This window comes from Coregonus clupeaformis, chromosome 4, assembly GCF_020615455.1.
Source record: "Coregonus clupeaformis isolate EN_2021a chromosome 4, ASM2061545v1, whole genome shotgun sequence".
Classification (NCBI taxonomy): Eukaryota; Metazoa; Chordata; class Actinopteri; order Salmoniformes; family Salmonidae; genus Coregonus; species Coregonus clupeaformis.
In genome coordinates this window covers 4,654,391-4,718,970 of record NC_059195.1, presented here as the reverse complement: position 1 = coordinate 4,718,970, position 64,580 = coordinate 4,654,391, and the positions used below count along the sequence as shown (strand labels likewise).

At 44.3% G+C, this 64,580-nt stretch overlaps 2 long non-coding RNA genes across 3 annotated transcripts in view; both read right to left on the bottom strand.

The window, feature by feature from the left end:
- Positions 1-9,311: 9,311 nt before the first annotated feature.
- LOC121555670 lies at positions 9,312-50,852 on the bottom strand. Of its 2 annotated transcripts, XR_005997977.2 has the most exons (5): positions 50,055-50,852; positions 47,487-47,568; positions 47,091-47,271; positions 46,292-46,431; positions 9,312-9,449 (listed from the first exon to the last, which is right to left on the bottom strand). It is a non-coding gene; the product is annotated as an uncharacterized LOC121555670 (long non-coding RNA). The 2 variants fall into 2 exon arrangements; XR_005997976.2 differs by lacking the exon at positions 50,055-50,852 and having other exon boundaries at positions 47,487-48,106.
- A 13,102-nt stretch (positions 50,853-63,954) lies between these two features.
- Positions 63,955-64,580, bottom strand: part of LOC121555677 — a 1,797-nt gene continuing 1,171 nt past the window's right edge. Inside the window, exons 2-3 of the long non-coding RNA XR_005997980.1 lie at positions 64,451-64,580; positions 63,955-64,267 (exon numbers count right to left, since the gene is read on the bottom strand). The exon at positions 64,451-64,580 is cut by the window's right edge and continues 222 nt beyond it. This is a non-coding gene — a long non-coding RNA (uncharacterized LOC121555677). The remainder of the gene's footprint in view (positions 64,268-64,450) is intronic.

Genomic DNA, 64,580 nt, shown 5'->3' with positions numbered 1-64,580 from the left:
TTTTTTTTGGGGGATTCTCATGTAGTCTTTGTAGTCTTATACATTTCCGATTCTTAAACGACCAGCTAGATTTGTTTTGTGATTATTTATTTATTCACTCAGAATTTCTCATCTACAGTTACTTACGAAAGTATTCATCCCCCTTGGCATTTTTTCTATTTTGTTGCCTTATAACCTCGAATTAAAATTGATTTTTGGGGAGTTTGTATCATTTGATTCACACAACATGCCTACCACTTTGAAGATGCAAAATATATTTTACTGTGAAACAAACAAGAAATGAGACAAAAAAAAAAAAAACTTGAACGTGCAAAACTATTCACCTGGTAGCCATGATTAGCTGTTCAGGAGTCTTAAGGCTTGGGGGTAGAAGCTGTTGAGAAGCCTTTTGGACCTAGACTTGGCGCTCCGGTACCGCTTGCCGTGCGGTAGCAGAGAGAACAGTCTATGACTAGGGTGGCTGGAGTCTTTGACAATTTTGAGAGCCTTCCTCTGACACTACCTGGTATAGAGGTCCTGGATGGCAGGAAGCTTCGCCACCAGTGATGTACTGGCCCGTACGCAGTACCCTCTGTAGTGCCTTGCGGTCGGAGGCCGAGCAGTTGCCATACCAGGCGGTGATGCAACCAGTCAGGATGCTCTCGATGGTGCAGCTGTAGAACTTTTTGAGGATCTGAGGACCCATGTCAAATATTTTCAATCTCCTGAGGGGGAATAGTCGTGCCCTCTTCACGACTGTCTTGGTGTGTTTGGACCATGATAGTTTGTTGGTGATGTGGACACCAAGGAACTTGAAGCTCTCAACCTGTTCCACTACAGCCCCGTCAATGAGAATGGGGGCGTGCTCAATCCTCTTTTTTTCCTGTAGTCCACAATCATCTCCTTTGTTTTGGTCACGTTGAGGGAGAGGTTGTTATCCTGGCACCACACGGCCAGGTCTCTGACCTCCTCCCTATAGGCTGTCTCATCGTTGTCGGTGATCAGGCCTACCACTGTTGTGTCGTCGGCAAACTTAATGATGGTGTTGGAGTCGTGCCTGGCCATGCAGTCATGGGTGAACAGGGAGTACAGGAGGGGACTGAGCACGCACCCCTGAGGGGCCCCCGTGTTGAGGATCAGCGTGGCAGATGTGTTGTTACCTACCCTTACTACCTGGTGGCGGCCCGTCAGGAAGTCCAGGATCCAGTTTCAGAGGGAGGTGTTTAGTCCCAGGATCCTTAGCTTAGTGCTGAGCTTTGAGGGCACTATGGTGTTGAACGCTTAGCTGTAGTCAATGAATAGCATTTTCACGTTGGTGTTCCTTTTGTCCAGGTGGGAAAGGGCAGTGTGGCATGCAATAGAGATTGCATCATCTGTGGATTTGTTGGGGCGGTATGCAAATTGGAGTGGGTCTAGGGTTTCTGGGATAATGGTGTTGATGTGAGCCATGACCAGCCTTTCAAAGCACTTCATGGCTACAGACGTCAGTGCTACGGGTCGGTAGTCATTTAAGCAGGTTATCTTAGTGTCCTTGGGCACGGGGACTATGGTGATCTGCTTGAAACATGTTGGTATTACAGACTCAGTCAGGTACATCTTGAAAATGTCAGTGAAGATACTTGCCAGTTGGTCAGCACATGCTCAGAGTACACGTCCTGGTAATCCGTCTGGCCCTGCGGCCTTGTGAATGTTGACCTGCTTAAAAGTCTTACTCTCATCGGCTACGGAGAGCGTGATCACATAGTCATCCGGAACAGCTGGTGCTCTCATGCATGCTTCAGTGTTGCTTTCTCTCGAAGCGAGCACATAAGTGGTTTAGCTTGTCTGGTAGGCTTGTGTCACTGGGCAGCTCGCGGCTGTGCTTCCCTTTGTAGTCTGTAATAGTTTTCAAGCTCTGCCACATCCGACAAGCGTCAAACCCGGTGTAGTACGATTCAATCTTAGTCCGGTATTGACTCTTTGCCTGTTTGATGGTTCGTCGGAGGGCATAGCAGGATTTCTTATAAGCATCGGGGTTAGAGTTGAAAGCGGCAGCTCTACCCTTTAGCTCAGTGTGGATGTTGCCTGTAATCCATGGCTTCTGGACGGGGTAAGTACGTACGGTCACTGTGGGGACGACGTCATCGATGCACTTATTGAGGAAGCCAGTGACTGATGTGGTGTACTCCTCAATGATATCTGAAGAATGATGTCATGGCTTTAAAAGCTTCTGATAGGCTAATTGACATTATTTGAGTCAATTGGAGGTGTACCTGTGGATGTATTTCAAGGCCTACCTTCAAACTCAGTACCTCTTTGCTTGACATCATGGGAAAATCAAAAGAAATCAGCCAAGACCTCAGAAAAAAAATTGTAGACATCCACAAGTTGGTTCATCCACTGGTTCATCCTTGGGAGCAATTTCCAAACGCCTGAAGGTAGCACGTTCATCTGTACAAACAATAGTACGCAAGTATAAACACCATGGGACCACGCAGCCGTCATACCGCTCAGGAAGGTGACGTACTTTGGTGCGAAAAGTGCAAATCAATCCCAGAACAACAGCAAAGGACCTTTTGAAGATGCTGGAGGAAACAGGTAAAAAGTATCTATATCCACAGTAAAACGAGTCCTATATCGACATAACCTGAAAGGCCGCTCAGCAAGGAAGAAGCCACTGCTCCAAAACAACCATAAAAAAGCCAGACTACGGTTTGCAACTGCACATGGGGACAAAGATCGTACTTTTTGGATAAATGTCCTCTGGTCTGATGAAACAAAAATAGAACTGTTTGGCCATAATGACCATCGTTATGTTTGGAGGAAAAGGGGGGGGCCTTGCAAGCCGAAGAACACCATCCCAACCGTGAAGCACAGGGGTGGCAGCATCATGCTGTGGGGGTGCTTTGCTACAGGAGGGACTGGTGCACTTCACAAAATAGATGGCATCATGAGGAAGGAAAATTATGTGGATATATTGAAGCAACATCTCAAGACATCAGTCAGGAAGTTAAAGCTTGGTCGCAAATGGGTCTTCCAAATGGACAATGACCACAAGTATGCTTCCAAAGTTGTATCAAAATGGCTTAAGGACAACAATGTCAAGGTATTGGAGTGGCCTTCACAAAGCCCTGATCTCAATCCTATAGAAAATGTGTGGGGAGAACTGAAAAAGCGAGTGCGAGCAAGGAGGCCTACAAACCTGACTCAGTTACACCAGCTCTGTCAGGAGGAATGGGCCAAAATTCACCCAACTTATTGTGGGAATCTTGTGGAAGGCTCCCCGAAACGTTTGACCCAAGTTAAACTATTTAAAGGCAATGCTATCAAATACTAATTGAGTGTATGTAAACTTCTGACCCACTGGGAATGTGATGAAAGAAGTAAAAGCTGAAATAAATAATGATCTCTACTATTGTTCTCACATTTCACATTCTTAAAATAAAGTGTTGATCCTAACTGACCTAAGACAGGGACTTTTTACTAGCATTAAATGTCAGGAATTGTGAAAACTGAGTTTAAATGTATTTGGTGTATGTAAACTTCCGACTTCAACTGTAGATAACTAAGTGTGTCATTGTAGCAAAGTATTTATGAACAAAAAATCAGATCTCTTAAACATTTTGTTAATTTTCGCTCCATTATCTATACAATAGGCAATAATTGATTTTGGCCCAATAGGCCTGGCATATTCCCACGTTCAAGGAGATTTCCGTTTTTTGATATGGTTATTTTGCCTAACAATCTTAAGGCCTACCTATAGAAAAATAAAAAAAGAACTCTACATCTCTGCCCAGCCTGGCAAGAGTGGCCAAAAGGGTGTTTAGCATCCACGGTGGCTATGCAAGTGTAGAGAGGATATTTTCCGCTGCTGGCCTGCTTTCCAAGGACCATCACATGAGCCTGAAGCCATAGACTGGCCTAACTCGTGTTAATAAAAAAGAATAAAAAAAATGAATTCAAAGGCACTAATAAGTCATTTTTCGTTTAATATGTGAATAATTCTAAGTAAGTCACAGCCTATATGCAAAATGTATAGACTATAATGATTTAATACAACTAAATGTTGTTTAAATGCTGCGCGCTCGCAAATGCTTCACAAAATAATATAGCCTAAATCAGGGGTGTCAAACTCATTTTAGCTCAGGGGCCACATGGAGGAAAATCTATTCCCAAGTGGGCCGGACCGGAAAAATCATGGTATAAATAACTTAAAAACAACAACTTCAGATTGTTTTCTTTGTTTTAATACGATCAACATACAACATAAAGCTGGGGCCTGAGGACAGTGTGTCCAAAATAGTACAAGCACAACATCACTATTAATCATAAAACACGTCAAGTTTATTTGAAAATTCTAAAGAAAAAGAACACACAAACACACAATGCCTCAGGTCCTTCTAGACCTGTCTGCTGCCTTTGATACTGTGAACCATCAGATCCTCCTCTCCACCCTCTCCGAGCTGGGCATCTCCGGCGCGGCTCACTCCTGGATTGCGTCCTACCTGACCGGTCGCTCCTACCAAGTGGCGTGGCGAGAAGCTGTCTCCGCACCACGTGCTCTCACCACTGGTGTTCCCCAGGGCTCAGTTCTAGGCCCTCTCCTTTTCTCCCTATACACCAAGTCACTTGGCTCTGTCATATCCTCACATGGCCTCTCCTATCACTGCTACGCTGACGATACACAACTAATCTTCTCCTTTCCCCCTTCTGATAACCAGGTGGCGAATCGCATCTCTGCATGTCTGGCAGACATATCAGTATGGATGACGGATCACCACCTCAAGCTGAACCCTGGCAAGACGGAGCTGCTCTTCCTCCCGGGGAAGGACTGCCCGTTCCATGATCTCGCCATCACGGTTGACAACTCCGTTGTGTCCTCCTCCCAGAGTGCGAAGAGCCTTGGCGTGACCCTGGACAACACCCTGTCGTTCTCCGCTAACATCAAGGCGGTGACCCGATCCTGCAGGTTCATGCTCTACAACATTCGGAGAGTACGACCCTGCCTTACACAGGAAGCGGCACAGGTCCTAATCCAGGCACTTGTCATCTCCCGTCTGGATTACTGCAACTCGCTGTTGGCTGGGCTCCCTGCCTGTGCCATTAAACCCCTACAACTCATCCAGAATGCCGCAGCCCGTCTGGTGTTCAACCTTCCCAAGTTCTCTCACGTCACCCCCCTCCTCCGCACACTCCACTGGCTTCCAGTTGAAGCTCGCATCCGTTACAAGACCATGGTGCTTGCCTATGGAGCAGTGAGGGGAACGGCACCTCCATACCTTCAGGCTCTGATCAGTCCCTACACCCAAACGAGGGCATTGCGTTCATCCACCTCTGGCCTGCTGGCTCCCTTCCTCTGCGGAAGCATAGTTCCCGCTCAGCCCAGTCAAAACTGTTCGCTGCTCTGGCACCCCAATGGTGGAACAAGCTCCCTCACGACGCCAGGACAGCGGAGTCACTCACCACCTTCCGGAGACATTTGAAACCCCACCTCTTTAAGGAATACCTGGGATAGGATAAAGTAATCCTTCTACCCCCCCCCCCCAAAAAAAAAAATATATATATATATATAAAAAATATTTTAAAAAAAATTGTAAAGTGGTTATCCCACTAGCTATAGGGTGAATGCACCAATTTGTAAGTCGCTCTGGATAAGAGCGTCTGCTAAATGACGTAAATGTAAATGTAATTAACAGAACTGTTTCACAGATCACAGAACTATATCAGGGTGTCATTTCTCAGGCAGAAATGTAGATAAAAATAATGAAATCCTGTTCCCCAAACAAGTGCAAGAACCACAGAGTCAAGAATAGGTTAAATATACAAATAAAATAAAATCAATTAAAAACAATAGCACATCAACATAAAAACATATAAACATAAAGCTGGAGCCTGAGGACAGTGTCCAAAAGCACAATATCACTATTAATCATAAAACACCTCAAGTTATTTGAAAGTTCTGAGGACAAAGAACACACAAACACACAATGCCTCAGTGATTCACAGAAGTATATCACAGATCACAGAACTATATCAGGGTGTCATTTTTCAGGCAGAAATGTAGATAAAAATAATGAAATCCTGTTCCCCAAACAAGTGCAAGAACCACAGAGTCAAGAATAGGTTAAATATACAAATAAAATAAAATCAATTAAAAACAATAGCACATCAACATAAAAACATATAAACATAAATCTGAAAGCGTTGCTCAAACTCCCGTAACAGTCCCGTTATTTTATCTTTGAACCGCTTCATGTCTGCCACATGTTGGGTCGCGCACACATTTTTCAGACAGGGGAAGTGCGCTGCATCACCACCGGCAAGTTGCGTCTCCCACAATGACAGCTTCAACTTGAAAGAACGTATGCTGTCATAATACTGTGTGACAACTTTGTTGCGCCCTTGCAGCTGTTTGTTCAAGTTATTCAGGTGCTCAGTGGACGCAATTGGAACAGCAGTTTATTTTATTGAAAAATTGCAGCGCATTTTTATACTTTACAAAATAAAATAATAAAATAAAAAAATACAAATATTTTATTTTTATTTTTATTTTTAATCATCTCGCGGGCCGGATTAAACCCGTTTGCGGGCCTGATCCGGCCCGCGGGCCTGATCCGGCCCGCGGTCCGGACGTTTGACACCCCTGGCCTAAATCATTATTTTTCGTACCTTCTTAAGGTCCCCGTCTGGCTCCGGACCTATTTAGAGTGCTTCTATGCTGTTTAATATGACATGTAGCCTATTTGAAATGATGTTCGCTTCTTACATTCACCTTTTCATGTTTATTCAAATACTTTTCATTCAAATCCATAATGGTTTGGTTTCAATACTTAAAAACCAATTGGCAGGTCCAGGTAGTCACAAAAATAGATGAGTGTTGGTTAAATTGTGATTTTAAGCAGGATTATTATTATTTTTGTGAGCATGGAGCAGTTTTTAGCAGAGTGATAGGAAAGGACTTCACTCACATACTCTGGTTAGTTAGCTACTTGAGGTAAGAAAACGTGTAATGTAACATCTAATAAGGGTCACTTGGAAACACTGACCAAAACTGGTTCCTACACTGTCAATAATTTCTCCCTGGCTTATTCATTCCTTGTCATATCAAACAAAAATGTATTCAAGGTGCTTCCCACTATATTCCAACTATTGAATTAGAATAATAATTATATTTCCATGATTCCAACAGTTCACCAATTAACTTGGCCTAGATTTTCTGCCCGTATGATGCAGCCCTGCGTGGTACAGTGTGGAAATGATAACAAAAATGCAGGAAATGCAGAAACAATGAAAATGCTGAATTGTTGGGGGGGGGGTTGAAGTTGGATTTAACTTATAATATATGTGTTGCCACCCTAGGGTAATAAACTACTCATAAAGCATATTTAGAACTTGTATTATTCAAAAACATAAAATACAGTCAAAAATGTGAAAAGTATTGTGATACAGTATGGCCATATCACCCAGCATTATACTCCACTGCTTCAGACAGCAGAGGTAACTGTAGCACATATACCTGTGGATGAATGAGTGACTTGAATTTATCATGGTGGTCAGAGTACTCCAACAAAATGAACCAGCATATCGTATCGCTACAATATCAATATTGTCACAATATCAGCATATCGTCTTATAGCATTATGACAGTTTTCCAAACATGAGAAGGCATATTGTAGGCCTAAATGTGTGTGTACATTTATTTGTACTGTACGGTACTGTATGTACATGTACTGTACAGGGCTTGTTGAGGTTATTGGGTGATGTTGTTCCCTACACTTCTCTGTATTCCAGACATGACTACAGAACATGAACTTGGTTCTAGCACTTAACGCTTAACGGTAGATAACTCCGTTCCATACATATGTGGGCAACCGCGGCATTCAAATGAGGCTGCAATGAAAACTAATGGGACTGTAGCGACAGTGTTGGCATCAAAATCCGGGGTATGAACTAAGTTTCGATTCAGCGTTGATTGACATGGTAATGGGCAATAGTATTGGAGAAAAGTTGAAAAAACGGACCCCACTGACACTGTACGTTAAAGTGTGACATGTCACGACGTAATGTACGGCACGCATTATTCAACTCATTCTGTGCCGTACAGCCTCTTTGCACCAGGTGTAGCGCTTCTCTCGCAGATTAAAAACAAGAAATGATCAATGGTGACTGTAATGGTGAGTGTAAAGTTAATTACTCGTGAGTTCATCAATAGTTAATTCAATCAATTGTTAATTTATCACGTAATCACTGCGAGCCATCATAACTCTGTGACACCCACAGTTTAATTGTTAAGATAAATTTAGCGTCGCCCTGAAACCCTATTCAAATTCGACACAAACCTTCAAATAGGTATGTAATGAGACATTCTATAAAGTCTTTATAGTGTTTTATTTACATTTTAGAGGTGATAAGTTGGACAAATCGGGTGAAAAAAGCTGGCTCCCCACACGACATATCTCCCCCTTTCACTATGACGCTGTAGCTTTCGCTTCCCCACCCGCCATTTTAAAAAAGACCCGGCGGAGCTCCATTGCTTTCTTCAATCATGCAGAGACGGGCAGCATGAAGGTCTCGTCATTCATTTTGCTGGAAAGGGGAGAAATTGTGCTTTACAATGGTATTCATATTACAGTTGACCTGGAAGTATTACGTTTTTGGGGCGCTAAAATAAGGTCAAATGTACGGAACAGCGCGATGTACAAAAGTGCGTTAGCTACCGTTACTGTCTAATATGCGTTAGCTACCGTTACTGTCTAATATTGTGATAGAATGCAGTTAGAAGGTTCACTCTTTAAGTGAAGGTTCGTGCTTCTACACCTGCATTACTAGCTGTTTGGGGTTTTAGGCTGGGTTTCTGTACAGCACTTCGAGATATTAGCTGATGTAAGAAGGGCTATATAAAATAAAATTGATTGAAAATTGATTGATTTAAACTTTATGGGCCAGTTTCCCGACAAAGATTATGTCTACCCCTGCACTAAATAACTATGTTCAATCAAGGAACCACCTCTAAGAGTAACACTTTGCTCTTTTTAAGAGGAATGCCTGCAACAAATCAATCCCACAATAGCCACTAAAACCATTTTTCCGATCATTACCACTTCCTATAGATCCATCAGTGTTACTGCACCACTAACACCATTAACAACCACTACTACAAAACATAGCAATAGTGATGATAACATATATGCTATAGTAGTAGTATACTACTGTTACAATCATATTTTTTAGGTTGAGCCTTGCAGTCTCCACCTGGAATGAACCAGTCATTCCTCAACGGAAACCTGTTTTCTTCCTGTATTTTTCCAGTATTTAGCTGGAATTCTCTACTGGCACCATAGCATTACCTCAGCCACCTCCAGCTGTTGGAACTGACAGACGTGCCCAGTGTCCAGGACTAAGTGACAGAGCAGGCGATGAGCTGTGACCCTCAGATGAAGAGCCTCTGTTCTGGTCAGTTCTGTCTCAGTTCCAGCTTTCCACTACACTAACTGTAGAGAAATAGAAGTAGAGAAGCACAAAGGGGCAGATCAGATTATTAATAATATAATAATATTTATGCTGGGAATGGAAGATAACGGAATGGAAGATAACGGAATGGAAGATAACGCTCCGCAACGGAGTGAAACAGGCAGGTACTCTGTGCTTTTCCAATAAGAAACAAATGTTTTCTGTTGCAAAACATTTTGCTAGGGTGTGCCCTAAATGAACACATCCCTGGAGTTATACTGGAGCAGGATCATTTGAGAAACAGGCAACACTTCTATGTTGATTTACTTTTCCTTTTTTCCACTATTTGGCGAGGTGAGTCAGGGAGCGATCACTTTTTCCTCCACAGAAACTTCCAGAAGAACCCAGGTCTTGCTAAAGCAATGAACTGGGCTCTTGCTCTGGCCAAACGAGATGCAGGCCGGCAATGTTTCCACTGTATCCATGGTAACCTTGTATAGTATGAGTAGGCAAGTTAGTATATTATGTGAGTGGGAGGATGGGTTTCAGGGCCATTGACGATAATATGTCATGCATTTGCTTGATTGATTACTTTTTTTGTTTGTTGTCCACTCCACTCGACATCTTACAGGATGTGGTTTAGTAGGATAACATTAGATTATATGGCACCAGATTCTATGCCATTTCTCTTTTTGTAATTTCAAGGAACAACTTAAATCACTGTGCCATTGTTGGGTAATTTCTCGGACTCTAAATTGTTTAAAACTTTTTTGGTTACTACATGATTCCATATGTGTTATTTCATAGTTTTGATGTCTTCACTATTATTCTACAATGTAGTAAACTTCCAGAAGTGAATGATGGTAGAGGACACACCCCCTCTAATATGCATACTGCAAACAGACCCAACTCATTTTGAAACCTCTTATCTTCAGTTGAGCAAAAAAACAAACATGGCGGAGCATACAAACTACCCATCGTAGGATTACTTTAGATTTTTAGAAGGTGTTTTACTCAATTATTTCGATCACTGGTGAGATCACCCGTGATGTGTTGAATTGTAAACAACAATCGCTAATATTAGATAATTCATATTATTGTTTCTGTCAGCCGAGAGTTATCTAAATATGACCGCTTGTGTTAGGTCACTCTTTCCTCAGTTAGCGCTACGACTAATGTAGCATACATTTTCCGGTTTGGATGAGAATTGTGTTATGCTGTCACTACTTCTGTGAATGTCTTGAACCAAACAACTTTTCACTGTAGCCTACACTTGGCCGCCTGAGCCATTGAGCAAATTAAAATAGGGTGTGCAAACTTTTGTTTTTCACCTCCACATTTTTAATAGCAAATTATCATAATCCATTGGATAATTAGTCAAAATTCATGATATTGCTTATTCCAGTTACTAATGAGGATGCACCCTTTAAGAAAATGATTGTAAAAACTGTTAATTCCCCGTGGATTGATGTGGAATTGAAAAATTATGTTGATGAGAGGGATGGGGGAAAATAAATGACAAATAAGTCTGGCTGCACAACCGATTGGCAAACGTATTGCAAATTGAGAAATCATATGACTAAACTAAATTAAAAGAAGAAGAAACTACACTATGAAATAAAGATAAATGACATAAATAATGGTAATTAAAAGCTTTGAGAACCGTAAATGACATTTTTGTGAAAAAGGCAAACTCAGCTCCATCATTCATTGAATCAGATGGCTCATTCATCACCAAACCAACTGATATTGCCAACTACTTTAACGATTTTTTCAATGGCAAGATTAGCAAACTTAGGCATGACATGCCAGCAACAATTGCTGAAACTACACATCCAAGTATATCTGACCAAATTGTGAAAGACAAGCATTGTAATTTTGAATTCCGTAAAGTGAGTGTGGAAGAGGTGAAAAAAGTATTGTTGTCTATCAACAATGACAAGCCACCGGGGTCTGACAACTTGGATGGAAAATTACTGAGGATAATAGCGGACGATATTACCACTCCTATTTGCCATATTTTCAATTTAAGCCTACTAGAATGTGTGTGACCCCAGGCTTGGAGGGAAGCAAAAGTCATTCCACTACCTAAGAATAGTAAAGCCCCCTTTACTGGCTCAAATAGCTGACCCATTAGCCTGTTAACAACCCTTAGTAAACTAATGGAAAAAATGGTGTTTGACCAGATACAATGCTATTTTACAGTAAACAAATGGACAACAAACTTTCAGCATGCTTATAGAGAAGGACATTCAACAAGCACATCACTAACACAAATGACTGATGATTGGCTGAGATAAATTGATGTTAGCAGCAGCTAATGGGGATCCATAATAAATACAAATACAAATATTATATGATATCTGAGTGAGAATGACTGTCAAAATCAATTGGGACCCCCTTCAGGTCAGGGCCCCTGCGTGCCCTGTCGGTATTTGGGTGATTACTACCAGTTTAGATAGCTGACTAGACTAACTACCAATCAAACAATTGACATGGCTAATTGTCAGCTAATTGAGTGAATGACATAACAATAGAAAAACTGCTGTTGCACAAACACATTTAGAAATTGCACCTGGTTTATTTTGCTATTCTTACTCTCAATAAGAAGTTGAGACCCCGATGGAGCTCCTAAAAAAAAAAAGATTTTTGCTTATGCCTGGAGCTGGCCCTCCAAATTATCCCACAACACTTTACAGCAAATCGAAAATATTTAAATACTGCTTGTTTTTAGTGTTGGGCTGTGTATGTGTGTGTTGGGGTGTCAGTGTAATTACTGTATGTGTGAGTGTGTGGGTAGAATCCAGTGTTTTTGCATAGAGTCAGTGCAAGAGAGTTAGTGCAAAAAAGGGTCAATGCAGGTAGTCCGAGTAGCCATTTGATTAGCTATTTAGCAGTTTTGTTTAGCAGTCTTATGGCTTGGGGGTAGAAGCTGTTCAGGGTCCTGTTGGTTCCAGATTTGGTGCACTGGTACTGCTTGCTGTGCGGTAGCAGAGAGAACAGTCGTATACTTTTTTGGGGGCCTTCCTCTGACACCGCCTGGTATAGAGGTCCTGGGTGGCAAGGAGCTCAGCCCCAGAGATGTACTGGGCCATACTCATCACCCTCTGTAGCACCTTGCAGTCGGGTGTCTTGAAGTTGCCGTACCAAGCGGTGCAGCCAGTCAAGATATTCTCAATGGTGCAGCTGTAGAACATTCTAAGGATCTGCCAAATCTTTTGAGCCTCCTCAAGGTGAAGAGTCGCTGTTGTGCCCTCTTCATAACTGTGTGGGTGTGTGTGGACTATGTTAAGTCCTTAGCGATGTGGATGCAGAGGAACTTGAAGCTCTCGACCCGCTCCACCACAGCCCCATCGATGTGGATGGGGGCGTGCTCGCCCCTCCGTTTCCTGTAGTCCACGATCAGCTCCTTTGTATTGCTGATGTTTAGGGAGAGGTTGCTGTCCTGGCACCACAATGCCAGGTCTCTGACCTTCTCCCTATAGGCTGCCTCTTCGTCATCGGTGATCAGTCCTACCACCGTTGTATCGTCAGCAAACTTGATGATGGTGTTGGAGCCGTGCGCAGCCATGCAGTCGTGGGTGAACAGGGAGTAAAGGAAAGGACTTAGCACACACCCCTGATGGGCCCCCGTGCTGATGGTCAGCATGTCAGATGTGTTGTTGCCTACCCTCACCGCCTGGGGGCGGCCCGTTAGGAAGTCCAGGATCCAGTTGCAGAGGGAGGTGTTGAGTCCTAGGGTACTGAGCTTGGTGATGAGCTTGGAGGGGACTACGGTGATAAATGCTGAGCTGTAGTCAATGAACAGCATTCTTACGTACAGTGCATTCGGAAGGTATTCTGACCCATTGACTTTTTCCATATTTTGTTAAGTTACAGCCTTATTCTAAAATGGATAACATTTTACCCCATAATGACAAAGTGAAAACAGGTTTTTAGAAATTTTAGCAAAAATATTAAAAATAAAAAACAGAAATACCTTATTTACATAGGTATTCAGACCCTTCGCAATGAAACTAGAAATTGTGCATCCTGTTTCCATTGATCATCCTTAAGATGTTTCTACCACTTGATTGGACTTCACATGTGATAAATTCAATTGATTGGACATGATTTGGAAAGGCACACACCTGTCTATATAAGGTCCCACAGTTGACAGTGCATGTCAGAGCAAAAACAAGCCATGAGGTCGAAGGAATTGTCCGTAGAGCTCCAAGACAGGATTGTGTCGAGGCACAGATCTGGGGAAGGGTACCAAAACATTTCTGCAGCATTGAAGGTCCCCAAAAACACAGTGGCCTCCATCATTCTAAAATGGAAGAAGTTTGGAACCATCAAGACTCGAGCTGGCTGACCGGCCAAACTGAGCAATCAGGGGAGAAGGGCCTTGGTCAGGGATGTGACCAAGAACCTGATGAATACTCTGATAGAGCTCCAGAGTTCCTCTGTGGAGATGGGAGAACCTTCCAAAAGGACAACCCTCTCTACAGCACTCCACCAATCAGGCCTTTATGGTAGAGTGGCCAGATGGAAGCTACTCCTCAGTAAAAGGCACATGACAGCCCGCTTGGAGTTTGCCAAAAGGTACCTTAAAGGACTCTCAGACCATGAGAAACAAGATTCTCTGGTCTGATGAAACCAAGATTGAACTCTTTGGCCTGAATGCCAAGTGTCACGTATGGAGGAAACCTGGCACCATCCCTACAGAGATGTTTTTCAGCGGCAGGGACTGGGAGACTAGTCAGGATTGAGGGAAAGATGAATGGAGCAAAGGACAGACAGATCCTTGATGAAAACCTGCTTCAGTTATGCTCTGGACCTCAGACTGGGGCGAAGGTTTACCTTACCGTACATTGACCCTAAGCACACAGCCAAGACAACGCAGGAGTGGCTTCAGGACAAGTCTCTGAATGTCCTTGAGTGGCCCAGCCAGAGCCCAGACTTGGAACCCGATCGAACATCTCTGGAGAGACCTAAAAATACCTGTGCAGCAACGCATACCATCCAACCTGACAGAACTTGAGAGGATCTGCAGAGGAGAATGGGAGAAACTCCCTAAATACAAGTGTGCCAAGCTTGTAGCGTCATACCCAAGAAGACTCGAGGCTGCAAATGCTGCCAAAGGTGCTTCAACAAAGTACTGAGTAAAGGGTCTGAATACTTATGTAAATGTGATATTTCGTTTTTATATATATTTGCAAACATTTCTCAAAACCTGTTTTTGATTTGTCATTATGGGGTATTGTGTGTAGATTGATAAGGGGGGGAAAACTATTCAATCCAATTTAGAATAAGGCTGTAATGTAACAAAATGTGGAAAAAGTCAAGGGGTCTGAATTCTTCCGAATGCACTGTATTCTTCCTTTTTTCCAGGTGGGTGGGAGTGCAATAGATGTTGCGTCACCTGTGGATCTTTTGGGGCAGTATGTCACACCCTGGCTCTGGGACTCTATATGTTGAGCCAGGGTGTGTTCATTCTATGTGTTCTGTTTCTTTGTTTGGGTGTTCTAGGTTGTCTGTTTCTATGTTTGCCTGTGTGACTCCCAATCAGAGGCAACGAGTGTCAGCTGTCGGCTGGTTGTCTCTGATTGGGAGCCATATTTAAACTGTATGTTTTCCCTTGGGTGTTGTGGGTTTTTGTTCCTTGTCGGTCTTTGTCACCGTGGACTTCACGAGTCGTTTATTGTTTTGTTTGACACTTTAATATAATAAAGTATCATGTTCGCTCAACACGCTGCGCATTGGTCTACTGCTCTTCAAGACGATCGTGACAGAAAAACCCACCATACCAGGACCAAGCAGCGTGTCCAGGAACACACGCAGGAGGTGACTCTTATGGATGTCCTCCTCGGTTGGGGGCAGATTGCTGAGGAGGAGGCCGTCCGGTACCGGAAGGCGATAAAGGGGGAGACCCAGGCAGGAGAGGAGCAGCGGCGCCAAACGGGTCAACGTCGGACAGGCGAGAGGCAACCCCAAGACATTTTTAGGGGGGGGCACACGGCATAGGCGACTGGGCAGCAGGAGGCTGCCACAGGGCGAAATGGGAGACGAGGAGAGAAGGCCACCGGGTTACGGGAGCCATTGGCGAGAGGAGGGAAGGAAGTTGTAGAGGCACGGCGAGAGGTACTGAGGTGTATTGCCAGTCCGGTCCGGCCCGTTCCTGATCCCCGTTTAAGGCCAGTGGTGTGTGTTCCCAGTACGGTCCGGCCTGTTCCTGCTCCACGCACCAAGCCTACGGTGTGCGTCGCCAGCCCAGTCCGGCCTGTCCCTGCTCCACGCACCAAGCCTACGGTGTGCGTCGACAGCCCAGCCCGGCCTGTTCCTGCTCCACGCACCAAGCCTACGGTGTGCGTCGCCAGCCCAGCCCGGCCTGTCCCTGCTCCACGCACCAAGCCTACGGTGTGCGTCGCCAGCACAGCCCGGCCTGTCCCTGCTCCACGCACCAAGCCTACGGTGTGCGTCGACAGCCCAGCCCGGCCTGTTCCTGCTCCACGCACCAAGCCTACGGTGTGCGTCGCCAGCCCTGCCCGGCCTGTTCCTGCTCCACGCACCAAGCCTACGGTGTGCGTCGACAGCCCAGCCCGGCCTGTTCCTGCTCCACGCACCAAGCCTACGGTGTGCGTCGCCAGCCCAGTCCGGCCTGTCCCTGCTCCACGCACCAAGCCTACGGTGTGCGTCGCCAGCCCAGCCCGGCCTGTTCCTGCTCCACGCACCAAGCCTACGGTGTGCGTCGCCAGCCCTGCCCGGCCTGTTCCTGCTCCACGCACCAAGCCTACGGTGTGCGTCGCCAGCCCTGCCCGGCCTGTTCCTGCTCCACGCACCAAGCCTACGGTGTGCGTCGACAGCCCAGCCCGGCCTGTCCCTGCTCCACGCACCAAACCTACGGTGTGCGTCGCCAGCCCAGCCCGGCCTGTTCCTGCTCCACGCACCAAGCCTACGGTGTGCGTCGCCAGCCCTGTCCGGCCTGTCCCTGCTCCACGCACCAAGCCTACGGTGTGCGTCGTCAGCCCAGCCCGGCCTGTCCCTGCTCCACGCACCAAGCCTACGGGGTGCGTCGCCAGCCCGGCCCGGCCTGTCCCTGCTCCACGCACCAAGTCTACGGTGCGCGTCGCCAGCCCGGTCCGGCCTGTTCCTGCCACTCGCACCAAGTCTACGGTGTTTTTCGCCAGCCCGGCCCGGCTCGTTCCTGCCACTCGCACGAACCAGGGGTGCGAGTCGTCAGTCCGGCACAACCCGTGCCTGGGTCATCGGTGCCAGATCAGGTACCGCTTTATTGCTCCCCAACGGAGCTGAAGCTAGCCGCTCCTGCTACGTCCAGGTCAGCTCCAGCCAGCGGAGCCAGACTGGACCAGGGGCGCTATGGGGGGTTCATTGGAGGGTGGTGGTCAAGGCCGGAGGCAGAACCGCCGCCGAGGAGGTATGCCCGCCCAGCCCTCCCCTGTTTTGCTTTAGTTGAGGCGCGGTCGCAGTCCGCGCCTTTAGGGGGGGGGGTACTGTCACACCCTGGCTCTGGGACTCTATATGTTGAGCCAGGGTGTGTTCATTCTATGTGTTCTGTTTCTTTGTTTGGGTGTTCTAGGTTGTCTGTTTCTATGTTTGCCTGTGTGACTCCCAATCAGAGGCAACGAGTGTCAGCTGTCGGCTGGTTGTCTCTGATTGGGAGCCATATTTAAACTGTATGTTTTCCCTTGGGTGTTGTGGGTTTTTGTTCCTTGTCGGTCTTAGTCGTTTATTGTTTTGTTTGACACTTTAATATAATAAAGTATCATGTTCCCTCAACACGCTGCGCATTGGTCTACTGCTCTTCAAGACGATCGTGACACAGTATGCAAATTGGAGTGGGTCCAGGGTGTCTGGGATGATGGTGTTGATGTGAGCCATGACCAGCCTTTCAAAATATTTCATGGCTATAGATGTGAGAGCTACGGGGCTATAGTCATTTAGGCAGGTTACCTTGACGTTCTTGGGCACAGGGTGGTCTGCTTGAAAGAAGTTGGTATTACAGATCGGATCAGGGATAGTTTGAAAATGTCAGTGAAGACACTAGCCAGTCAATGCATGCTCTGTGTATGCGTCCTGGTATTCCATCTGGTCCTGCAGTCTTGCGAATGTTAACTTGTTTAAAGGTCTTACTCACATCGGCTACGGAGAGCGAGTTCACACAGTCGTCATGAACAGCTGGTGCTCTCATGCATGGTTCAGTGTTGGTAGGCTTGCGTTGCTGGGCAGCTCGCGGCTGGGTTTCCCTTTGTAATCCGTTATAGTTTGCAAGCCCTGCCACATCTGATGAGTGTCAGAGTCGGTGTAGTAGGATTCGATCTAAGTCCTGTATTGACACTTTGCCTGTTTGATGGTTCGTCTGAGGTCGTAGCGGAATTTCTCATAATTGTCCGGATTAGTGTTCTGCTCCTTGAAAGCAGCAGTTCTAGCCTTTTGCTCAGTGCAGATGTTGCCTGTAATCCATGACTTCTGGTTGGGGTATGTACGTACGATCACTGTGGGGACGACGTCATCCATGCTTTTATTAACGAAGCCGGTGACTGATGTGGTAAACGCCTCAATATTATCGGTTGAATCCCGGAACATATTCCAGTCTGTGCTAGCAAAACAGTCCTAGCACTAAAATATGTGCAACATGAAAATATTGTCCCAATTACATTGTGTAACATATTGACGGTACCTAACTAGACCCAGAGATAGGCTATCCAATGTCAAACCAACTTTGCTAGTTGGTTAAAGAATTTGGCTAGCACTAGCTAGCCTAGGCAACTCCAGGACACAATACCTTGTTAGACTGTTTCAGGTTATCTAGAAGGGTGAGTGACTGTACATACGCTTGCCACATGCGAACACACACATAAAATACACCCACATTAAACCACCCCCCCAAGAAAACTCTCATTTGTGACCCACCGCCTCGATTCGGTCTTATGTTGCAAAATTTGAATGTGTATTTTTTTACATTGGATAAAAGTAGAGACTCAGCGCTACAAAATGGTATATCATACACTGCAGATGAGGAACAATGGAAAAGTCATTATTTGAAAGTTAATAAACTTGTAACAAAATTTTTGAGAAAATGGCCCTTGAATGATTTGGTATACCTACCGGAGAGCTTTTCTTTGTCTACACCTATTCAGCATCGTTCACACCCTCTTAACCCAGCCACACCCATCTCTTTAAGGATTCACATGTGAGGCCATGTGCTAAATAGAGTGAGCAAGGTAGTGTAGTAAACAACCAAATATTTCAAGACTAAAAGTGGTTAAAGTAGTAGCCTACAATAAGGAAAAACTCCAGGTAAAAATACACTTTATCTAGTCCTTGGCCTATATCCTAATCTGACTTTGGTGCAGGCCAAGTTATTCTTCACTTTACCGTCTCTCTAGTAAACACACACTATATCAAATAGAATCAAAGTTTATTTGTCACATGAACAGGATAGAGAAGGTGTAAAAGGTACAGTGAAATGGTTACTTGGATATTTGCATAGTAGCAATATCAAAAATAGAAAGTGTCCAGATAAATATTTTATAATTATTAGATGATGCTTAGTGCTTACCCATACACACTTGTTTAAATTGATGGGTCATGTGAAAGAAATGCTATAATCACATCTTAACAGCCACATCTAGCTAAGTGGATGGGTCACTATTGTCTAGACATGTACATGAAATGTTCATGAAATACAATAGATAGCCTTAATCACCCCCAGACACACCTGGCTAACTTGATTTGATTTGATGGGTCATGTAATCATCTGGCGAAGTGGCGTCTTTTGTTTAGACATGTAGCTAACTAGCTAGCTAGCTAAACATTGAACCATAATCCCAACCCCTACTACTAGCAATACAAACAGATTGTCATAGCTAGCCACCATGCATGAAATGCTGTAGTCTGAATCTGCAGGTAGCTAAAGCTAACCAACTAGGTTCAATGTTAGCTAAATAGCTAAGATCAGGCTATAACTAGCAATGCAAATGTCTTTCTGGGATACAAATAATATTACTACACAGGTCATACACGTAACGTTAGCTAGCGAGCCAGCAAGTGAATGTTTGCTAGCTAGCTAACAAACAGTATGCTTTAACTTGCAATGAAAACGACTTTGACAAAATTAGAAACGTATAATATCTGAAAATGTAGCTAGACTCTTACCCGTATACATGGATGAACACTTCACGACAGACTGGAACCACTTAACTACGACATCGTGTGTCGTTTCCGTTTTGTTTGTATAACTTGTTTGGCCCGCGTTGTCAAGTCACTCCGGTTCACACTGACCGTGTGCAGAAAGCAGTCCATCACAACCTGCTAAATTCAGGGCAGCAATGTTGTTGAGAGCAGTAGCAACACTTTTGCAGTTCTCCATGGTTAACGTTATATCTTTCAAAAAAGCTGTGGTAGCAAGGATTATCTACACATACTGAGCAGCTCATGTTATAGATAGAACCATGCTACATGGCAGACCAATCCTAACTCATCTCTCGGCATGTCCAGCCCATCTATTATCTCAGCCAATCATGACTAGCGGGAAGGTTCCTGTCTTTTTCCTTGATTAAACCAACTAGGCTCGTAATAAAAAAAAAAAATATTATTTACAGATGGCATAGAAGTTTGTTATTAAGGCACATGAAAGTTCACATGTTCCAGAAGGCATTTCTGCCCCCAAAAACGCATATTAAAACAAAAAACGTTCAAATGCCTCTCCTGTGAAGCAGTGGCGTGCGACATACGCCTAGCTTCCTGAAATGGGTCACATTTGGCTTCTGTCATGGCCCCTGCATTTCTTAATGACCAAGCAGAACAATTAGGTCAAATCAGGAAGTTCAGACCCCTTTAATTAAAAACTAGCAGTATTTCAATCTTCTCGATTTGCAGTAAAGTTTTGTGGGATAATTAGGAGTACAGCGACACCTACGATCCCAGGATTGAGATGTTTTCAAATAATTTCACTTGAAGTTCACCGCACTTGAGGTTTCACAGTATTCCTTCTACTGTAGCTGCAATGTTATGGCTAATAGAAGACCGGTAAAATAGACGTGTTATGTTACTTTTTTGATTCTGTTTACGTTTTCCCACGCAGATGCACTGAGCCCGTTGTGTGTCAGCTAACACACTAACAGCTGTGGAGCTGTTAGCCTGCAGCCAATCATGGGCTTCTCTCCATTTCAAAAAGCAACATCTGCGAAACACATACACTGTTGACTCTAAGACATGACAGTAGACTCAATTCCAAATAACATAGACCTACATAAAGGATTACAAGCATTATTCAAAATTACAGTTTTAAATCAGGACATTCTTTTCAGAACTTGATTGACAGGACTATTACTTATGTTTCAGTTCAATTGTCATAACTGATGACTAACATGTGCATACGATTCCTACACTGGTCCCACCCAGGGAGATACCTCTATTAATACCAGAGTAATTATATAATACATATTGAGACTTAAAGGCAGATAATGTGCATCCAGCCTGACAACCATGATTACCTGTTCTTTTGATTTCCTAGTTCACTCGTTTTTTGGGCCACCTACATCTCCATTATTCAACACATCAAATGATCTAATATTTCTACACTCTAACATTTATCTCTCTCTCTCTCTCTCTCTGAATACTTTCCCTGCCTTCATTTCAGCAATCACTTTTTAGTAAAATATTCGCTAAAGGAGGGTCGAACCATAAAATGCAGGTTAGGGTAACAATATAAGAGAGGTGTTCATTTCCTGTCAAAGCTTTAGCACTTTGTTGGCTTGGTGCACTTTTCCCTTACAGTGGCCCCTACAGCAATGCAGTCAGAGTTAGCCCCCTTCTCAACCAAGGTGTAATGGAGAGGCAAGGTGGGGTGGAACCTCCATAAATCATCAGGTTTGCCCATTAACCCTGCAGAGCTGTGAGCCACGGTAGGTCCCAACATTATCACCGCCATGAGGATCAATGAGCCAGCCGGGAGTATGAGCAAAGGTCGTCAGGGAGAGAAGTCAAATAAAGAAGTCAAATAAACTTATCCCACAGCTTTAGTTCTGATTATAGAGATGACACCCCTCAAAATCACACACTCTCTGGGGAACACATGTGCAAGTATGCACACACCAATAAATAGTGAAACATTAATAAAGTTATCCTTTTAGATAAAACTATACTAAATATATTCACGTCACCAAATAATTGATTAAAAGACACTGTTTTGCAATGAAGGTTTACAGTAGCCTCAACAGCACTCTCTGGGGTAGCACTATTGTGTAGCCGGAGGACAGCTAGTTTCCATCCTCCTCTGGGTACATTGACTTCAATACAAAACCTAGTAGGCTCATGGTTCTCACCCCCTTCCATCGACTTACACAGTAATTGCAGCATGAACTGACATACAGTGAGGGAAAAAAGTATTTGATCCCCTGCTGATTTTGTACGTTCGCCCACTGACAAAGAAATGATCAGTCTATAATTTTAATGGTAGGTTTATTTGAACAGTGAGAGACAGAATAACAACAACAAAAATCCAGAAAAACGCAAGTCAAAAATGTTATAAATTGATTTGCATTTTAATGAGGGATATAAGTATTTGACCCCCTCTCAATCAGAAAGATTTCTGGCTCCCAGGTGTCTTTTATACAGGTAATGAGCTGAGATTAGGAGCACACTCTTAAAGGGAGTGCTCCTAATCTCAGCGTGTTACCTGTAAAAAGACACCTGTCCACAGAAGCAATCAATCAGATTCCAAACTCTCCACCATGGCCAAGACCAAAGAGCTCTCCAAGGATGTCAGGGACAAGATTGTAGACCTACACAAGGCTGGAATGGGCTACAAGACCATCGCCAAGCAGCTTGGTGAGAAGGTGACAACAGTTGGTGCGATTATTCGCAAATGGAAGAAATACAAAATAACTTTCAATCTCCCTCGGCCTGGGGCTCCATGCAAGATCTCACCTCGTGGAGTTGCAATGATCATTAGAACGGTGAGGAATCAGCGTAGAACTACACAGGAGGATCTTGTCAATGATCTCAAGGCAGCTGGGACCATAGTCACCAAGAAAACAATTGGTAACACATTACGCCGTGAAGGACTGAAATCCTGCAGCGCCCGCAAGGTCCCCCTGCTCAAGAAAGCACATATACAGGGCCGTCTGAAGTTTGCCAATGAACATCTGAATGATTCAGAGGAGAACTGGGTGAAAGTGTTGTGGTCAGATGAGACCAAAATGGAGCTCTTTGGCATCAACTCAACTCGCCATGTTTGGAGGAGGAGGAATGCTGCCTATGACCCCAAGAACACCACCCCCACCGTTAAACATGGAGGTGGAAACATTATGCTTTGGGGGGTGTTTTTCTGCTAAGGGACAGGACAACTTCACCGCATCAAAGGGACGATGGACGGCGCCATGTACCGTCAAATCTTGGGTGAGAACCTCCTTCCCTCAGCCAGGGCATTGAAAATGGGTCGTGGATGGGTATTCCAGCATGACAATGACCCAAAACACACGGCCAAGGCAACAAAGGAGTGGCTCAAGAATAAGCACATTAAGGTCCTGGAGTGGCCTAGCCAGTCTCCAGACCTTAATCCCATAGAAAATCTGTGGAGGGAGCTGAAGGTTCGAGTTGCCAAATGTCTGCCTGTCACGCCCTGGCTCTGGGGACTCTTATATGTTGAGCCAGGGTGTTAGTTTCTAGTTCATGTGTTTCTATGTTGGCCGGGGTGGTTCCCAATCAGAGGCAGCTGTGGCTTGTTGTCTCTGACTGGGAACCATACTTAGGCAGCCTGTTTTGCACTTGTCATTTGTGGGATCTTGTTCCGGAGAGGTTTGTGTTTGTTAACCTTAGGACTTCACGTATCGTTTTGTTGTTTTGTTATTGTTTAATAGTACTCATTAAAAGATGTACGCATATCACGCTACGCCTTGGTCCGTTACTTACGACGATCGTGACAGAATATCCCACCAAATAAGGACCAAGCAGCGTGTCCAGGAGCAAACGCCGGAGGTAACGCTAGTGGATGTCCTCCTCGGTTGGGGGAAGATCACCGAGGAGGAGGCCGTCCGCTACCGGAGGGCGATGAGGGAGGATGTCCAGGCAGGAGAGGAGAAGCGGCGCCAACCGGGCCGTAGTCGTACAGGCGAGAGGCAACCCCAATAAAAAAATTTGGGGGGGCACACGGCATGGACGACGGGGCTGCTGGAGGCAACTACAGGGCGAGTTTGTGGACTAGGAGAGGAGGCCACCAGGTTACGGGGGCCATTGGTCAGGAGGGAAAAGGAGAGTGTGGAGGCACGGCGAGAGGAACTGAGTAGGCAGCAGAGGGAGCGGAGGTTTATGAGGAAACCCAGTCCCGCTCCTCGCACCAAGCAAGTGGTGTGTGTCACCAGTCCGGTCCGGCCCGTTCCTGATTCCCGCACAAGGCCAGTGGTGTGTGTTCCCAGTACGGTCAGGCCCGTTCCTGCTCCCCGCACTAAGTTAGTGGTGCGTGTTCCCAGTACGGCCCAACCCGTTCCTGCTCCCCGCACTAAGTTAGTGGTGCGTGTTCCCAGTACGGCCCAACCCGTTCCTGCTCCCCGCACTAAGTTAGTGGTGCGTGTTCCCAGTCCGGTCCAACCCGTTCCTGCTCCCCGCACTAAGTTAGTGGTGCGTGTTCCCAGTACGGCCCAACCTGTTCCTGCTCCCCGCACTAAGTTAGTGGTGCGTGTTCCCAGTACGGCCCGACCTGTTCCTGATCCCCGCACTAAGTTAGTGGTGCGTGTTCCCAGTCCGGCCCGACCCGTTCCTGCTCCCCGCACTAAGTTAGTGGTGCGTGTTCCCAGTCCGGCCCGACCCGTTCCTGCTCCCCGCACTAAGTTAGTGGTGCGTGTTCCCAGCCCGGCCCGGCCTGTTCCTGCCCCTTGCACCAAGCCAGTGGTGCGCGTCGCCAGCCCGGCCCGGCCTGTTCCTGCCCCTCGCACCAAGCCTGTGGTGCGCGTCGCCAGCCCGGCCCGCCCTGTTCCTGCCCCTCGCACCAAGCCTGTGGTGCGCATCGCCAGCCCGGCCCGGCCTGTTCCAGCCCCTCGCACCAAGCCTGTGGTGCGCGTCGCCAGACCGGCCCGGCCTGTTCCTGCTCCCCGCACCAAGCCAGTGGTGCGCGTCGCCAGCCCGGTCCGGCCTGTTCCTGCTCCCCGCACCAAGCCAGTGGTGCGTGCCGCCAGCCCGGTCCGGCCTGTTCCTGCTCCCCGCACCAAGCCAGTGGTGCGCGTCGCCAGCCCGGTCCGGCCTGTTCCTGCTCCCCGCACCAAGCCAGTGGTGCGGCGTCGCCAGCCCGGTCCGGCCTGTTCCTGCTCCCCGCACCAAGCCAGTGGTGCGCGTCGCCAGCCCGGTCCGGCCTGTTCCTGCTCTCCGCACCAAGCCAGTGGTGCGCGTCGCCAGCCCGGTCCGGCCTGTTCCTGCTCCCCGCACCAAGCCAGTGGTGCGCGTCGTCAGCCCAGTCCGGCCTGTTCCTGCTCCCTGCACCAAGCCTGGGGTGCGCGTCGTCAGCCCGGTCCGGCCCGTTCCTACTCCCCGCACCAAGCCAGTGTTGCGCGTCGTCAGTCCGGCACAGCCCGTGCCTGTTGGCACCGGTCAGCTGCTCCACACCGGAGCCTGAGCAATCCGCTCCACCGGTGTCCAGTCCAGCTCCGGGCCAGCGGGACCAGACCAGGGGCGCTACGGGGGGGTAGCGAGAGAGTGGTGGTCACGCCCGGAGCCGGATCCGCCTACCCCGCCTACCCTCTTGAGTTTGTGTGGCGCGGTCGCAGTCCGCGCCTTTGGGGGGGGGGTACTGTCACGCCCTGGCTCTGGGGACTCTTATATGTTGAGCCAGGGTGTTAGTTTCTAGTTCATGTGTTTCTATGTTGGCCGGGGTGGTTCCCAATCAGAGGCAGCTGTGGCTTGTTGTCTCTGATTGGGAACCATACTTAGGCAGCCTGTTTTGCACTTGTCATTTGTGGGATCTTGTGCCGGAGAGGTTTGTGTTTGTTAACCTTAGGACTTCACGTATCGTTTTGTTGTTTTGTTATTGTTGAATAGTACTCATTAAAAGATGTACGCATATCACACTGCGCCTTGGTCCGTTACTTACGACGATCGTGACACAGGCTCGAAACCTTAATGACTTGGAGAAGATCTGCAAAGAGGAGTGGAACAAAATCCCTCCTGAGATGTGTGCAAACCTGGTGGCCAACTACAAGAAACGTCTGACCTCTGTGATTGCCAACAAGGGTTTTGCAACCAAGTACTAAGTCGTGTTTTGCAGAGGGGTCAAATACTTATTTCCCTCATTAAAATACAAATCAATTTATAACATTTTTGACATGCGTTTTTCTGGATTTTTTTGTTGCTATTCTGTTTCTCACTGTTCAAATAAACCTACCATTAAAATTATAGACTGATCATGTCTTTGTCAGTGGGCAAACGTACAAAATCAGCAGGGGATCAAATACTTTTTTCCCTCACTGTATTGCCGACCCAATCAAATAGTGAATCGAGTACTGAAAGCATGAGCTACAGCTAGCTAGCACTGCAGTGCATCAAATGTGGTGAGTAGTTGATTCAAAGAGAGAGAAAGACAATAGTTGAACCGTTTTATACAAATTAATTTCTTCAGAAATTAAGGAGAAGCAACAAAGAGAGAGAGCTAGCTATATTTTGTTGTATTTCTTTCCCCACTTTCGCTTACTTAGCTAGGGAATGAAGATAGCTAGTTTAGCCTACTCAAACACCCGGCTCAAACAGAGTGGGATTCTATGTTAGCTTGCTGGCTATGGCTACCCAACACTGGAACTCTTCATAACCTTTTGGTTTTATGAATTTATTGCCACCGGGTCCCGCCGGTGTTACTGCTAAACTGCTTGCTGTACACTGTACTGCATGATTGTAGCAGGTTTACTAACGTGTTAGTTCTAGTAGCTATGTTGACTAGTATGACGTTAACTAATATGGTGACAACGATGTAGGCTGTGTGTAGCGGTTAGCAGCTATGGTATGAAGGTTTGGCTTGGAAAGTGTTTTTTGCCTGGTCACAGACAGCTGTTGTATTGTCCACTGAAGTCCACAAGTGAAGGGAAAAGGTGAGCGGAGGAGAGAGCATAGATGCGAGAAGGAATTATATATACAACGAGCAGTGATCATGCTGTTTGCATGTGATCATTCTGTGATTCTGTTGAAAAACGTTTCTTAAACAGAAGCAAAACAGAATGAAACGGGGATAAACAAACCTGAATTTGTCCAATAGAAACTCTCGTTTGCAACTGTTGGACTAATGATTACACCAACAAGGCGGTATTGAATGTGTCACTGTCTGTCACCTTGATTACTCAAACTTTTCTCTCGACCTGTGCACCTACATTGTAAACTTTCATTCGTAGGTTGTAGCAACCTCATGATGGGTATAGGGAAAATTTGAGGATCAAGAAGTAGCCTAAACCTATCGATGTTACATTGAGCTGGGTGAACGGAATATGAATGACAGTCAAACAATATGCTGTAATAGAAGTAAGGCCATGCTCCTAAAAAAAATGTGTCCTCCCTCATCTTAAACGACATCAACTGCCACTGCCGCACACGCATACCCACATGCATGCAATTTCAACAATTCATCAAGACTTTCAAGGCTATGTGAACATTGTGGGGAACTTGTGTATAGACTGCGCAGTCATGTGATCAGTGTTATTTCCTGATAGTTGTTGGTTGAAAACACAATTTACACAGGACCTTCTACTCAGCAGGTTTTGCATGGGTGGAGTTTCGGCTTGCCTGGTGGCATCACCAGGCAGTGTAACTTAATAGACCAATAACAAGAGAGTTCCAAACCTCTCTGCCCCTAGTTTTCAGGTTACATACCCCTCATATTAGGCCCATCCAATTAGGCCCCTCCACTCCCAGACTGTCCTAGCAAAATTATTGCTTGAGAAATGGTTTTTCTGCCCCTATTTTTTTAGTTCTTTCTTTTTGACCATTTTATTGAAAATTATTACTGAAATTATTTGAAATTGTAAAAGGAGCCACTCCTTTTCAAATATTAAGACGCTGTTTGATTATTTACCCCCCATCTTTATCTAATGAACCTGAAGTTGCTATTGCTCTCGACGAAGCGAAAGCATTCGATAGAATGTAATGGAACATATTTTCGGTTCTCCTGAAGTTTGGCTTTGGCGATAGATTTGTCTCTTGGATCCATCTTCTATACTTCTATACTCTTCTCCTTGGGCTTGTGTCTGCACTAATAGCTCTAGATCTGACTACTTCCCATTATCATGCGGGACATGCCAGGGATGCCCTTTGAGTCCTCACTTCTTTGCCCTTGCAATGTAACCCTTTTTGCTTGCTTTAAGAGCATCTTGTCTATTCCGTGGCATGTTGCGTAAAAGTACAGAATATCGACTATCTCAATACGCAGATGATCTTCTACTGTATGTAATGGATCCAGTAATTAGTGACCCTAAAATACTATCTATTTTTAAACAATTTGTAATCTTCTCCGGATATAAACGTAACTACCAGAAAAGTGAGCTGTACCCGATTAACAATCGTGCCTTACAAATCTGTCAATCTGAAGAACCATTTCAGATTTCCAGGGCTGGCTTCAAATACCTTGGAGTGCAAGTTATTCACTCTCCCTTTACTTTTATCTGCCATCTCCCCTCCCCTTACCTAAAAAACAGGCTTCTGGCAGAAAGTTGTGGCAAACCTTTGGCAAATTTGCAGCAAGCTCATATTTTCACATGCAAATTAGTTTTGTGGCAAACTGTTGTAGTAAAATTTGCGGCAACTTGTGAACTTCTGACAAAACAATTATGGGAAACTTGTGGCGAACATTCTGTTTGCTGCAAACTCCATATGAATATGCAAATTAGATCAGGTTTCTGGTTACTGTGTGTTAAACAACATTGAAATGTATCTATATAAACCAGATCACATAACTTTAAATGAACTTATTTCAGAGAAAGAAACTGAACATACTAAATGCAGTAAATATAGTAAAAAACATGTATTCAATGTCTTTAACAGATAAAATAAATCTAATACAACTTAAAATCATCAGCATGGTAATAAAGAAAATAGCAAAGACTGGACATTTCCAAAATAAATGGTTTATTATTTTTATGTAGCTACAACATTTACATGAGAGAAATGTGAACAGTGGGGATATTGACAGGATTTTTAAAGGGACAACTACAGAATGATTTACATGAGCCAAGTGATAACTGAGCAATAGATTAACCTATGGAAGTTTAAAAGATAAGTAATGTCACGCCCTGACTCAGGGGACACTTATATGTTGAGTCAGGGTGGGAATATTCTATGTTGTGTTTTCTATGTTGATGTCTAGGTGTTGTATATCTATGTTTGGCCGGGTGTGATTCCCATTCAGAGACAAGTGTCGCTCGTTGTCTCTGATTGGGGATCATACTTAGGCAGCCTATTGGCACTAGTTAGTTGTGGGATCTTATTCCGTGTGGAGGCTTGTTTTGTGTTTAGCCTTAGGACTTCACGTTTCATTTGGTTTGTTTTGTAGTGTGTTTATCGTTGTAATAAACATATACGCATTTCACGCTGCGCCTTGGTCTGACCCGTCCATAAACGAACGTGACAGAAGATCCCACCAAGCACGGACCAAGCAGCGTGCCCAGGAGCAGACAGACTGGACATGGGAGGAGATCCTGGACGGAAAGGGATCCTGGACATGGGAGGAGATTCAGGCGGGGATGGATCGCCGTCCTTGGGAGGAGACAGTGGAGGCTCGGTATAGAGAGGAGCAACGGCAACGCAGAAGGCGCCGGCCGAGGAAGAAGCCCGAGAGACAGCCCCAAGAAACATTTTTTGGGGGGCTAAAGGGGTGGTCGGGGGAGCGATGGAGAAGAGCCCCGACCACTGCACTCGTGGGGGCTCAGGGTGGAGTCCTCACGGGAGGAGGACTGGGTGCAGAGAGTGAAAGACTGGTACAGTCGGAGATCTCTGACGTCAGTTCCCAGTCCGGTACACCTCGTGCCTGACTCTCGCACCAAGCCAGTGGTGCGTGTCGCTAGCCCGGTGCGGCCCGTTCCTGCTCCTCGCACCAAGCCAGAGGTGCGTGTTCCCAGTCCGGTATGGCCCATGCCTGCTCCCCGCACCAGACCAGTGGTGTGTGTCCCCAATCCGGCCCGGCCCGTTCCTGCTCCTCGCACCAAGCCAGTGGTGCGTGTTCCCAGTCCGGCCCGGCCTGTTCCTGCTCCTCGCACCAAGCCAGTGGTGCGTGTTCCCAGTCCGGCCCGGCCTGTTCCTGCTCTTCGCACCAAGCCAGTGGTGCGTGTCGCAAGCCCGGTACGACCCGTACCAGCTCCCCGCACCAAGTCAGTGGTGCGTGTTCCCAGTCCGGCCCGGCCTGTTCCTGCTCCTCGCACCAAGGCAGTGGTGCGTGCCGCCAGTCCGGCCCGGCCTGTTCCTGCTCCTCGCACCAAGCCAGTGGTGCGTGTCGCAAGCCCGGTACGACCCGTACCAGCTCCCCGCACCAAGCCAGTGGTGCGTGTTCCCAGTCCGGCCCGGCCTGTTCCTCGCACCAAGCCAGTGGTGCGTGTCGCCAGTCCGGTCCGGCCTGTTCCTGCTCCTCGCACCAAGCCAGTTGTGCGTGTTCCCAGTCCGGCCCGGCCTGTTCCTGCTCCTCGCACAAAGCCAGTGGTGCGTGTCGCCAGTCCGGCCCGGCCCGTACCTGCTCCTCGCACCAAGCCAGTGGTGCGTGTTCCTAGTCCGGTCCGGCCCGTGCCTGCTCCTCGCACCAGCCCAGTGGTGCGTGTGTCCAGTCCGGCACAGCCCGTGCCCGTTCCACCGGTGCCTGATCCAGCTCCGGTCAGCTGCTCCACTCCGGAGCCAGAGCAGTCCGCTCCACCAGGGTCCAGTCCAGCTCCGGTCAGCGGCTCCACTCCGGAGCCAGAGCAGTCCGCTCCACCGGTGCCTGATCCAGCTCCGGTCAGCTGCTCCACTCCGGAGCCAGAGTAGTCCGCTCCACCGGGGTCTAGTCCAGCTCCGGTCAGCGGCTCCAGTCTGGAGCCTGAGCAGTCCGCTCCACCGGTGCTCAGTCCAGCTCCGGTCAGTGGCTCCAGTCCGGAGCCTGATGAGTCCGCTCCACTGGTGCCCGGTCCAGCTCCGGTCAGCGGCTCCAGTCCAGACCCAGACGTCAGCCCCTCTCCAGTTTCGGGGTCTCCCACACCAGGGTCCAGACAGGGCTGGGAGTATCGTGGGAGGAAGGAGAGGGGAAGCAGCGCGCTGAGGTCCAGACCAGACCTGGGGCGCAATAGGGAGGCGGAGAGTATGTGGTCATCACGCCCGGAGCTGGATCGGCCTCCGAGGCAGAATGCGCACCCGGCCCCTACCCTGTTGTGTAAAGGTTGTGCGGTCGGAGTCCGCACCTTTGGGGGGGGGTACTGTCACGCCCTGACTCAGGGGACTCTTATATGTTGAGTCAGGGTGGGAATATTCTATGTTGTGTTTTCTATGTTGATGTCTAGGTGTTGTATATCTATGTTTGGCCGGGTGTGATTCCCAATCAGAGACAGGTGTCGCTCGTTGTCTCTGATTGGGGATCATACTTAGGCAGCCTATTGGCACTAGTTAGTTGTGGGATCTTGTTCCGTGTGGAGGCTTGTTTTGTGTTTAGCCTTAGGACTTCACGTTTCGTTTGGTTTGTTTTGTAGTGTGTTTATCGTTGTCATAAACATGTACGCAATTCACGCTGCGCCTTGGTCTGACCCGTCCTTAAACTAACGTGACAATTAACAATTGTATATAATTAAAACAACTAAAACGAAATCAAACCCAGTTCAGAACTATTGCCTTTTTGAGTGAGCTTTGGAGATGGCAGCGCTGTGGAAGTCCTTCATTCAAAGCTTGTTGAATGCTTGCACGGAAACAATCAGAAAACAAAACAAAATGAGGATACTGAAAACAATTACTGAAAACAATTTCTAATTTTTATTTTGATATCTTAAAAGGCAGAAATTGAGTTATGCCTAATATGGCAATTCATATTATTTTTCCGAAATGAATTATTGTTACTGTAAAAAATGCTGGGTTAAAAATAACCCAATTTGGGTAACAACCCAGCAGTGGGTCAATATTGGACAAACACAGCATTGGGTTAATTCAACCCAGCGGGTTTGGGTTGTGCTTCTAACCCAGCGCCTTGATTTGAGCGCTTGACCCAACTGCTTGGTAAATTACACTATATTGCTGTATTAAAACAACTCAGTGTGTTGGGTTGTGACATAAACCCAGGACAATGGGTTGGGGGATTGACCCAGCAGCTGGGTAATTAATGTAATCCTTGGGTTATTTTCAGCGTCATCCTAATTTAAATTCTGCTTGCATATTTTTGCCTTCTCTACCATTTCCTACACACACAATCAAGATACAATGTTGTATTTCAAGTAATTAATTGCTATTGCCTGCATTTCAGAACATACATCACGTCAGAGAATGTACAATATATATATATTTTTTTTATATCACATTGAAACAAAGCCCTATTGTCTAAATATGTATTATTTCACAAGATAAGATTTCATAAGATCGGATTGATCATTAGAATTTATTTATATTATTACACCATTGCAATCGGAGAAAAACAAAGCACGCATAAAGCACTTTTTACAATCCCCAAAATGTAATATTTGTATTTAAAATAAATTGTTGTGATAGAATGAAAGCATACCAGAACGTGCTTCAGTAGTTGAACTAAAGGCAAATGAGCCACATACAGGACTGTACTGAACTGTGTGCTTCCTCCTCACTTCTCACGTTACATACAAGAGCAGATACTTATCCACTATTGTTCAGTGGAAAAATTACATTCTCGCAACAATCTTACTGAGGGGGATTCTGTTCCTGGCAGCTGATACACCGTGGTCTGTAGGAATTCCCATGCTGGGGCACAGTGGAAAAATTGATATCAAACACATAATAGGACTTGAAGCACACATCCAGTGCCCCAACCAGTGTACCTTGTTCCAATTCCGGTCCACCAATGACTGTTAACACCTGTGAGGAGTCCCCAAGAGCCAACACAAATGGGTAGAGTCACCTCCACCAGGTTCAGGTACTCAACCATGTTGGTCCCAACCTGTTAGAGATATCATTTGAATTTAGAATATGAGGACTTGACAATGCCATCACAAACACAATTTATTTTGTATATTTTATAGTAATTTACATCAATCAACACCCAATCCCTGTTTGATGCCTACATCTTCCATTCATTTGGGACTGGGGCTCATAGGTACATTTACACAACACTAACCACATTTCCATCCAACCATTTCATGCAGATGAATTACCTGACGCATTAAAAAAGTCACGTATACTCCCTCTCCGGCTTTCGAGGTCACCGGTCCTGGGATTCATCATTACGCGCACCTGCATGTCATCATTTACATTTACATTTTAGTCATTTAGCAGACGCTCTTATCCAGAGCGACTTACAGTTAGTGAGTGCATACATCTTGTATTTTTCATACTGGCCCCCCGTGGGAATCAAACCCACAACCCTGGTGTTGCAAACGCCATGCTCTACCAACTGAGCTACATCCCTGCCGGCCATTCCCTCCCCTACTCTGGACGACGCTGGGCCAATTGTGCGCCGCCCCATGGGTCTCCCAGTCGCGGCCGGCTACGACAGAGCCTGGATTTGAACCAGGATCTCTAGTGGCACAGCTACTAGAGACCATGGGGCAGCCTTAGACCACTGCGCCACTCGGGAGGCGAATCTTCAGGCACACCTGGACTCAAGTCACCTTCCTGATTACCTCCCCTATATATGTCACTCGCTTTGGTTCCTTTCTTAGGCGTTATTGATTCTGTTCCTGTGTTTCATGTTTGCACGCTACTCATGTTTCTTGTTTTGTTCCATGTATTATTTATTATTACATTCACTCCCTGTACTTGCTTCCCGACTCCCAGCGTACACGTTACAGAAACCTGAAATGCCGGTACAATTTTATAAATCCTTTGTGCACAAATATTTATATAATAACCATCATATCGAAGTAAACTTGGAGTCACACGATGATATGTTGTGTGGTGCTCCCACTACGACTCGGGAAAGCATGCTGTTTATTAGGATACAGATTAAATAAATTAAGATGAACTTCACAGGATGGTGAATGTGCAAGGTGATGAGCTTGATGCTCCTTTCCGATAAATATTGAGGGTTTTATTATGGTGACATGATGATTGATGCTTGGCTGCCGTTTGACAAATAAAAACCATAATAATCTCATAATGTAGATAGCCTACCCCCACTGTGTGTTCGAGATGTTGGCTAGAGCGCATGTGCCAAGACCAGAGTGGGCACATTTGCTATATAACGTAACAGTTTTGTGACAAAACCATGAGTAGAGTTGAAAATGCAATGGAAACCCATTTAACTTGTCTTTCTTTATTCGGTACATGTGAATTTAACGTCAAAAGTTATTTTTATGTGCACTTCGTCATCACGCACAGCCTTTTATCCGCAACAATTCAGTTTGCTGGAAACATCTCTGGTGGGAAAATACAAATTGTTTTATGCAGTTGTAGTATATTAAAATTATGTCTTTGTTAACGGTTTTTCATGAAGAAATGGAAGGTTGATTATTGCTATCAAGAGGGAAGGTTTTAGCGTGACGTCACATATGACAAACAGGAAGTGGGTGGTAAGATACGGGGATTGAACAGTAGAGGGAGCTTTTCAACTCTTGGAAGGCTATATAAAGGGGGGAGCAACGACGGAGAGTTAGAATACAGCAAGATTTATTTGGGGTCTGGTTCTCCGGATATTGTGTCCGTACTTACGCTGGAACCTCGTGGTTTGAATAAAGGCCTTTGAACACGATCCAGTCTAAGCAGACTCCTTGATTGACGATAACACCTACGAATAACCTACACTACAAATGGAGGCTCCGCTGAGATATTGATTGCATCGTTGTTGGTCCCTTTCCTGGATTCGCGAGTTGACTACTGGCCAAGCCGGCTCTAAAGGTGAGAGATTACTCACAAAGAAATTTGGCCATTGGTTATCCCGCTGATTCATGAGAGGGCTTTGACGGTGTACAGTTAAAAGTACTTGGGTCATGGTTGATGTGGGGTGTTGTTGTCGATTAGGAGTCTGATAATAAATATTCTAAATTTGGTTTATGGGTAGCAGGGGAATAATAGCATGTTTAGGACAATGGATTGATAGAGAATAAAGGTTGGAAGGCGTCTGCATAGTTAGGGCACCGTGAATACGGACAAGACCTCTTGATCGAGGCGATTCTTTAGGAATGGGCTACAAATCCGAACTTAGTTAGACTGGGTCAGGTTGATTCCTTAAGCGGGAATTATGAAGTGAATGGTTGTATTTATGTTATACTTCTTCTATAGCCGACGGGAGATATGTTGGGGATAACCGCTTGATATGAGATTCATCTTTCAAGGCAACAAAAAAGTTAGACGGAGATAATGGCGATGATGATGATTTGGCCACGGTGCGGGGGTGTTCATTTGTATAGCTAGTAGGCTGCAGTTAGCTGGAGGTTGGTGTTAATGCTGGATTGTTTCAGGCCACGTGGTGCCTCGTGGCTAAGGCTTGATTGTATGGTTCGGGCCACGTGGTACATCGTGGCTAAATGCTAAATGCTAATGCTAAATGCTAATGCTAATGCTTAAGGCTAACTGGGTTTTGTGTCACAGTGTACCTCAAGCTAATGCTAACTGCTAATGCTAATTGTGTTGCATGCTACATGCTAACGGATATCCTTAGAGATTCCATTGCGATGGATTAAAGTCTCTTAAACTTGTCACTGTCTGTAAGTCAGGTTGTATGTTTTGTGAGCGCTGTTAAATGTTGTTTGACTAGGAGGGGAACGAAAGGTACAGCTGGACTGGTATCCGTTTCGTGGAGGTGAAAATGTGGTTTTGATTGGATGTGCGCATGCGTGTGATTTTACATTATTCTGTGATATTGAAATATTTGGCTTCATATTAAACAATGGTTTATATTGGTGTGGTATTGTTGTAGATTGGAAGTCTTTTTATTCTGTGATATTAAAATACTTGGGTGCATATTGTTTTATTCTGTGATAGTAAAATACTTGGGTGCATATTAAACAATGGAATTTATTGGGGTGATGGTGTTGTAGATTAGAATTCCATGTTGTTTGGATTGCGGTGGAAGTTGACTACTGGTATTCACTTTCCGGAGGGGTTAAGGTAAGTGGGTCCTAAATTGGTAAAATAGGTGTAGAAATAAAAATTGGTCTTAATTATTCATAATTATTCATAGTTGTTAATTAAAATTTTAATTGAATAATTTAATGGATTTTTTTAGGGGGGTTTATTTTTAATTAAAATTTTAATATTCATATTTTAATTTGTTTAATTATTCATATTTTTCAAAAAAAATTAATATTCATATTATTTTGAAAAATTTTAAATTCAGATTTTTGGAGAGAAAAAAAATTTAATTTTTTTTTTTTTTTTAATATTCATATTTTTTAATTTTTAATATTCAGATTTTTTAATTTTTTATTATTCATATTTTAATTTTTTTTTTTTTTTCTCTCGGGTTGTTTAGGTTATATTAATAATTAAAGGGGGAAGCCATAGGCTATATAGGCTAAAATAAATAGTTCACAATAAAGAAAGATAAAAGAGGACTTACAATGGGGAGAAAGGATAGCAAGGCTATGAAAGTTATTACACCGGTTAATATAGTCGAACATAGTAATCCTTTAGTTAAGGGTATTGCGAGATTATCCGGCAAATGGAACAAACGTTGGCCTGACATTGAACAACCCTGGCCAGAGGAAGGGACTCTTAATCCGGATGTTATCAACATCATGAAAGTACTTCTGTCAATTTACAAGGCAGATCAGAAGAAGGGAAAACAAAAGGAACGACGTAAAGAGAAGAGACAGAGGGAGCTGGGTGTTCTTAAATTGTTTGAAGAGGAAGGACAAAAAACTGATGAAAGATACCAAAGACAAGGGAAGCAAAGGTATGGAGAAAAAGCTAAAGGAAGAGACGTCGACAGAGAAACTGAGGGTAGAGGTCGGTATACCTTTCTCACATACGGATTCAGCGAGAAGACCCCCACCGTATGAGAAGGAAGTTGAGCTTAGGGATGCTTATCCTCAGCTTCCAGTAATCCTCCAACAGGGGGATTATTACATCAGAGATGAAGATGAACAAATTATAGAGAGAGGACAAGCAGAAACGACCGTAAAAATGCATCCAAGCACCAAAGGTGGAAAGAAAACGAGAAGTCTGAAAACTAAGGGTGGTATGAGGTTAAGTAGGATGGAATTGGAGAAGGACAATGATGATCAGAGTGATTTAGAAGGGATCATGGGTGGATATGATCCGGTCATCAAACGGAGGTTGGCCAGAACGGAGAGAAGGGGTAAGGAAGGTTTGAAGAAGAAGGATACAAGATATTACAGTGCTGAGGAAGGTTTGAAGAAGAAGGATACAAGATATTACAGTGCTGAGGAAGATTCGAAGAAGAAGGATACAATATATTCGAGTGCTGAGGGAAGCAAAGATGAAGACAGCGATAAAGAGAAGACTGAAGGTGCTGCGTATTCGAAAGGAGTTTCTCCGGCAAAGACTGTTGCAGAAGAAATAGACGGAGATATAGACCAATGCTTATCAGAACTGAAGAGTGCAAGGACTGCAGGAGAAGTAAGAGAGTTACAGGAAGAACTTCAGACGCTGACCATACGGAAGGAGAGACAGCTGAGAAGATAATCTGAAAAAGATGAGACAAAATATGCATTAAGGTCAAGGAAAGATACCCCGAGCAAAATGGTACCAGTTATCATTCGAGGTCAAAACTTTGAATATAAGCCGTTGCAAAATACCGATATGTCGAACATACTTGAGAAGCTGCCTATTCTTCAGAATGGGGCCTATCCTTGGATTTCGAAATTGGAGGAAATTACGGTGGGAACACAGTCTGCCATAGGAGACGTTAAGAGACTGTTGGCTAATCTCATTGGGATTCCAGATATGGAAGAAGTCTTCCAGAGGGCTGGACTCATGAGATATGTTGGGGCCGGCAGTGAAGCGATCCTGAATTGTTGGCTGCAAGTAGGAATCGTCTGTGGAGAGCATTGAAAGATACATTTCCAACGAATGTGCATCCTGATAATATTCTGATTGATCCACTAGGACACCAAGAAAATCCGAGAGCTTATGTGTCAAGAGTTCATCAAGTGTGGAGAAATATTACTGGAAATGATCCAGATGTGAGTCAAATTGAGCAGTCAATTTTGAGAGCTAAACTGCAAATGGGACTGTCCTCCCCAGTAAGAAACAAACTGGCAGAAGTGGTTGGACTTGGAAGCATGACAAAAGGGGTCTATACAGATCACATAGCGCATCAAGTGGATCTGTACAGGAAGAAGGAACTCAACCAGAAAGAGCAGGACGAAGAAACTCTCCGGAAACTTAATCTAATACAACTGGGAGAGAATAAAAAGGATAAGAAACAAGCTTTGGTTATGCAGAGTCCGTGTGCACCGAACCAACAAGCGCTGCCACAGCTTCCACCAGAACAGTTCCAACCGCAATTGTACCCAGCCACCAATGGCGGCACCAGTTAATTCATACCCACAGCCAATTTCTGGACAAACACAGAATTGGAGAGGAAGAGGACGAGAAGGAGTAGAAAGGGGAGGAAGATTTCCATACCTCCCGCCGTCTCCAGAGGTGTGTTATAGTTGTGGACAGGTTGGTCACTTTTCCCGTGAGTGCAATTGGTCAGGAGGAAACATCAGAGGGAATTTTAGAGGAAGATACAGGGGCCAGTCAAAAGCATCGGGAGGACCGGTGAACCCCTACAGGGGTCCGGAGCCAGGATTCTAGAGGTGCCTAGATGATCCGAAAGGGGGTGTCAGCTGGTAGCGTCAGGATCGGAAAGAGATCCAACAATTGAGGTGAAAATAAACAACCGACCATTGGAAGTAATGGCGGATAGCGGAGCTGCGTTCACCTGTGTTCGACCTGAAGATGCTACACATCTCCCTATGTCCAATCAACTCGTTAGGACAATCGGATTTGAGGGAGTAAAACAGCTGATTCCTCTTACGGAACCAATTGAGCTCTGCTATAAAGATCACAAAATTAAAATACCCATACTGGTATCAGAACATACACCTGTTGCATTATTGGGAAGAGATGCCTTGTGTAAGTTGAACTGTACAATCAGATGTACACCAGACGGCTGTCTGATAGAAATGCCAAAGGAAAGGGTTTACCAATTGTCGATGATGACGGAGATGGATTCGTCTTCAGTATTCTGGATTGGAAATCTCAGTGAAGATTTTATGAAGCAGGCTAAGATATGGGAAAGATTTATTGTTGCAAATATGCCGGATGCGAAGCTTCCGGAATATCCATTCCATTGTACGCTTAAGTATTTCAAGGAGGCTGCTCAACCACAATCAGAGGAATGGTTGAGTCATCAACCGAAGAATGTTCAACTTAGCTCAAGTTGCATTATTTTAGGACCACAAGGAGCAGCTATGAAGATAAACACCGATGATTATCTGAATAGAGAATTTGAGATTGAGAAGAGTGTGCCACATGTTACCTTGTTGGTTTCAGAAGGCTATGAGCAAAAGCAAATAGGAGAAATGATGACAGAAGCAGAGAAACTTACTTTCAGACCAACGAAAGAAAATTTGGCGATCTGGAGAAGTGAAGATCAACGATTTCTTAAAATAATGATTTCGGCTCAAGGACAAGGAGAGCCACAGGCTGTAGGAATGACACATGAATCTATTTGCAATATGAAGATTGATTCAGATCCTATGAAAGAGGAGATGTTGCAACAAGTTCCAGAAGGGTTGTGGTCTCAACATAGTACTGATATTGGACTTGTAAAATCAGCTCAACCTGTGAAGGTTGAACTTCGACCAGGAGCCAAACCTCCATGGAAAAATCAATATCCATTGACAGAGGAAGCAATCAAAGGGATTGAACCACAAATTGATGGACTTTCGACAGTAGGGGTTTTAAGGACAACAAAACACCCTCGGAGTAACACGCCTTTGTGGCCTGTAAAAAAACCAGATGGAAGTTATCGTGTAGCTCATGACTTGAGAGCAGTAAATGAGATAGTGATTGACTTTCCAGCAGACGTGCCAGATCCTCATACCTTGTTAGCTCAAGTTCCTCCAGATGCGACACATTTTACAGTACTGGACTTATGTGGAGCATTTTTCAGTGTTCCACTTAGTGTAGAGAGTCAGGATTTATTTGGGTTCACCTATAAGGGACAGTTCTATGAGTACAATAGAATGCCCCAGGGGTACCGGCATTCACCGCATATCTTCAATAAAGTATTGAAGGAAGATTTGGTAGGGATAGATCAGATATTGCAAAGCACTGTCATTCAGTACGTGGATGATATAATGGTTTGCTCACAAAATAAGGAAACATGTCATAGGGACTCAATTAAATTACTACAGGTATTGGCAGAAAAGGGACACAAGGTGTCACAGAAAAAGTTGCAATATTGTCAGGAGAAAGTGGTATATTTAGGTCAAAACATAACTCATGGCCACAGAAACATTTCGGACAAGCAGGTGGAAACTATTCGTAAGGCTCCAAAACCTAGAACAGTCAGAGAAATGATGACATTTCTGGGTATTGCTGGTTATTCCTCCGCTTGGGTAGAGGATTATACTAGTTTGATGGCCCCATTGAGGGCTATGGTGAGGGGTACTGAGAGTGGTCAACTCCATAGCAATCTTTCCTGGACACAGGAAGGCCATGTGGCATTTGAAACTATCAAACAGAGGTTGCAGGAGGCACCTGCACTTGCACTACCAGATTATTCAAAGAACTTTTTGCTATATGTGTCTACTTCTACTGGAGGTAGATATGCATGCGCGGTTCTTTGTCAACCGACAGGCATGGGGACGAATCCTCAGCCTATTTCCTACTACTCTACTGCTTATTCAGAGGTAGAACTAGGGTTACCACTGTGCTACAGAGCAATGGTGGGGGTGTATTCCATGTATGACAAAGCATCATCGGTCACGATGGGCTACCCCGTGACAATTCTTACCCATCATAGTCTCAGGAATCTTCTGAACTATGGGAAGTATACATTGACTATGCCTAGGCTCAGAGACTATCATAGACTCTTAGAGCAGGAGGATGTCACCCTTGTGAGATGTGATACAGTAAATCCAGCCGAGAGTTTACCAACTTCCGAGGATGGTGAGCCACATGATTGTGTCCAAGAAGCAGAGAGATATTCGAGGCTTCGATCAGATTTACAAGCCTTTCCATTACGTGAGGCAGACCTGGAGTATTGGACTGATGGGTCTTGCTATCGGGTAGGAGATAAGTTATGTGCTGGTTATGCAGTAGTTAGAGGCAGAGGGACGGGATTTGTTGTTGAAAAGGCTGAAGTAATACCACAGCCTGCGTCTGCACAACTTGCTGAACTTGTGGGGCTAACAGAAGCATGTTTGTTAGCGGAAGGTAAGCGAGTAACCATATACACTGATTCAGCATATGCACATAGTGTATGTCATTTGTTTGGGGCGGTATGGAAAGGTCGAGGGTTCAAGAAATCGGATGGTTCTCCGATACAACATCATGCACAAATAATGAAATTGTTGCATGCTATGATGAAGCCTACAGAGATAGCGATAGCTAAGTGTGCAGCTCACAAGACAGATATGTCAAGAGTGACACAAGGGAACAAAGCTGCTGATGAAGCTGCAAAAGCCGTCGCAGGAGCGGATAAATTGGGGAAAGTTTTTCTGGTCACTCATGTAGTGGACTTGGAAGACAAAATTACGCTTCGAGATGTAATTTTGATGCAAGAAGCCGCTTCTATGATCGACCAACAGTTATGGCTAGACCGAGGAGCGGTCAAAGATGCTACTGGTCTGTGGAGAAACCATGAGGGGTTGATAGTAGCGCCTCTAGACCTTCTAGGTCTGATGATTCAAGAAGCACATGGCTTAGCTCATGTTGCGAGGGGGGAGGTTCACAGAAAGATCACAAAGGAATATGGTTTTGGGCTCCATATTTGTTTGAACAAATTGATTATTTGATAGGAAGATGCACTATCTGTCTTAAAAATAATGTTCGAAGAGGGATACCTGTTCATCCAGGTTACATTCCTACACCCAGGGGTCCTATGCGTGAGTTGGTCATTGACTTTGTTGATATGATACAACCAGTTGATGGGAAAAGATACATGTTGGTGGTTGTAGATAGATTTTCACGATGGACGGAAGCTTGTCCAACCAAGCGTAAGGATGCTCAGTCGGTTGCCAAGTTCTTATGTAAAGAGGTCATAAGCAGGTGGGGATTACCCGATCGAATATCCTCAGACAATGGAAGAGAATTTGTGGATAAATCAGTAAAATTGATGTTGCAAAAATTGGGAATTAAGCAACGTCTTGGAGCAGTTTATCACCCACAAAGTCAGGGGATGTGTGAAAGAATGAACGGTGTCTTGAAGAACCGCATTGTGAAGATTTGTCAACATACAGGTCTAAACTGGATAGCGGCGCTTCCTTTAGCACTAATGGTGTGTCGCTCAAGTGAGTTACGTGATCTACGTATGACACCCCATGAGTTGGTAACAGGAAGAAGGATGCCAACGCCTTGTTTGCGAACAAGCGGAAAGGGTCCAAGCTTGGCCCTGTTGGAAGATGAAATGAGAGCGTACGTTACATATATGGCCAATTTTCATAAAAAGTTGTCCACATATGTTTCTGACAGGCAAAGACAAGAAGAGGTGCAGAAGGCGCCTGAGGAGGATAAAAGGAATACAGTACAACCGGGAGACAAAGTATTCGTAAAGGTATTCAGAAGGAAGTGGTATAACGAACGTCGTGACGGACCATTTGAAGTGGTTCGTAGTACTGGAACAGCTGTCCAGGTTAAGGGGTCTCCTACGTGGTATCATTTGTCACATTTTGTTAAAGCGCCTACAGAAGAGGTGCCACGCGTAGAGAGAGAAGATGGAGATAGGGGAGAACAGGAAGAGGGAGAGATTGTCAATGTTGGGATTAACGTTGATAATGATGACACTTCTGATTATGCCAGAGATGACTATGCAGGGGATGGAAAGGAAGGAGGATTTGGAGAAATTGATTTCCAATACGTCCCAGAAGCAACAGGGAATATTTCAGTGGGATGTGAAGCAGCAGAGGCCACCAAGGGCAACTCTGGTAAAGGAGAAGCTAGTGATTCGGTTGGACAAAATAGGCCTAGACCAGTTAGGAGAAAAGTCAGACCAAAACGTTACGAAAACTAGGAATGAAGTAACAACAATAACACCAACACGTCAGTCTGTTAGAACAACAGTGGGAAGCAATTTAACTCTTTCAACATTGACAGTTGGTAAAGCCATAAATATAGCGCATTCGATTACAAGGGATCCAATAGTGTCAGCACCAATGTTAGAACAAAAGACATTAACTAAATCAACTACTTTAATGGTGACTTTGGAAGGATTTGGGGGTACGACGGCAATAACAAATGTAGGAGGTATGATACCGACACCAACAACAACTTTTCTAAAAGTAAACGATGTAACTGAAATGACTCAGCAAGTAGTCATTGAAAACAATATAGGTTCATCTGAAATAGTACAGGATAATATCATGGAAGAACAGGATGGGTTTTTTGGGTTCAACTTAACATCAGAAGATACATCTGATCAATCCCGCTCGGTAGGGAAAAGAGACGCTAAATGGAAAGCATATGGATTTGATTCGGCGGTTTTGAAAATTAAAGATCAATGGGCAGGGAGAAATCTTTGGTTTCAGCAATTAACTCATGCTGTAAGATCAGTGAGGAATCTTGAGGGTCCATGTCTGTTGAGAATTCCAGCACCAGAGACGTGGGGTTCAATTTTACAGACGATCGCTCAACCATTGGCGGGTGGGTGTCAGGCCTATGCGTTGAGATGGCTGTTGTATCATCAACGAGTATTGACAGATAAAGACATGTCGTTGTCACACCATTTGTATAAGCCTAGTTATAAGTGTTCTTGGTTAAATGAATTTCCCTATGTGAATATGGTGGGTGGTAAAGAAAGTCAGGTGACAGTGATCCCTGAAGCATTTGAGGTGAGAGCAGTGAGAGCTAAAACTTGTATTTGTTCTAATAATACAGATGAGGTAAATGGTATGTTCATGGGAATATCAGATTGTGATGGGTATATGTTGACGTTCGGTAAACACGGACGAAAGGGTAAAGGTGACAAATATAATGTAACTTTTATGCACCAGGTAGTAAGAAGGGCAGGACTTTGATGGTGATGGATCAATTTTTCCCTATCAATGCAACTATTGGGAATTTTAGAGATATTTGGTGGGTTTGTGGTGATAAAGCATATATATTTTTACCCTATGGATGGAAAGGGTGTTGTTACATGTCCACGTTGAAGCTTCCATATGAGGTTTTTACAATAAGAAGAGGAGTAGCACCGACCCCAGATCAATCTGAAACTACTGTTGAAAATAGGGTTAAACGAGACATGGCTAAATTTACTAATCTTGAAGCCTACCATTGGAGAATAAGTCTGGGAGAGAAGTGGGGACTTGGTCTTTTTCCATGGTATGGTGTAACATTCTTAGCAGATCATATTGATAATATTACATATACGTTGCAGGGCTTTGCAAATGAAACAATAAGAGGGTTTCACCTTCTGTCAAATGCTCAAAGAAGTCACAGACTGACGTTGTTGAAACATGACATGGCTCTTGATTATATTTTGGCAAGACAAGGTGGCTTATGTTTGGCTATGAATCTGACGGGGGATGATTGTTATACTTTGATCCCAGATAGTTCCGATAATATCACAAGTGTTATAGATGCTTTGAAGAATATCAGGGATGCATTTGGAAGATCTGAGAAAGCTGGATGGTCGGCGAAGTCTTGGTTGCAAGATCAGTTAGGCCCAATAGGAGCAGTGATGGTTCAGATTTTAATCGCAGCTCTGATAGCGCTGTGTGTGATGTTTTGCTTTTGTACTTTGTTACTGACCTTTGCAAAAGCTATGATATTAAGATGGGTTGGTGTTGTGATGCCTGGAGACAACACTCAGATGCCATTGTTGATTGTTCCTGATCTGGACGAAGATGGACGAGGGGGTCTAGATGGACTACTGATGGATAAATATCCTTTTTGATTATTTGATCATTTTACAATTTTTTTTTCAATATTAGTGTGATTTTTAGTATGATTTATGAATCAAGGGGGAATGGGTTTATGTGATTCATGCATCATTTATATATCAGTTTTATAGTCTTAGTGGATAGTGATGTTTAATTTGAAAGTGTTTTTTTGGAAAAGATACTGTTTGGTCTTTTTCTTTTTCTTCCAGAGGCATTTGGGAGAACATGTGGAGATTGGAATACTCAAACAAAGACAATATGAAGGGACAATATGACTGGAGGAGATGAAACAAGGAGGGTGTGGCCGATTTCATCATTAACAAGTCCATTGGAAGTCGAGACTACGGAGGAGATGAAGTGTAGTGGACTACATTCCAGTGTCTGCAATGAAATATAGACATATTTGATGTGTAATACATAATTGTGTCATATTCTTAGGTATTGATTTTAGTAGAATGATGTTTGATGTTATTGAATGCAGATGAGGATCTTAGATGCTTTTGTTTATTTCGATGGGGTTTAGGGAAAGGACGTTTAGGCAGGGAGAGATTCCCTTTCAGGTCCTATGGGTTGACCAGCCTGAGAGTGGATGTTTCTGGATAGGATTTTGTTTACAGGGGCTTACATGTGTAGTTAATTGTATTATAGTTTCAAATGTATTTACATGGTTTATGAGGTTATCTGGAGTACCGAGGTGGTTGCCTGGGGCAGAGGGACCGTAAGAGAATTTTACTGTCTTGATTGATGGATGGATATCTGAAAAGATGGCTGCCAGACAGTTTTTCGCTCTTACACTCCATAGAGATTTCTTCATATGTCATAGTAATGTATTCATACTTCACAAACAGTTGTTCATATTTCATAGTAATGTATTTACACTTCATAAACAGTTATTTCATAGAAAGGTATTTACACTCTAGAGAAGAATGTTTTTGGTTTAAGGTTAAAGATACTCAATAAGATAAATTGGTACTGGTCATAATCCTATTGTTGTCGAGACTTTTTAGTTTTGTCTCGAAGGGGGGAATATGTAGTATATTAAAATTATGTCTTTGTTAACGGTTTTTCATGAAGAAATGGAAGGTTGATTATTGCTATCAAGAGGGAAGGTTTTAGCGTGACGTCACATATGACAAACAGGAAGTGGGTGGTAAGATACGGGGATTGAACAGTAGAGGGAGCTATTCAACTCTTGGAAGGCTATATAAAGGGGGGAGCAACGACGGAGAGTTAGAATACAGCAAGATTTATTTGGGGTCTGGTTCTCCGGATATTGTGTCCGTACTTACGCTGGAACCTCGTGGTTTGAATAAAGGCCTTTGAACACGATCCAGTCTAAGCAGACTCCTTGATTGACGATAACACCTACGAATAACCTACACTACACAGTTTTTAGAATATTTGCATGAAATGTCTTGGAGTGTGCCGTTATGCGTAACAGATTTTGGAACGCTGTTCCTTTCATTCAAGATTGACAAAATGACATCATCTAATTTCGCCCTCAATCTCCCTATCCACTATTTAAATGTACAGGCTGCAAGTCAATGAAGGACTTTCTGGTCTAATTGAAGCTGGGTCGGAATGTCTTTCTGCCTACCTTGTAGACTGGTGTTGGGAGGACCATTTGCTGAAGTCTTAAAGCAATGTTTTTTTTGTGAATAACTTCATTGTTTCAGGCTAAAAATAAATGAGCATTGAGGCACCATCAGCAGCGTCATTTCAAACTATACCTGCACTTCGAAAAGAAGATCTTGGGCCTGCTTCTCTCTGGGCTGGCGAAGCAAAGTTTTTTTGTCCTTGAAGACCGCAATCCAGTTATCAGTGTGTTTCCCAGAGCAGTTCGGTTTAAAATGTAGAAGTCCTGAGCAATCTGTTGTAAAGCAGACAATTACTTTTTTTTGTTAACAAAACAAAAACATGCATTGACAAAAACAATAGACAACTTAACATTTACATACAACAAACAAACATGAATGACATCACACTTGCTCAGATCCAATTATTCACATCCAATGCTGTTTCTAATGCTTGTGAGACTGCCTCATATGATTTCAAATTGTGTTATGTTGTAGCCAGACAAATAATTACTTTTCCATTGCAGTTAATCACTAGTCTGGCTAACACCTAACTCTTGGAGTCCTCCTGACTTCAGAGTCTACGAATGGCTCTTTGTTGGCACAATGCGTCAATAATGAAAAGGGCTTTTACTGGTTGGCTCTCCTCTGTGTCTTTCTCACTCAAACACCCACAGCCACACACAGCCCCTGAGCCCCACCCACTTCTATTACAATGGTTGGATTTTCAAATTCAAACAACGAGAGGTCTCAACCCCGAGATAAAAAAGCAAACATTTGAGAGAACCAATCAAACTCCGTCGCACAATTTATTAGCAAATATTGTATTAACAAACAGCCTCCTTTCCAGACCAGTGTGGTCACAGCTCTCCCTACGCTGTAAGTCACATGGGTCGCATCAGCCAGGCTAGTTAATCACAGCAAACAGAATGTTTTTGTAAGAAAATGTACCCACCATGCCTGGAGTATCCAGCAGACGCGGATACTCTCGGACTATCTCGACTGTCTTGGCCCCATTCTGTATGGTCCACTAAGCCCTCTGGATCGCGGTCTCCTTCATGTACTCCGCAACCTGGTTTGCTGGCCAGATGTTGTTCAGCCACTTGGTCATCTGGGCTGCCCTCTCACATTTGACTCTGTTGTGAGCACAAAATATTTAATGAATTATAAATTTCTTTTAACAATCAGTTTTCAAAATACACAACAAATCTTTCAACATGTACCTGGCAAGAACCAGCTACTGCTCAAGCTTGGTGTGTTGCTTCGTGTGTCCACAGTCCTATGGATTCATGTGTGTGTCCCGAGGACCTCCGCTCGTATATAAAAAAGGTGGCGTTTACAGAATACTCACTGCATGTAAGGCTTTTATGTTCTTCTTTATCTTCAGGCTATAGTCGAGTTGTCCAAAAGCAAGAGTTTTTCCTGGTCAATCTCTTCCGTTGTAAAAGGGAGGGTAAAAGGGGTACCTAATCAGTTGCACAACTGAATGTATTAAACCAAAATGTGTCTTCCGCATTTAACCTCTTAAATGTAAAGTCCCCATATTTGGGGACCCTATTAGATTAGTCCCTCTCTGCAAAAGCTGAGTACCTTGGCTATTGATCTGTGCTTAAAATCTTTGGTGTGACTTATATATGGGCATACGAATGTATAAGGGCAGGCTGAGCCGATGACCTCATTTCAAGATGGCTGCTACCTACATTCTGGTTAGCGTTGTGAAGCATGAAGGATATAAACATGTAATACGTCTATACAGACCGAAAGCCGGGACTTATTTGTCTGCCTGTGACCTACCGTTATTGACTACCAGCCCAGAGAGTCATAATGTTTATAATACACAATTCTTTCACCAAACAGCAACCATCTTACAAGGTAAGCTTCGATTTGGTCTGTGTTTGAGCTATAGCTACGTGAGGGGTATGAAATTAATCCTTAGGTTGATAACACGCCCCCATTCTCATCGACAGGGCTGTAGTGGAGCAGGTTGAGAGCTTCAAGTTCCTTGGTGTCCACATCACCAACAAATGATAATGTGAAGAGGGCACGGCAAAGCCTATTCCCCCTCAGGAGACTGAAAATATTTGAAGTGGGTCCTCAGATCCTCAAAGTTCTACAGCTGCACCATCGAGAGCATCCTGACTGGTTGCATCACCAACTGGTATGGCAATTGCTCGGCCTCCGACCACAAGGCACTACAGAGGGTAGTGCGTACAGCCAATACATCACTGGGGCCAAGCTTCTTGCCATCCAGGACCTCTATACCAGACGATGTCAGAGGAAGGCCCTAAATATTGCCAATGACTCCAGCCACCCTAGTCATAGACTGTTCTTTCTGCTACCGCACGGCAAGTGGTACCAGAGTGTCAAGTCTAGGACCAAAAAGTTTCTTAACAGCTTCTACCCCCAAGCCATAAGACTCCTGAACAGCTTTTCAAATGGCTACCCGTACTATTTGCATTGAACCACCATCCCCCCTGGGTGGGACAAAGCAAGGCCTAGAACCTTTTATACGTTATGCGAACTATTGCTACCTGGCTCAGAGATGAGACGCACCGAGCACACTACATTACATTGTAAACAGATTTCATCGCTTTAATTTCACCGCGTTAGCATAAAATATGGCTTCTCAAGGTGGGGAAAAAATTATATCGAAGAGGAAGCTAAAAAGAAGGCAGCTATGAATAAGTATACCGACATAGAAGCTTTGAATAAAATACTGGTCGGACTCGGATCAGGGGAGCGATTTGGACAACGAGTATTTCGATTCGGCCAACGAAGATTGCTTTCTAGAAGGATTGGATCCACTTTTAGATCTGTAAGTAAAGTATTTTCATGACTTTATATAGCTAATTTACTATATGTATTAAAATTTTTTATATGTTGTCTGCTTTTTATGCTTTAGATTTAGTTTACATAGGCCTATGTAACAAGTAATTTCAATGTTATATAATTCCAAAGTAGTTATTGTCTATGTTTCATATTAGTTCACTGTTTACTGTTCTAAGTTTCATCCTTGTAACTTTGGAGAGGCCACTAAACTCTCATGGCCATTGTTTATTTGTGGTTATCACCTCTGCCTTTGTCTCCAAAGTGTTACTCTTTGCAAGTTTTGGCATGTCGGAATCATGTAATTACACATGAATAGCAGTTACTTTTGAGTATGTCTATTTAGGCGGAAATCTACATTTTGCCATTACATTTAAGAGGTTAACCCAACCCCTCAATCAGAGAGGTGCTGCCTTATTCGACATTCATGTCTTCGGCGCCCGGGGAGCAGTTGTCTTTGGGGGTTAACTGCCTTGCTCATGGGCAGAACGGCAGAGTATTCCACCTTGCTGGCTCGAGGATTCTATCAGTTACTGGCCCAATGCTCTTAACCGCTAGGCTTAACCGCTAGGGGGGAGATTTTAAGGGATAGTTTCACCAAGATTTCTAAATTAAATACTTTGAGGGAAGGGTTGATAAGCCAGGTCAAATGGTTCAACAAAGGCAAGGGAGTGAGCAAGGGCATACCGCCGCCTACTGTGCTGGAATGTACGATAAATCATGATCTGCCCAATTCTGTACTAACATGAAAATAAAATTCAAAACCAAATAAATACCCACTAACTTCTTTCTGCATCTGGCATCCACCAAATGGCTGCACTCTTTCTCTATGGCATTAGTTAGTCAGATAGGGTGAAAACACCATCACAACTTTCCACTCCGACACATTATTAATGTTGCTTCCTACCGTGACCCTCTTTTTGCTTTCTACACTAGACGCTCCACTGCTTTCAGTATCATGATCTCTCTTCTTCCTATGTATTTCCACTACAGACTAATTAGATCCTTGACCCTTTGCTACCTAATTATGATAGGACAACCTATTTCTCCTGAATGACCATCAAATTCATAATTTGTACAGTTTGTTACTTACCGTTTTCAGTTTTCAGTAGGCCAAAACACCATTAGTCTGTCGAAATAATGTTAGCCATTTTCCACTCTTCAGTCACTCGGTCGCAGTAGAACTAGAATACTTGCAAGTATTCTGGTGGACTTCACACGCTGGTGGCAGGAGAATTAACCTACTGACTGAGTCAAATATCCATAGCCCAACCTTAATAACACAGCACCAACAACCCAACCTTGCTGTATTTACAGAAAACAACCCAACTATTGACCCACTGCCTGCAACCCAGCAATTGGGTCATCCAAACAATCCAACATTTAATCTCAAAGCCATGCATGCAAGAAGTCTTGACCTGTCTGGTGCACACATTTCTCGGTCCTCAATCTGTACTTTTGCCTTGTAACTGATTGCTTCTAGAAAGAGAGAAGGAACAATACATGATCAAGATGAGCTAGCTACTAATTTAAAGCAATTAAATATCTAATTGTTACAAAGAATGAATGTACAGTATGCGCTACATTTTTTAGACTAATACATGCATTTACTTATCTTATCAATCTTGATGATGATACACTCATTTATCACTCAAAAAGTGTTATGAGTAAGTGCACCACAAACATATTTCCAGGGTGTTGATGCATCCTCCTCCCAATACAGCCTCTTCCAACACCACGGGTAGGGGAAGGGCATCCATCTGCAAAAGTGAAGTTTTGCTTTGATGTCAAATCAACTCATATTGTTGCTAGCTAGCTAGCTACCTTAGCTGTTGTGCTAGCTAACATGCTACTGAACCGTGACACTAGCATATTGACATGCATTTTGGTATTAAAAGACAGCAACATTTTCACCTAAAAATATAAGTTTTTAGGCAAATCATTAGTTAGCTAGCTACCTATCACATGAATTGTACAAAAATATGATAGCTAACGTTAGCTAGCTAAGTGCTAGCTAGTCAGTGGTACTGACAGATTGAAACTGGTATCAACAAAATGCGTTTCACTCTATCCCATAAAACATGACATTGCTAAGTAAGCATCGTTTAGCTAATACCATTTTAAAGTGTAATAGGAAGTTTAATTAGCCTTAGCCTACAATGTCCCAGCCCCCATGGAAATCAAATTAACGTAATAAAAAACTCCCCATCAAAATCCATCTGTTTAAACCCCCTAAGGTCGATGTCCGCGCCCCTGAAAATCGAATTAGCATAATAATAAAAAGTCCTATAAAGATCTGTCAGTTTAAGCTAGATATATCCGTTTTTTTGCATGGGCTGCGTCTCAATCCACCGCATGCGCCAATATCCCCCTTCCGCATCTGCGGTGAAAGGTGGCAGAGCTAGAGCATTGTTTGTCAGACCATGAGACATCCCGAAAATCTGTCTTCTCATGAAAACGTCTGAAGCGTCCGAATGGTTTGGCCTAAAAACTATTATGACCACTCTATTCAAAGAGACTCTCACGAACATGATGGTGTTCTCCGTTTTGCTCTAGGACACCCACAAGCCTCACAAGCCTCGTCTAAACGTCCCCGGTACCAGTTTAAAAAATGAATGAAAGTATATATGGAGATAGTTTAGAGCCTAAAATAACGGGGAAAATACGTCAATATTTTTTTTCTAGTTTGCTGATGTTTCTTATATCTCTCAGATATAGGACAGACACTTCAAAACAAATTTATTTTAGATTTTTTGTGGGACTTTTCTTTCATGTCATGAATCTGTTATTAAATGTGTTTCTATTGGCTAATAGCAGTAATGCCAAATTCAATATTTCATCCAATAATTGTTTTATATAAAAACAAATTGATACCTTAAGGGTTCTTAAAATTCTCAATCAAATAGCTAAATAATCCTTGGTATGGCAATCTTAAAACAATTCAATATGTTAGCTTAGATATGAGGCAGATTCACCACTGTTGGCAAACGTTTGCAAACCTCTTGCAACATTTTGTGGCACACTATTTAGTTTGCAGCAAATTTGTCATTTTTGTAAGGGTCTAGTTGAGCAGATGAAACTTGACTCTCAAAGGAATAGCTTATCTTTAGTTGGGAGAATACAATGTATAAAAATGAATACGTTTCAAAGTCTCCCCTTGTTTCTACCAAAATAATTTTTTTCATCTCTGGAATAGCAAACCTCCAAGAATAAAAAAACAAACACTTAAAATAAGATGCCCTGAAGGTGTTTTAGCTTTACGTAATTTGATATTCTATTATTGGGCTGCTAACATTCAAAAACTCACATTTTGACTTCATGCCCCTGAGACAGACTAGTGCCTTATAGAAGCTTGGTCCTGCCACCTTTCCTCTGTCTCTGCCTTCGTTAGATCAACTACACCCATTACTGCATCCCAATTTACTTGTAATTTCTTCTCTTAAAATCTGGACACAGTTTCGTAATCATTTTGGTTTTAAAGACCCCTCTGTACTAGAACCCATTTGGAACAACCATTTGTTCCCCCCTTGTGCATGGGATTCTGCCTTTTCTATGTGGAAAAACAAAGGCTTGATAAGCCTGGTCCTCTGCGGTTTTAACAATCTTTGTTTCAAACATGGTTTGCCACTCAACAACCTCTTCCGCTACTTCCAAGTCAGGTACTACATTCATACTCAATATTATTCCTTCCCCAACCTGCAGGTGACATTGCCACGTTACAAACTGCATAAAATTGTACCTGTCCATAAAGGGTTGATCTCATACAGTGGGGAAAAAAAGTATTTAGTCAGCCACCAATTGTGCAAATTCTCCCACTTAAAAAGATGAGAGAGGCCTGTAATTTTCATCATAGGTACACGTCAACTATGACAGACAAATTGAGGAAAAAAATCCAGAAAATCTCATTGTAGGATTTTTAATGAATTTATTTGCAAACTACGGTGGAAAATAAGTATTTGGTCACCTACAAATAAGCAAGATTTCTGGCTCTCACAGACCTGTAACTTCTTCTTTAAGAGGCTCCTCTGTCCTCCACTCGTTACCTGTATTAATGGCACCTGTTTGGACTTGTTATCAGTATAAAAGACACCTGTCCACAACCTCAAACAGTCACACTCCAAACTCCACTATGGCCAAGCCCAAAGAGCTGTCAAAGGACACCAGAAACAAAATTGTAGACCTGCACCAGGCTGGGAAGACTGAATCTGCAATAGGTAAGCAGCTTGGTTTGAAGAAATCAACTGTGGGAGCAATTATTAGGAAATGGAAGACATACAAGACCACTGATAATCTCCCTCGATCTGGGCTCCATGCAAGATCTCCTGAGGATGGCTCACCCCTCACAGTTTTGGGGGATTTCAACCTCCCTACGTCTACATTTGTCTCATTTCTCTCTGCCTCCTTCTTTCCACTCCTCTCCTATTTTGACCTCACCCTCTCACCGTCCCCCCCTACTCACAAGGCAGGCAATACGCTTGACTTCATCTTTACTAGATGTTGCTCTTCTACTAATCTCACTGCAACTCCCCTCCATGTCTCCGACCACTACTTTGTATCATTTTCTCTCTCGCTCTCCTCCAACACTACTCACTCTGCCCCTACACAGATGGTAACGCGCCGCCACAACCTTCGCTCTCTCTCTCCCACTACTCTCTCCTCTTCCATCCTATCATCTCTTCCCTCTGCTCAATCCTTCTCCCTCCAATCTCCTGATTCTGCCTCCTCAACCCTCATCTCCTCCCTTTCTGCATTCTTTGACTCCCTGTGTCCCCTATCCTCCCGGCCGGCTCGGTCCTCCCCTCCAGCTCCGTGGCTTGATGACTCATTGCCTGGCATCTTTTCACTCCCTCCTCTCTACATTTTCTTCATCTGTTTCTGCTGCTAAGGCCACTTTCTACCACTCTAAATTCCAAGCATCTGCCTCTAACCCTAGGCAGCTCTTTGCCACATTCTCCTCACTGCTGAATCCTCCCCCCCCTCCTCCCTCTCTGTGGATGACTTCGTCAACCACTTTGAAAAGAAGGTTGACGACATCCGATCCTCGTTTGTTAAGTCTAATGACACTGCTGGTCCTGCTCACACTGCCCTACCCTATGCTTTGACTTCTTTCTCCCCTCTCTCTCCAGATAAAGTCTTACGACTTGTGACTGCAGGCCGCCCAACAACCTGTCCGCTTGACCCCATCCCCTCCTCTCTTCTCCAGACCATCTCCGGTGACCTTCTCCCCTACCTCACCTCGCTGATCAACTCATCCTTGACCGCTGGCTATGTCCCTTCCGTCTTCAAGAGAGCGAGAGTTGCACCCCTTCTCAAAAAACCAACACTCGATCCCACTGATGTCAACAACTACAGACCAGTATCCCTTCTTTATTTTCTTTCCAAAACTATTGAGCGTGCCGTCTTTAGCCAACTCTCTTGCTATCTCTCTCAGAATGACCTTCTTGATCCAAACCAGTCAGGTTTCAGGACTGGTCATTCAACTGAGACTGCTCTTCTCTGTGTCACGGAGGCTCTCCGAACTGCTAAAGCTAACTCTATCTCCTCTGCTCTTGTCCTTCTAGACCTGTCTGCTGCCTTTGATACTGTGAACCATCAGATCCTCCTCTCCACCCTCTCCGAGCTGGGCATCTCCGGCGCGGCTCACTCCTGGATTGCGTCCTACCTGACCAGTCGCTCCTACCAAGTGGCGTGGCGAGAAGCTGTCTCCGCACCACGTGCTCTCACCACTGGTGTCCCCCAGGGCTCAGTTCTAGGCCCTCTCCTTTTCTCCCTATACACCAAGTCACTTGGCTCTGTCATATCCTCACATGGCCTCTCCTATCATTGCTACGCTGACGATACACAACTAATCTTCTCCTTTCCCCCTTCTGATAACCAGGTGGCGAATCGCATCTCTGCATGTCTGGCAGACATATCAGTATGGATGACGGATCACCACCTCAAGCTGAACCCTGGCAAGACGGAGCTGCTCTTCCTCCCGGGGAAGGACTGCCCGTTCCATGATCTCGCCATCACGGTTGACAACTCCGTTGTGTCCTCCTCCCAGAGTGCGAAGAGCCTTGGCGTGACCCTGGACAACACCCTGTCGTTCTCCGCTAACATCAAGGCGGTGACCCGATCCTGCAGGTTCATGCTCTACAACATTCGTAGAGTACGACCCTGCCTTACACAGGAAGCGGCACAGGTCGTAATCCAGGCACTGGTCATCTCCCGTCTGGATTACTGCAACTCGCTGTTGGCTGGGCTCCCTGCCTGTGCCATTAAACCCCTACAACTCATCCAGAATGCCGCAGCCCGTCTGGTGTTCAACCTTCCCAAGTTCTCTCACGTCACCCCCCTCCTCCGCACACTCCACTGGCTTCCAGTTGAAGCTCGCATCCGTTACAAGACCATGGTGCTTGCCTATGGAGCTGTGAGGGGAACGGCATCTCCGTACCTTCAGGCTCTGATCAGTCCCTACACCCAAACGAGGGCATTGCGTTCATCCACCTCTGGCCTGCTGGCTCCCCTTCCTCTGCGGAAGCATAGTTCCCGCTCAGCCCAGTCAAAACTGTTCGCTGCTCTGGCACCCCAATTGTGGAACAAGCTCCCTCACGACGCCAGGACAGCGGAGTCACTCACAACCTTCCGGAGACATTTGAAACCCCACCACTTTAAGGAATACCTGGGATAGGATAAAGTAATCATTCTACCCCCCACCAAAAAAAATAAATAAATAAATAAATAAATAAATAAATAAATAAATAAATAAATTGTAAAGTGGTTATCCCACTGGCTATAGGGTGAATGCACCAATTTGTAAGTCGCTCTGGATAAGACCGTCTGCTAAATGACGTAAATGTAAATGTAAATCTCACCCCGTGGGGTCAAAATGATCACAAGAACCACACGGGGGGACCAAGTGAATGACCTGCAGAGAGCTGGGACCAAAGTAACAAAGCCTACCATCAGTAACACACTACGCCGCCAGGGACTCAAATCCTGCAGTGCCAGACGTGTCCCCCTGCTTAAGCCAGTACATTTCCAGGCCCGTCTGAAGTTTGCTAGAGTGCATTTGGATGATCCAGAAGAGGATTGGGAGAATGTCATATGGTCAGATGAAACCAAAATATAACTTTTTGGTAAAAACTCAACTCGTTGTGTTTGGAGGACAAAGAATGCTGAGTTGCATCCAAAGAACACCATACCTACTGTGAAGCATGGGGGTGGAAACATCATGCTTTGGGGCTGTTTTTCTGCAAAGGGACCAGGACGACTGATCCGTGTAAAGGAAAGAATGAATGGGGCCATGTATCATGAGATTTTGAGTGAAAACCTCCTTCCATCAGCAAGGGCTTTGAAGATGAAACGTCTTTCAGCATGACAATGATCCCAAACACACCGCCCGGGCAACGAAGGAGTGGCTTCGTAAGAAGCATTTCAAGGTCCTGGAGTGGCCTAGCCAGTCTCCAGATCTCAACCCCATAGAAAATCTTTGGAGGGAGTTGAAAGTCCGTGTTGCCCAGCGACAGCCCCAAAACATCACTGCTCTAGAGGAGATCTGCATGGAGGAATGGGCCAAAATACCAGCAACAGTGTGTGAAAACCTTGTGAAGACTTACAGAAAATGTTTGACCTGTGTCATTGCCAACAAAGGGTATATAACAAAGTATTGAGAAACTTTTGTTATTGACCAAATACTTATTTTCCACCATAATTTGCAAATAAATTCATAAAAAATCCTACAATGTGATTTTCTGGAAAAAAAATCTCATTTTGTCTGTCATAGTTGACGTGTACCTATGATGAAAATTACAGGCCTCTCTCATCTTTTTAAGTGGGAGAACTTGCACAATTGGTGGCTGACTAAATACTTTTTTTCCCCACTTTACATGTACTTGTGTCTTATGTGCTTCGAAAACACCTCCCTTAAGAGAACTAGGGAGAAGTGGGGAGAAGTTGAGTTGAACATAGAACTTGCAGAGGACTGGTGGGAAAGCGCTATAAAAATAGTAAATTCGTCCTCTTCCTGTGCTCGACTTAGATTAATCCAGTTTAAGGTGCTCCATAAGGTGCTCCATGAGAAAGTCCAGATAAGTAGAGATATACCGTGATTTAGACGACAAGTGTGATCGCTACGCCCAGTCTCCTGCTAACCTCACACACATGTTCTGGTCTTGCTCCAAACTGATAAGTTTCTGGACTTCAATCTTTGAAACCTTGTCACAGGTTTTACCTATTCAACTTCAACCATCACCCCATGTTACTATTTTTGGAGCTGTAGAAGACCCCCTCTTATATCATGTAAATACTCTCATATTATTGCATTCACAACTCTTCTGGTTCATCTCTGTTTTCTGGAAATCCGCAGCCCCTCCCTCCCTAGCTGTGTGTCTCGAATACATTATATTATTCTTAAATTAGAAAATATCAACTTCACCTTGAGAGGATTAACAGACAGGATCTACTCCCTTTGGCAACCCTTTATTTCACTCTTATCTACTACTTTTTCTTCTTTCTTTTTATTATTTAAATCGTTTTTATTATTTAAAAATACTATTACAGTCTGTTTTATAAATGTTTTTTCCTGCAGATGTGTATTTTCTACTTATAGACCATATATTCACTCATTTATGACATGATCCAACATTATTATTATATTAATACTATTTTAAAATATTATTATTCCCTGGGATGGAAAGGTGGGTGGGATTGGGGTGCGTGGGAGTTGGAGCTGTTACAATTATGCAATTGTACGTTTGAAATCTATAATAAAAAAGAAATATACTATTGATATTGAGATAAGAACGGCTGCATTGGGACTTTAAATATTAGAAAATCCCTTTCAATTAAACCGAGAAGATCATGGTTACATGTAATTGCGCTCCTCTGAACTTAAATTAACTCAAGCACACTCCAACTCCCATCTTTGATCAACCCTATTAAAACCCTGACGAAAGTAGCCCTTGCGGCGACCCTTTCTAAGCCCCCAGTTAAAAAGCTCCTCACTTTAAGCAAATTAGTCAGGTAAAAAAAAAAAAAAGAACGGTTACTCATATATTTGGCCTTGAAAACATGGCCAATGTGGCCAAGTACCGTTTTACGTATTCTGTAATTGGCTTCAAATTGTTTCATCATGAAGGTAAATGTTGCCTTCCCACTGTGACTAAAGCCTCTCCGAAATGCATAATGATGTAGTTTAATGCAAAGTTAGCGCCCTACAATCTCACGTTCCATTCTAAATGCATTGCACCAAGACGTAACCAAGTCTGAGGATGTTTTTTCCGATCCACCAATTAGTATAAGTCAATTTAAGTTTGTCGGGCTAGTATAGTGAGATTTCAGTCTCAACAACAGTTACAACATTACATTGGGTGGACTATAGGAGCAGAGAGGAGACTGTGACACTATCATGGCATACAGATCAATGGAAGCATTTAACCACCACCAACACTCCCAGACAATTACAGAGACAGAACATTTGACGATGACAACAACATCAACAACACCCTTATGCGTATCCAAGGAAACTGTCTGACCATGCAAATATAGACCTCAAAGAGATGGATTGGAAACATCTGAATGTGAGACATACATTCTAAAAGCTTCCAAGATGGCGTAGTAGTGCGGTCGTGTATTGTGTTATGTCCTCATGTAAATAGCCTGTTTTTTAGTTTTTTGTCTTTTATTCGTATATATTTCTCTATCTCACTTTCCATCCTTTAACTAAATATACTTTCCTGCAACCCACCTCACCCAATGTGGAACGGATTCTATTATTTCTTTATTTTTATCAAGAACCTACGGCTGAAACTAGCCACCTAGCCAGCTAACTAGCTACTTGCTATTAGCCACCGTTAGCGGTCTTTACCACTGTCCATGGCCTGCACTACCTACCAGCCAGCTATAGCCTGGACAATTATCGGCCAGTCTGCACAGCGTGCTATCGACCCAGAGCATATCGGATTTTCTGCCAGAATCACTGAATCACTGGACCTTAACCACGGACCATCGCAACTAGCTAGCTGCAACCAAATGGCTGTTGTTGGCTAATCACCACTTCCCGACGTACCAGTCTGCCTTGAGCTAGCCTCGAGCCAGGCCCATCTCCTGGCTATCTACCTCTCTGTCAACCGGATGGGACCTCCTAGTGTCGACACGGAGCCCCGCCGATCCATCACGACTGCTCTGCCGACGTAATCGTCTGATGTGGTTTCAACAGGCTTCCCGTTGCGACGACCACGAAGATCCATCTGCTAGCCCCGGCCTGCTAGCACACGCAATCAACAGCCGTGCCTCCTGCTTGCCTGTGCTTTAGCAGCCTACAATCTGCTCATGGACTTACTTAGTGCTGTTCACTGGACCTTATGATCACTCAGTTACACAGCTAATGCCTACTGGACTGTTCCTTTACACAGTACCCCATCCTGTTTATCTGTTTAGCCTCAGCCCAAACTTTCGTCGCCATTACCAGTTATTGTCTTAGCCCTCTCGAATAACACCTGTGATTGCGTTATGCCTCTCTCACATGTCAATATGCCTAGCCTATTGCTGTTTGGGTTAGTTTTTATTATACAATTTCACTGTAGAGCCCCAAGTTCAGCTCAACCAGCCTCAGAGAGCTCCTTTCTCCCACCCTACATACACGCGGAGACCGGCTCAATCGGTACCTCCAGTGATGCAATCTCTTTCATAGTTACCAAATGCTTAGGTGTACCTCCACTGTACTCATATCCTTCCGTATCCTTGTCTGTACATAATGCCCTGAATCTATTATACAACGCCCGAAAATTTGCCCCTTTTCTCTGTACCCAACACACTAGAAAACCAGTTCTTACAGCCTTTAGCCGTATCCTTATTCTATTCCTCCTCTGTTCCTCTGGTGATGTAGAGATTAACCCAGGCCCTGTAGCCCCCAGTATCACTCCTACTCCCCAGGCGCTATCATTTGTTGACTTCTGTAACCGTAAAAGCCTTGGTTTCTTGCATGTTAACATCAGAAGTCTCCTCCCCAAGTTTGAGTTATTCACTGCGTCAGCACACTCTGCCAACCCTGATGTTCTAGCAGTGTCTGAATCTTGGCTTAGGAAGGCCACCAAAAATTCAGATATGTCCATTCCGAACTACAACATTTTCCATCTAGATAGAACTGCCAAAGGGGGCGGAGTTGCAATCTACTGTAGAGCTCTATCATACTATCCAGGTCTGTGCCCAAACAGTTTGAGCTTCTACTTCTAAAATCCATCTTTCCAGAAATAAGTCTGTCACTGTTGCCACTTGCTACAGACCCCCCTCTGCACCCAGTTGTGCCCTGGACACCATATGTGAATTGCTTGCCCCCCATCTATCCTGCTTGGTGACCTAAACTGGGATATGCTTAACACCCCGGCCATCCTACAATCTAAACTAGATGCCCTCAATCTCACACAAATTATCAAGGAACATACCAGGTACAACCCTTAATCCGTAAACATGGGCACCCTCATAGATATCATCCTAATTGATTAATTTACCCTCTAAATACACCATCGCTGTCTTCAAACAGGATCTCAGCGATCACTGCCTCATTGCCTGCGTCCGTAATGGGTCCGCGGTCAAACGACCACCCCTCATCACTGTCAAACGCTCCCTAAACACTTCAGCGAGCAGGCCTTTCTAATTGACCTGGCCCGGGTATCCTGGATGGATATTGACCTCATTCCGTCAGTAGAGGATGCCTGGATGTTCTTAAATCTGAAATAAGTTGTTGATGTTCTCATCTTAAATAAGCATGCCCCATTCAAAAAATTCAGAACTAAGAACAGATATAGCCCCTGGTTCACCCCAGACTTGACTGCCCTTGACCAGCATCGAACAGCTCCCGCGATATGCAACTTTTCATGGAAGTCAGGAACCAATATACACAATCAGTTAGGAAAGCAAAGGCTAGCTTTTTCAAACAGAAATGTGCATCCTGTAGCACTAACTCCAAAAAGATTTGGGACACTGTAAAGTCCATGGAGAATAAGAGAACCTCCTCCCAGCTACCATCTGCACTGAGGCTAGGAAACACTGTCACCACTGTAAAGTCCATGGAGAATAAGAGAACCTCCTCCCAGCTACCCACTGCACTGAGGCTAGGAAACACTGCTGGCCATGCTTTCCACCTGGCTACCCCTACCCCGGCCACCAGCTCTGCACCCTCCACTGCAACTTGCCCTCCCTGCTTCTCCTTCACCCAAATTCAGATAGCTGTTGTCCTGAAAGAGCTGCTAAATCTGAACCCCTACAAATCAGCTGGGCTAGACAATCTGGACCCTTTCTTTCTAAAATTAGCTGCCGAAATTGTCGCAACCCCTATTACTAGCCTGTTCAACCTCTCTTTCGTAACGTCTGAGATCCCCAGAGATTGGAAAGCTGCCATGGTCATCCCCCTCTTCAAAGGGGGTGACACTCTAGATCCAAACTGTTACAGACCTATATCCATCCTGCCCTGCCTTTCGAAAGTATTTGAAAGCCAAGTTAACAAACAGATCACCGACCATTTCGAATCCCACCGTACCTTCTCCGCTATGCAATCCGGTTTCCGAGCTGGTCATGGGTGCACCTCACCAACGCTCAAGGTCCTAAACAATATAATAACCGCGATCGATAAAAGACAGTACTGTGCAGCCGTCTTCATCGACCTGGCCAAGGCTTTTGACTCTGTCAATCACCGCATTCTTATTGGCAGACTAAATAGCCTTGGTTTCTCAAATGACTGCCTCGCCTGGTTCACCAACTACTTCTCAGATAGAGTTCAATGTGTCAAATCGGAGGGCCTGTTGTTTGGACCTCTGGCACTCTATGGGGGTGCCACAGGGTTCAATTCCCGGGCCGACTCTATTCTCTGTGTATATCAATGATGTCGCTCTTGCTGCTGGTGACTCTCAGATCCACCTCTACGCAGACGACACCATTTTGTATACATCTGGCCCTTCATTGGACACTGTGTTAACAAACCTCCAAACAAGCTTCAATGCCATACAACACTCCTTCCGTGGCCTCCAACTGCTCTTAAACGCTAGTAAAACTAAATGCATGCTCTTCAATCGAACGCTGCTTGCACCCGCCCGCCCGACTAGAATCACTACTCTCGGCGGGTCTCACTTAGAATATGTGGACAACTACAAATACCTAGACCGTAAACTCTCCTTCCAGACTCACATTAAGCATCTCCAATCCAAAGTTAAATCTAGAATCGGCTTCCTATTTCGCAACAAAGCCTCCTTCACTCATGCTGCTAAACATGCCCTCGTAAAACTGACTATCCTACCGATCCTTGACTTCGGCGATGTCATTTACAAAATAGCTTCCAACACTCTACTCAGCAAATTGGATGTAGTCTATCACAGTGCCATCAGTTTTGTCACCAAAGCTGGCCGTCACTACATATTCGTCGCCAAACCCACTGGCTCCAGGTCATCTATAAATCACTTCTAGGCAAATCCCTGCCTTATCTTAGCTCATTGGTCACCATAGCAACACCCACCCGTAGTATGCGTTCCAGCAGGTATATCTCACTGGTCATCCCCAAAGCCAACACCTCCTTTGGCCGCCATTCCTTCCAGTTCTCTGCTGCAAATGACTGGAACGAACTGCAAAAATCTCTGAAGCTGGAGACACTTATCTCCCTCACTAATTTTAAGCATCAGTTGTCAGAGCAGCTTATCGATCACTGCACCTGTACACAGCCCATCTGTAATTAGCCCACCCAACTACCTCATCCCCATATTGTTATTTACATTGTTATTTACATGGACTCTCCTTAACCTTCCAAATATATATATTGTACACAGTTGTCTGTATGAAGGTATACATCCTATGCAGCATCAGATTGTAAGAGGTCCCAAACACAAAGTGTGTCTTGAAGAGCTCATCGAAGGCAACAAGAGCGCTTGTAGAGTTGCATGGCAGAGCTTGCTTGTCCAGGATGATGAAGTAACTATGGATGCTGCTCCTCTTAGTCCCAACAGCAAGGAGGTATGGTTGACTGCTTTGGGCAATGGCATCAAGGTGATACTGGTTCCTGCCTGGAGACAAAAACAACAAAAGAAACACTACCATTATTTCAAATTCACCAATAGTATAGTGGCTTGGATTAAATAAACCATGACACTAGGTACTCAGATAAGGAGATCAATGTAAACCTTTTTGAATATGACGAGATGGTTCTCAGCTTGAGAGGCAGACAACTTGCCTGGTCTTTTGTAGCCTTGTGACGAAGGGGGAATCAAATGGAGGAAGAGGAGGATGGAGGAGCGATCACTGTCCCATACTAAACACAGAAAGTTACTGAGCAAAATGTAACACAATAGCACAATAGTTACGAAACTGCCAAAGCAATCAAACTCTCCATTTTTGGATTCCACGGAGGATGCTGATAAGGTGATGCTGTTTGAAATGTTGAATTTGAAGACCTTACCAGGCCCTTCATATCCAGTCAGCAACTCGCAGAATTTACTTGGGTCATGAGTCATCTTCCGTCTGTATTCAAATGTCCAGTTATGGAAAAAGTACCCGATTGTCATACTTGAGTAAAAGTAAAGACCTTCATAGAAAATGACTCAAGTAAAAGTGAAAGTCACCCAGTAAAATACTACTTGAGTAAAAGTCTAAAAGTATTTGGTTTTAAATATACTTAAGTATCAAAAGTAAATGCAATTGCTAAAATATATATTCCTTATATTAAGCAAACCAGATGGCACAATTTTCTTATTTTTTAAATTTACAGATAGCCAGGGGCATGCTCCAACACTCAGACATCATTCACAAATGAAGCATTTGTGTTTTTGTGAGTCCACCAGATAAGAGGCAGTAGGGATGACCAGGGATGTTCTCTTGATTAGTGCGTGAATTGGACCATTTTCCTGTCCTGCTAAGCATTAAAAATGTAAGGTGTACTTTTGGTTGTCAGAGAAAATGTATGGCGTAAAAAGTACATAGTTTTCATTAGGAATGTAGTGAAGTAAAACTTGTCAAAAATATAAATAGTAAAGTAAAGTACAGATACCCCCCCAAAAAAGTACTTTGAAGTATTTTTACTTAAGTACTTGACACCACTGCAAATCTTCATCTTCTGCTTGATGGTGGCCTCATCAGAAGAATGCTTCATGAGGGAAATGGCCTCCCTGCACTGTTCATCACTCAGGGTAATCTCTGGACGGGATGAAGTCTCTCTCTCAGCTGTTGGGCCACCGCTGAATGACTGGCCAGATGGTCGTTTCTCAGATGAAGCTGAATTCCTCTGGATGGTTTGGATTTTCCAGGACAAGTAACCATTTCCAGTTTGAGGGTAAAATAATGTTCCTTGAAGAAAAGGAGAACACATTCACTCATCTAAACACAATGGAAAGTCACAGCAACACTTTGCTCACATACATTATCACTCCTAGTCAGACAATAATTGCAAGTTGTGTAACATGCAATCCAAAACCCAAATGCATGCAAAATGTGGCCTATACAAAAACATTTTGGCCAATTAATACTCACATATCCTTTGGTTTTGTAGGGGTCCTTGAGGTAAGGGAACAAGACGACAATTCATTGAGCATATGTCTCCCTCACATGGCGTGGTGGTGATGTCCTGACAAGAAGAGTACTTTATTACTTTATTAATCAA